General features: G+C 43.1%; 1 long non-coding RNA gene and 1 other non-coding gene across 2 annotated transcripts; one reads left to right on the top strand and one right to left on the bottom strand.

Annotated features, from left to right (window-relative positions):
- Nucleotides 1-29016: 29016 nt before the first annotated feature.
- On the bottom strand, nt 29017-37498 carry LOC124545185. Its single transcript, XR_006967595.1, has 2 exons — nt 36657-37498; nt 29017-29214 (listed from the first exon to the last, which is right to left on the bottom strand). It is a non-coding gene; the product is annotated as an uncharacterized LOC124545185 (long non-coding RNA).
- A 361-nt stretch (nt 37499-37859) lies between these two features.
- Nucleotides 37860-37933, top strand: Trnal-caa. The gene has a single exon. It is a non-coding gene; the product is annotated as a tRNA-Leu (tRNA).
- The last annotated feature ends 34156 nt before the right edge of the window (nt 37934-72089 follow it).

Raw genomic sequence — 72089 nt, forward strand, 5'->3', positions numbered from 1 at the left:
TTATTACACTACGTCAGGTGGAATTCTTGTGCAATTTGAACAAAATAATTATCCGGGAGAAGTTGTAGTTTGAATAATGCATTATACATGTGTATAAAACTGTCAGTATCATTTACAAAATAAAATCAATGCAACTGCTAAAAAAAAAAAAGAAAGAAAAAACAGTGAATTCAGACCACAGAATCGTATCATCCATATTCCTAGCACTTGTCGATGATGATGATACACAAAAACTGCCACACTAATATCTGAAATTCTCGCCAATATGGCGCGGGGAGGGGGGCGGAGGTGAGGAGGTGCGGACCCACCAGTGAGCTGGGTAAAACCCATGACGTAATCCAGTGGTGTGTGGGATGAGTAATTAATTGATAAGTTTAATTATTTTGCATACTAATGTTGAAACGTCCCCTTAGAAAAATTGTACAAGACTGTGCTTAACCTGACACACAATATTTTTTAGCGCAACGCAATCTGACTTTCAAAAATCCCTACAAAAGAATGGCCCTGACTAACATTAAACTATACCTTTCAGAAATCACTTACCTCACAAAAATCTTCGTTACTCGAACTACTGCAATACAGCGAGCGCCACTACTGCCAGCTAAATAAAAGATTCAAACTACGGAAGGCACTAACTACCGATAGGGATAGTTAGCAAATGAAAGATATTAATAGAGAACAAACAATGTATTTACCTTAATAGTCATAATACACTCCTGGAAATTGAAATAAGAACACCGTGAATTCATTGTCCCAGGAAGGGGAAACTTTATTGACACATTCCTGGGGTCAGATACATCACATGATCACACTGACAGAACCACAGGCACATAGACACAGGCAACAGAGCATGCACAATGTCGGCACTAGTACAGTGTATATCCACCTTTCGCAGCAATGCAGGCTGCTATTCTCCCATGGAGACGATCGTGGAGATGCTGGATGTAGTCCTGTGGAACGGCTTGCCATGCCATTTCCACCTGGCGCCTCAGTTGGACCAGCGTTCGTGCTGGACGTGCAGACCGCGTGAGACGACGCTTCATCCAGTCCCAAACATGCTCAATGGGGACAGATCCGGAGATCTTGCTGGCCAGGGTAGTTGACTTACACCTTCTAGAGCACGTTGGGTGGCACGGGATACATGCGGACGTGCATTGTCCTGTTGGAACAGCAAGTTCCCTTGCCGGTCTAGGAATGGTAGAACGATGGGTTCGATGACGGTTTGGATGTACCGTGCACTATTCAGTGTCCCCTCGACGATCACCAGTGGTGTACGGCCAGTGTAGGAGATCGCTCCCCACACCATGATGCCGGGTGTTGGCCCTGTGTGCCTCGCTCGGTCGTATGCAGTCCTGATTGTGGCACTCACCTGCGCGGCGCCAAACACGCATACGACCATCATTGGCACCAAGGCAGAAGCGACTCTCATCGCTGAAGACGACACGTCTCCATTCGTCCCTCCATTCACGCCTGTTGCGACACCACTGGAGGCGGGCTGCACGATGTTGGGGCGTGAGCGGAAGACGGCCTAACGGTGTGCGGGACCGTAGCCCAGCTTCATGGAGACGGTTGCGAATGGTCCTCGCCGATACCCCAGGAGCAACAGTGTCCCTAATTTGGTGGGAAGTGGCGGTGCGGTCCCCTACGGCACTGCATAGGATCCTACGGTCTTGGCGTGCATCCGTGCGTCGCTGCGGTCCGGTCCCAGGTCGACGGGCACGTGCACCTTCCGCCGACCACTGGCGACAACATCGATGTGCTGTGGAGACCTCACGCCCCACGTGTTGAGCAATTCGGCGGTACGTCCACCCGGCCTCCCGCATGCCCACTATACGCCCTCGCTCAAAGTCCGTCAACTGCACATACGGTTCACGTCCACGCTGTCGCGGCATGCTACCAGTGTTAAAGACTGCGATGGAGCTCCGTATGCCACGGTAAACTGGCTGACACTGACGGCGGCGGTGCACAAATGCTGCGCAGCTAGCGCCATTTGACGGCCAACAGCGCGGTTCCTGGTGTGTCCGCTGTGCCGTGCGTGTGATCATTGCTTGTACAGCCCTCTCGCAGTGTCCGGAGCAAGTATGGTGGGTCTGACACACCGGTGTCAATGTGTTCTTTTTTCCATTTCCAGGAGTGTATATATAGCAGTTCATGACAAATTACAAAACTCCGCCATCTCTCTCCCCACATCCACCACTGCTGGCGGCTCACCTCCAACTGCACAACGCTACGCGCTGTTCACATCCAGCTGCCGCTGCCCAACACTACAATGGCAGACAACAATGCAAACTAGCCACAGACTGCACACAGCACAGCCAGAGCGCTACGTGGCGTTACCAATAAGAAAACATAAATAGCCTACTTACAATGTGATATCAAAACTGCGGTCAGAGCCTCATACCCCACTATTATTAGGTTCTGTACTGTTCTATATTGCATGTAAAAGTTTTCGTGGGTTTCTCTGGAGCCTTTATAAAAATCTAGTAAAGTCCTAAACTGCATAAGGAAACGTTCTTGTATTTCCTCGGTTTGAAGCATCTGAGGACACAGCAAAATATAAGCCTTTATGAAACTCGCATATGTCTGTTGTATATCTTGACTGTATGGGCTCAGAATATTTCCCGAAATAGCTTTTGTGTTAGCTCTTCCACACGAAGTTTTAGATGCAATATTACTGCCTGAAAACATTGTCATTTGACACAGCTAAGGCTACTATTTCAGCACGTATGATGACATCTTCTCCAGACGCACGTTTCTTCACACAGAAAATAGTAATTTTTTATTTTTATGACACTGTTGTTGGCCAGAATGTGTTTTTGTGCCTTTTGATGATCCATTACAGCTTTCCTTTTTTTTAATGTTATCGAAAACACGGCGTGGCAAATCATACACTTTGCTGCGAATTTGTTTTCTAAGAAGTCTTTATTGAAAGAAATATAGTGGGTGATCAAAAAGTCAGTATAAATTTGAAAACTGAATAAATCACGGAATAATGTAGATAGAGGTACAAATTGACACACATGCTTGAAATGACATGGGGTTTTATTAGAACCAAAAATTACAAACGTTCAAAATATGTCCGACAGGTGGCGCTCCATCTGTTCATAATAGCAATAATTAGCATAACAAAGTAAGACAAAGCAAAGATGTTGTTCTTTACAGGAAATGCTCATATGTCCACCTCCATTCCTCAACAATAGCTGTAGTCGAGGAATAATGTTGAGGACAGCACTGTAAAGCATGTCCAAAGTTATGGTGAGGCATTGGCGTCGGATGTTGTCTTTCAGCATCCCTAGAGATGTCGGTCGATCACGATACACTTGTGGCTTCAGGTAACCCCAAAGCCAATAATCGCACGGACTGAGGCCTGGGGACCTGGCAGGCCAAGTATGAAGAAAGTGGCGGGTGAGCACACGATCATCGCTAAAGGACGCGGGCAAGAGACCTTTCACGCGTCAAGAAATACTTTGTATCATTTTTGGTTCTAATAAAACGCCATGTCGTTCCAAGTAAGTGTGTCAATTTTTACCTCTCTATCTACATTATTCCGTGATTTATTAAGTTTTCAAATTTATACTGACTTTTTGATCACCCGCTATCTTTTCACTTCCTACTTTGGAACGAACTGTCTTCATCACTAAAGGGAGGGCGAAACATCTTTTCCGAACGCCGAGCCTTTCTAATTCTAAAACGCTCAGACTGAACTACTCGTAGAATCACGCTGGCAACGTAACTACCCATAATACGGAACTTAAGAGGCCAATGTGTATTTTGAATCATCTATAATGATTGGGGAGAAAATTCACACGTCATTCTTTCTCTTCGCGCGCATGATTCGTAAGTTCTGCACAAGGCTGGTAAAAGTGTAGTCCTAATCCCTTTACCACGGATCCTGAACAGTTACTTTAAATTCGGGGACATTCCTGCTGAAAACTGGACGGGTGGAAACACCAATACCGCATCCGCAAGGTAGAGGATGACGTGGCGGGCGGTAGGCGTCCCTTGGGCCTTCATGGCCTGGAGAGGATCTCATTTTGTGTTCAGCTGTCCTACATCTGTTGTCAAATAATGCTCATAAAGGTATTCTTACATCTACATGATTTGCAGGCTGCAATCCATCTAAACAAATGATAAGTTCATTGACTTCATTTTTTAACCATCTAATGTTTTGATAGCCCGCCGCTCCTGGTTCGCGGCAGCGTTCTTGCTTCCCGAGCACGGGGTCCCGCTTTCGATTTCGAGCGGGGCCAGAGATTTTCACCTCTCCCGAGATGACTGGGTGTTGCTGTGTCGTCTTCATCATCATCATTACGGGTGGAGGAAGGCAACGGCAAACCACCTCCATTAGGACTTTGCCTAATATGGCGGTGCGGGTCTCCTGCATCGTTCCCCTACGTTCCGTCAAGAAGCATGGGACTTTATTTTCATTTTCAATGTTTCGATACAATACGAGTATTTTAACCTCATTTTTAACTTAACAGATATTTGGCTCAAAATTTTCATTCATATTTACTTCTTTTAATACCTCTTGATAATCAAATATGAATTTACCCTAAAAACAGTGCTGCCCTTACACCAGTGTCTGCAGCTACACGTCCATTAGTGGCCAGTGGCCCCCATTAAAGATTTTGCTATCAAATCAGCCAATTTTGCTTTACCATTCCTATGCCTCACAGTATTAATGAACTCTACATTTGTAACTTGTTGCTGAAGTTGCCTTTACCCGGCCAATCTAGACGCTGCAGCCATGGCTCGTGTCCGTATGTTACCTGCTCCAATGACTATTACAACACGATTCTCCTTTAGGAAAGCCTCTAGCACTAAGGCAAGACTTGCAGTTAGTTTGAAAAACTGTGACATGTCACTAATTTCCTAGTTCTTCCTGTAACAAATAGCCTACATCTCTTCCATGCCTTCTTTTTCCTACTATTTGTGAAACCACAGGTTCCCTGTTAAAAGTCTGCTGTCTTGTCTACATCTACTGGAGACTCTTCCTTATCTGACGTAGCAGGGCGAACCTACTTTCTGTGGCAATGGCAAAGCTGTCTGGTACTGTTCTCTTCCTGTAGCCCCTGTTTCCTGCTACCAGTTCTCATTTCTCATTATCCTTCTCCTCCCTTTACGTTTCCAGTTCTTTCCTAGCACTGTCAAACTTCTCCTTTATGGCCCTTTTTCCGTTCTGTTCAGCTGTTATTCTGTCTTATGCACAGACTGTGCATTTGTATCTCAATTTTCCACACCACTACACTCCCTAAGAATGAAGCCATGTATGACAACAGTTGCAACCTACCCCAGAGCTAAATTCCTGTTCATACTTGTTTACAAACAAAATTGGACCTGTGGCAACTAGTATAAGTAAACTCATAACACTCCAGAAACGCACTGAAGTTATATAGTATGTTACACATACAGTTATCAAGTCATAAGACAAATGAGACATAATTCTATGGAAATTTATCGATCTCTGAAAATTTAGGTCTAGAGTCGAGAATACCGTGGCGGTCCTTATCATGGGGGTTACATAAAAACATCAAATGATGTAAGTGCACACACCCCTATTGCTTTCCTTTTGGCATGTTTTGATAACTTTCCATATTTCATTACAGTTAATTAATATTAACCCATACCACAATAGACTTGAAATCTAAATACGACTTAAATAAGTGCGTAATTTTCTATTGGCATAAACAATTGAAATAAACCTATATACGTTTCACAAATATACTTAAATGGGAGAAATTTAAGTATTACTGTAAAACAGAACACAAAAAAAGTGTAAATGGAACATAAATCAATTCTAGTTTAAGGATAATTTTCTTTTCACTGTCTTTATTTTTAAAATCAAGTTATTGTCTCCAGTGACCATGCACACATCGCAAAAAGAATTCTTTTTGTTCTCCTTTGGCCGTTACTAGTCGATTGAAATCTTTCTTTAACTTCACTTCTCTCTCCATCGTTTTACTTGTCACCTTAAGATTTTTCATAGGGTCTTGACAGTAAGATAGGAAGTATCTGAATTCCAAGAAATAGCAACCCTGTTTAAAAATCTAAATTTATTCTTAAGTTCTTCAACGTGTCGAAAATCCTTTCTGAAATTAACTCATCAGTTCCCTTACCTGAAATAATAAAGAGATTGATAGCACAACATGTTAGTAAATATTCTGGCACATTCCGAATAGCCTACGGAAATGTGTTACTTTAAATTTATAAAATTATTTTAGGCCATAAAGCAAAATTACCCAAACGTTTTGTAACTGAAACAAGTAGAACAGTGTACCTTCTTTCGGTCCACAACGTTTCCACTGTAGGTGGTTCAAATGGCTCTGAGCACTATGGGACTTAACATCTGAGGTCATCAGGCCCCAAGAACTTAGAGCTACTTAAACCTAAACCTACTTAAACCTTAGGTTGCTAAGGACATCACACACATCCATGCCCGAGGCAGGATGCGAACCTGCGACCGTAGCGGTCGCGCGATTCCAGACTGAAGCGGCACTGTAGATTCCTAGCCATATATGTTTTAGTGTCCTTGGTAACGTTGCCATCAAACAAAGACAACACACGAATCTTTTCATTTAAATGCCACAAGTGCTAACAAAATTTCTTCAGGCCATTCGAAGAAACCCTTGCATTTACTTCGCCATACAGTTTTAATTTCTTCGCCGTACAGTTTTAATTCCTTTAAAAATCGTAAATTGTTGTAAGGTGGGCTGATAACTGATGAACTCAGAAGCCACCATTTTGAATTTAGTTTTACGGCAAACAAAATTTCTTCATACTATCCAATTCACTAACGCTGGGGGACAGCTGAGAACGAAAGCGGATCTACAATGAATAAATTTCTTCGGTCATCCACTCTGCATAATGCGAAGCTCGAGGTGATCTTGATTGTGGATTCAAGTCAACAGTTGTCCCGGGAAACGTGATGTACAATTCGGTAAGCTCAGGGTAATCATTTTTCAGTTCGTCTTCTGGAAGGAGCTACGTGCTTTGTTAATTTCGAAACCGCTGAACTCTTCATCTAAATGTTTATGCCCATCTTCAGAATTTGCTTTTTCAATGCCTTTCCACTTTTATCTAAGGGTTTTTGGAAAATGTTATATTGGGACTAGCTGCCACTTGGACAATTCATTTTTGAACACACTCCGTAACACATAATACATGTGATGACTGCAAGGAAAAACAGCAATTCTCTTCCTGCTAACCGTTCCGGCAAAGTAACAGCTCCACTGAAACGTGTTGAAAGCGCTGGTGTCACAATAAAAGATTTTAACTTTCTCGCCCAGTCCCTAAACTTTTATAGCATTCTAAACTGCCCACGACTGTTTTTCGCACCAGAATTCGGTACTGCAGGCACACCAATTACTTGCTTCCGATTGACAAGGAGAAGCACCCTGGAGCCGTGCTCACGAAGGCCATCATGGCAAACAGCCTTGCGCCTGGGTGGACACGTGGCTGGAGATGCCACAGTAAGGTGACGGTGACCGTCTGGCGGAAGCGGCTCATGCGGGGCAATGGTAGTATAGAGCGACGAAGAGAATGGTTCTAGTACCACGTTAGTGTCAGGCACTAACTTTAGTATCTTTTGAATTCTCGTAGCTCACACAATCGGGCAGACTGCGTGCACAAGGCGGATCCCTGCTACGTTGTTGAAGACTGCACAGCGTTTTATATAGTTTCTCCTCTTCAAGTGAGTACAGTAAAGAGCAAAGTCCAAATGTGCATCGATCTGCTGTCCTTCTTCGTTTGACGATGAATGATTCCACACACCCGTGAGGTCACTCCAACAATACCGACCAATTCTCTCGTGCTCGGTCTGAGCAAGACCATCATAACTGTCTTCAGACATCCAATAATTAGCCCTCCTGAAAGGCCCTGAAATTGGCGCTCCTCAAATACACTAAGAGCCGACAATAATGTCTGCCACCCTGGCCAGAAGAGCTTTACGTCCATGATGAAGTGTCACTCGACATCGGGAGCCTCTTGGTCCAACAAAATGCCACCCTGCCCATCTGGAAGGATGTGTGGAGTTGCTCACTGTTGCTGTTTCATCTACCTGTTAGTGAGGTACATCAGATTAGTGGCCTTTGCCACTGGTAAAATCTTTCCCAGCAGAAATGAACATGCCTATGCCAGCCCACATTGGCCGCCAACAGACTCCTGCAGAGGAGTCCATGTGTTTAGAGTGTGAGAAGTGAAGTGCTAGCGCGTGATACTTCCCTCTGCTTAGGACAGGGCACAGTTCTGAATCACATCATACACATCATTGCCTCCCGAGCTTGTCATTCCATTTTCTTATTTTAATTTTACGTGCCATATCTTTAACAGAGTAGGAGACACTCACATATTAATCTTTTCTAGTCAACTTACTTATTTATCCCAATGAAAATGACATTCCTTTAATTATATATATAATCTTTTAAATAAATTTCATCTAGGCAAATGTTTCTTTGCGCATGTTTCACATTGTCCACACAAATTGCTGTGTAAAATGAATTACACAATGTCATTTTGCATTTAAAAATTTAAAGACTGTCGCACGAACTGTACGTCATATTTAAAATGACCATATTTATGTGTATGGCTGAGGGATGCCTGTTACTGCAAGTTTGCGGTAATTGGTTGCATGTGAGATGAGAGGATCGATTGTCGTCTGTCAGCCTTGTACAACTCATATTTCTTGATTAGGAAAATAGTGTGAGAAAGTGTTATGGTTAAATCCAAAAGTATAACAAATATTGTCTTACATTTCACTTCATGGAAGAGTGTGATTGTGTCTGAATTGGACATTGTTACTGAATTTGAACTGTCTAAATCATACATGTGAGGCTCTTCAAAGACCAGGTGGTCCAATTTCTAACTGCAGCTTCTAGCCTGGCCCTCTTGTCTGTGTCCAACGTCAATGTGAATGTAAGATTGCCTCTGTGGATGATTGAGGGGTCCTTGAGTGCGTTTCTGTGTTGATGTGGTTTCTTTTATTGATGTGCATCATCGTAAATGTCTTCAACTTTTTGCTGTCAATACTCGACTCAAACTTGTCCTGTGGACTGACTTGTTGGTAACTACTAGTCAGACTTTTTTCGAGTGATTTACAAGCTATCCTTACTCAGTCAACCACTGTAAAAGAAAATGTTATGACTGGGGCAGAGGGTAGGGGGGGGGGGGGGGGTCTAATGAGCGGTTACAAGCCGCTTGTGGCCGGTCTCATTTTTCTCAGATTTTTGATTTGATATCATTTTATTAATGTGTCTCTGTGGGAGAGGGCCGAGAAAGGTCATTGCAATGAGGACTCTGATTTTTATTTGTGTTATTTCACTGGTGTCGGGACATTGCTTGCCTTCTGTCCTTCTGTTTCATCTACCTGTTAGTGAGGTACATCAGATTAGTGGCCTTTGCCACTGGTAAAATCTTTCCCAGCAGAAATGAACATGCCTATGCCAGCCCACATTGGCCGCCAACAGACTCCTGCAGAGGAGTCCATGTGTTTAGAGTGTGAGATGTGAAGTGCTAGCGCGTGGTACTTCCCTCTGCTTAGGACAGGGCACAGTTCTGAATCACATCATACACATCGTTGCCTCCCAAGCTTGTCATTTCATTTTCTTATTTTAATTTTACGTGCCATATCTTTAACAGAGTGTGGATGAGCTGGGGCTAGACAACGGTCACCTGCGTTGAGTGTGGCAGAAAAAGGTGAGGTTCGGCTAGGCCGGCTTTTCCGTGAATACAAGAGGGAGTCGACGATAGCGTGTGCTGGTTTCTCACCTGCTGCGGCTCTTGCCCAATGTCTTGGGCATGAAGCAACGGCGAGCGCGACTTGCTGGAGCTAGCGTTAAATATTTTATTCATGTTTGCCAACTGGGCTTCGTTTGACCGACGACTAGTACTGTTTTCAGTTGGTCTCAGATCTGAGGTCTGAAGCCATGGGACTCCCGACACACCGGCGCCTAAGGTCTGTGTATTTGTTCGTTTTTGATGGCGGCTTTCGAGGATGCTTTCGCGCGTTCCGCGAAACGCCGGCAGTTGATTGGGCAGCTCAAGAGGACCGGATGTGATGTCAGAGAGTGCTACTGAAAATAGGCGGCAACGATCACGATTGACACAAAAATGTTTCTATCCAGGTTAGTGAAATTTTGAGCTCACTGAACACAGACGACTGGCGAATTTTCCCGCGGCTTGCAAGGATTGGGCACATTCAATCGTATTGGGGTCAGGAAGCACTAGTTGTCGGTGTCGGTGCGCTATGCAGGAGATGTAAGGAGTCACCTCTGGAGCGTCAGGGAGAATAGGTGTATTGATAATGTCTCCTGCTGGAGATACTCGCGCGCAGCCTTAGGAGTAAGACTGTCAGTCATCCAGACACAAGTTTAGATTATTTCCGGCATTTATCTCATTGGGTCTTATCTGCCGTCATTTATCATGAGAGAGCCCAGAGGTACAGAGGTCATCGGCTGCACCATCGGACTGTTGTTTGGGGCCTACTCACCGCTTGATATCTTGATGGTAAAATATTTGGAGCACCATCGTTATGTGGACCTGTAATTCTTCTGTGACGCCCTCAGCAGCGTATGACCCAGTAGCAACGATTTTCCATGTGGATTTTTCACTGAGTTCTCATTTCCGAGCGGCGTCCTGTCGCACCGTAGAGGTTTGTCCTTATGTCTGTTGACCGGCGCACATGATAGATTACCGTATTCAGTGTTTCAGAGTAGACGTCTCTTTAAAAACCCGTCCATTCCTTATTCTCAACATGATTATTTTGTGCCCTTGTTCTATTAAAGCATTGTTCAGTGAATCGCGCATTTACATGTTAACAAGACAAAATAAATGTCTTTATGGTACTTATTTTTTATGTTTTAGCAATCAAATGATAAATCTCGTTTTTTGCCCATTTTTTATAACTATTGAGCATAGAGATTGATAAGTAACTTTATTGAATTGTAGCGTGTGTGCATTCCTTTTTACTATTCATCTTTAACAGGGTTATTTTATTAAATCTCGTAGCGTTCGTTTCTCGAATGTGCATAAGTTCAGGTGGCAGCTATGAGAGGGGAGTTGAGTGTATGAGCAGCTCTCACGCAAATTCAGTTGAATTCAAGTGTTGCACATACTTCTGCACCATGGCACCTCGCAGCTTTCTCTACAGCGTAGCTAAAAACAACATTGCCTTCACAGTTCAGGGAGAAGTGCTGTCGCTATAAGCCAGGTTTACGATGAGGAAGTGCCACGTACTTGATTTGTACTCCGTAATGCTCATGATAAGCCACAAAATTGTGCCATTCTTTCTGGCCGTGATGTTGTTGGCCTTTAAGTTATTTTTGTTAGTACTGTCATATAACTGAACAGTTACGCTTCAATGTCACAACTGTTGTTGACCAGAGGAAGTATGTGTGTAGATGTATATGTAGGCGCGAGTATTTGTCCTAAGATTTATAAATAAGCAGTACTTTTGGATATGAGCTCCTATCCTCTACAAAGTAAGTACCTTGCCCTTTTTCCGTATCACAGGAAGGAAAGTTCTGACAATTTACATATATTGGTAAAGTAGATATGAAACCATTATGATATACTAACAGGTTATTTGAGGGACAACTTGGTTATGGAATTACACAGCCTGAGAAAAACAGCGAAACACCCAGATGTCATGACTGGCTCGTACACACAGAAATCATCAGAGGATATGTAAATGATTAGTTGCAACAATCAGTGACAGTTAGAACGGCTGCCAGATTGCATTAGTGTTGGTCGTGTTTAGTATTGTTACCAGTCGTGGTAGGGTATATGAGGGACGAGAACAGTGTGGCGTGTGGTGTAATTGCGTATGTTGTACAAATTTCAGCAAGATTACAATAAAACTAGTTACTTATTATTAATATAACATGAGGTTTTATTTAATTACTGCTTTTCCTGGCTAATGAACGTTATTTTGTTTAATGAATCTCGACCTGGGAACGTGTAGCAATGTTGTTAGTGAAGCAGTGTAAATGTCACTACGATCATTCAGAAAAGTAATGAATTGTAGCCAACAAACAAACTAAATGTATGATAAGTAATCTGAACGAAACAAGAGTAACGATTTTTAGTCATTTCAGTGCTGTTGTTTAAAAGACTCTTCGCTAGTTGGAGATTGTTTATCAAAATTAGCATTACTGTTATCTCTAGGTGGCAACACTTTTATTTAAGAAAAATGAATAGTTTTGTCACACAATACCTCACGTACACAACACTAATGTATTTTCCTGTCGAAATATTTCATAAAAGTTGTAATTACCAGGCTTCATACATCGGCAGATAAGAATTTATATCACATTAGATGATGTTTACATTCATAGAAGTTCGATATGTTCACAGTCTAACTGGAATTTATTAGCTGAGACTGGGTCCTCGGCCACTAGTACACAATTATTATTGCAATTATAACCAATAACATTTTAAGTCTGTATAGAAAGTCAATTTAAAACTGCTGCTGTAATACTTCACTAAGACGGCGGCTAACATAAGACAATCACTTATCGATTCTGCTTCAGGCTGTATTTTACTCGTGATAAATAATATATATTAAATATTTTCTCACCTTCACTATATGCATTAACATTCGACAATATTCCTCAATCTTTCATGACCCATTACTATTCACTATTTGCCAATAAACTGCTCTGTAGATGAATAGCGTTAATGGCTGAGCTCTTTGGTAGCTGAGCCAAAAACCTAACATTTATATAGGTCGAGAATTACAATGAAATAAAATTCCATACAAAGAAGATTCATTTCAATAACACATAATCTCTATTTTCAAATATCAGTTACCAACATAACAATACTTTAGTACAGCTTTGTACTCACCTCTGTGTTACGAGACATCAATCAGCTCCTATCAGTACGAAAGATCGAACAAGAAGAAGGATTTTTCTACAAAAATCATAGATAACACAAGACCGAGATTTTTATTGTCTTTTTACATGGGTATAGTCTGAGATACAATTTTTTGCAAATATTAAATTATGTCATTGAATTCCATGATGAAGTCCCTTTTCTCTGTATCACGAGAATACGATCAAAGTTCAGTCACATCCCACATACAATGCTGTCGTGAATATTATTTTGAATAAAATGTAGGCGTGGGTATTACAACATATTGACATGTTAATTGATCGCTGCGAAGGACAAAGAGATGCCGCGTACTCGTGTGAGACAGTGTTATCACCAACTGACGCATCTTGAAATGGGCCTCATTGTAGGCCTCTATTCTGGCCAGCTGGTGGAATCGTGTGATATCCAGATTTGTGCTGAATTCAGATGTGACAATTGCCGGGTATTGGACTCTATGAGAACATGATGGCAGACACACACTGTAACGTTCCCTGGCAACACACACACTATTAATAAACTAAAATTTAATTGTACTATATACGCCGCTATGAAGCAATTTGTATATACTGTGATTATTTAACAAAAAATATTATTTAATTTTGTATAAAGGACATTCGTTATTATTGTAATATTTTCTGTAATAATATTACCGATGTATTTATGATTGTAATATTTCTATACTCATAATGTAATTACGAAATGTGTCAATATCTGCGATAACAAAAATGTAAAATACAGCCGCAGATTGCAAAGAGACAATAACGGTTGATAGTCGTATAAATAGGAATACATAGTGTGCTTTCTTTGTCTTCTTCCTCGAGAGCTGTGACGTAGCATTTTATGAGTGGGTAGACTTCATTTGTCTGTATTTAGATTTAGCCGCCATTAGAGGAGAAATTACAAAGTAATGTAAGTTGAATTATTGTTGTTGTCTAAATACATTATAATTTATCAAAAGTATGTATTACTAATGTAAACTAGCTTGCCCATATCATCTATAATATTTCTTTAAAAAATTTTCAGCATTTTTTGCGGTGTTGCTGGGCTGTGCCGCGACCGAACGATTTGCAGCGGCGGCACATTTAAAAAATTGTTCCGCTAAGAAAAATTAACCAAACCCGTAAATTGGGAGCAGATAAAAATTAGCAGTGAATTAAGAAAATGTTTTTCTTTTACAGCGATCCAGAGACTGACGGAATTTATTACTAGTTTCACATTTATGCATTCATAGGCGGATAGTGAACGTTGAAATTTAACAATTTGTTGGTTCTTTCAAATAACTTAAATGTATAGTGAAGTGAGTTTTATCAATGATAATTAAACATCGGCTTGGCAATATTTAACCATTTTCTGCTAATAGAGACAGTCTTGTGTTCCATGGCTAACGCCGGGAAAGAATTCAGTAAAAATATTTTAAAAAAACCCACTGCATTTAGAAAATGTGTGCCAAGGCCGAATTATGTAAAAGATATAATTCTCAACTAAATATTCTTAATCAGTTAATATGAATTTATCAGCATGAGAGGGTTGACTAAGTTCACGTAATTTTAAATGTACTTAATTCTGTCTAAATCGATTTTTATTGCCACACGTAAATAAGAGGTTCTACAACAAAGTTCGTACATACAGAAAGAAACAAAAGAGCAAATAACAAAAACAATTTAAAAAGTAACATTTACAATCCCCCCCGTACATTTTGCAAAATCAAAAACATTTCACATTTAATTTTATATATTTATATTGCCTTTTTAATTTTATTTCATTAAAACACGTCATCAAAGGCCACCACAAGGGAGGATTGCCGTATTGCGCACCAAGTACATAGCAATCCCTTCACATCTTCGTTTGCAGTCCAGGGACAAGTAATGGACTACATGAAACATTATATGTCGACCTGTATGGCTAGTCAGAACTAGCAGCAGACAGACTAGGGACTTACAGGCCAATGCTTAAGCTGCCGTTAACACCAAAACACAAACTGTTTGGTTTAGAATGGCACCGTGATAAGGAATCAAGAACTGCTTTGGATGGCATTTCATTGTGTTGAGTGATGAAACGTGGTTCTGCACTGCGCCGGATGACCATCGTCAGCGAAAATAGCGGGGATCTGAGGAGGGGTTCCAGGACGGACACAGCTGTGTTAATCCTGGTGTCATGCTGTGAAAAGCCAATGGGTATGACTTCAGGTCACGACTGCTGGTGATAGAGAGAATACTGACTGCGCAGTGGACGTCATGGACATACTGCATCCTCTCGCGTTACGTATAATGCGACAGTATCGTGCTACAATTTTTCAACAGGACAGTGCTCGTATGTAAATGACAGGTGTCTCTATGAACTGTTAATGTACCTCTCCGACAGACGACAACTACGTCCCAGCGCCAATATACTAGGTATCAAGGACCAGTTACAGCAGTTGTGGCCAAATTGCTTAAGGAAAGGATTCAACAGCTTTATAAGGCCCTTCCCAAACCAATTAGTGCATGCGCCCCGGCCACAGAGGGTGCAACATCATACTAATAGTTGGCTCATACTTTCAAGTAGCCACGCGGGATTAGCCGAGCGGTCTTTCGCGCTGCAGTCATGGACTGTGCGGCTGGTCCCGGCGGAGGTTCGAGTCCTCCCTCGGGCATGGGTGTGTCTGTCCTTAGGATAATTTAGGTTTAGTAGTGTGTAAGCTTAGGGACTGATGACCTTAGCAGTTAAGTCCCATAAGATTTCACACACACATTTCCAAGTATAAGCGAATCACAGTTTGATTTCCGACGTGGCAAAAATACAGAGTCAGCCATAGTAGAATTCACAAGAGTTGAACTTGATGCTCTTGATAAAGATGAGTGTCTCACAGGCATATTTTTGAATCTCTCTAAGCCGTTTGATACAGTCGCCACAAGATTCTATTGAATAAATTAGAAGCATTAGGAATAAGAGGGGTAGCTAATGACTGGTTTCGATCATACCTAACAGACAGGGTACAAAGAATAGAGATAATACATACTTGAAATAGATCTAAACATTTAGTAAAACACTTATTAGAATCAAAGTACATTAATATAGGGGTTCCGCAAGGTACCACATTAGGACCAATACAGTTCCTGATATACGTCAATGACTTTCCCAGTAGTGTTACTCGTGGTGACAAAATTCTCTTCGCTGATGACAGCAATATTATAGTCACTGAGAAAACAAGAGAACTCCTTGCCGAGAAAGCAAATGAAACTCTCAAGGCAATTTATGATTGGTCAGTAAGCAGTAAAGTGACATTGAACATAAAGAAAACTAAAGCCATGAATTTCAGTTTGAAAAGGAAAAATGACAATGTTAAAGTAAATGTGAATGGCACCTATATAGCCTGTGTAACAAATGCAAATTTTTTGGAATGAATATTCATTCTCAGTTGAAGTGGTGTGAACACACAAAGGTACTTGCAAACAGAATTTCATCAGCATGTTATGCCCTTAGAATCCTATCATCAGAGTGTAACATGCAGAGTCTTTTAGTTACATATTATTAATATGTACACTGAATTTTAGCTATGGCATTCTTTTTTGGGGAACAAATGCACAAAATATAAACACAGTTTTCAAACTCCAGAAAAGAGCCATAAGAATAATAACCAAAAATACTAGTCGAGCTCATTGTAAAGATCTATTCAAAACACTGGGGATTTTAACTGCTCCATGTGAATACATTTGCCAGTCAGTTGTACGCATCAAAAATAACATTGGTAATTACTGCACAAACAGCTCTGTCCATGACCATGCAGAAGAGATAGACTCAACTTACATTTACCAAGAAAAAAATAAACATAAAACTCAAAACAGCATTTTCTACCAAGGAATGAAACTGTACAATAAATTAGCAAAAGAGATTAAAGAAATTGCAAAAATACACTTACTAAAAAGACAGCTCAAAAGCACCTGTCATGCAATACATTTTATACATTGAGAGATAGCGAAAACAGAGTAGGGGTTTGATAAAAAAAGTTATACGAATAAATAATAATAATAACGATTATAAAACATCCAAAATGTCACATAACACCTTCGCTTTATGTTTTTTCCCTTCTTTTTTCCTTTCTAGAAATACTTACCCCCAAGCTATGCATAGCACAATACCAACACATCTTCCTCTTTCTGAGCTCAACATCTCACTCATTATTGAGGGATGCTGACTCAGTTTTTCAGGATAGCAAATGGGAAGTAGCGGTACAGAAAATGGCCCAGAGATCATCAGTGTGTGTGTGTGTGTGTGTGTGTGTGTGTGTGTGTGTGTGTGTCTGTGTGTAGTGAGTGAAGTGTTATGAAATAATGTGTGTATAGTGTGTGCAGTGACTGGTTGTGAGATATGAGTGAACAGTGTGGCACTGCATTATTTAATATGCTATTTGTAAAAGAAATATTGTATACCATGAGTAAATCTAATGATTGTCTCTAACTAGAAGTCTGTAAATATATGTGTATAGGAATTAGTTTATTTTAAATTGATCGACACTTGTATATACTTTGACATGTCCTATATCCATGTAAAGAGAGATCTACAGATGAATAAAGCTACTACTACTACTATTTGTAAATTTGACTCGATTTTGTAATCACTGAAATAAAATCTCACAGTCTCTGAACCTGTGAAGTTCCATTTTCTTTGATCCTCCCCTTTTTGATGATTCACTTTGTCTTTGCTTTAAAAATTTTTTGGAACATTGTTCCACGCAAAACAGGGAGCTATCAGTATTACGACTTATTTCAATACACGCAGCGTATGTGTGCACAGATGTATCTACTCCATGCCAATGGTTCCCACGGTCATCAAGAAATGTAAGATTATTTCTTAGAATGTCGAAACCGGTCATCCAAAAATAAAAGTAAACATCTTAAATACGATTACGACTGTGTGTATTGAAATGCGTTGGTGTGTTTGCGCTCTGAAACACGTCTCTGTTGATGAACCAGGCACTTAAATCATAACATGGCTCTTTATCCGACTTTCTAAAAAGCAGATTTTGGATGGATATATGTGATAATCATGTACGACGTCTATTTAAAAAAAATTCCGGATTTTTTTTCCATAAAATCTTTCTACGCTTGCCTTTTACTTATTGTGCATGATCTCCTTCGAAATACTCTCCTCCACAATTGATACACCGCTCCCAACGCCGTTTCCACTTCCAGAACATTCTTGGTACGCCTCTCGCTGGATAGCGCGAAGCGCCATCTGCGACTTTTTTTGTCTCGTCTGTCCTTACAAATCTTTGTCCTTTCAACCAGGTTTTCAAGTTTGCAAATAAAAAAAAGTCCGCCGTGGCCAGGTCTGGAGAGTAGGGAGGATGACGCAGCACACTGATTTCGTTTTTTGTGCAACAGTCACGCACCAACAGGGATGAACGTGTGGGTGCGTTATCATGATGCAAGAGCCATGAATTGTGTCGCCACATGTCTACATCTACATCTACATCTACATGATTACTCTGCAATTCACATTTAAGTGCTTGGCAGAGGGTTCATCGAACCACAATCATACTATCTCCCTTCCATTCCACTCCCGAACAGCGCGCGGGAAAAACGAACACCTAAACCTTTCTGTTCGAACTCTGATTTCTCTTATTTTATTTTGATGATCATTCCTACCTATGTAGGTTGGGCTCAACAAAATATTTTCGCATTCGGAAGAGAAAGTTGGTGACTGAAATTTCGTAAATAGATCTCGCCGTGAGGAAAAACGTCTTTGCTTTAATGACTTCCATCCCAACTCGCGTATCATATCTGCCACACTCTCTCCCCTATTACGTGATAATACAAAACGGGCTGCCCTTTTTTGCACTCTTTCGATGTCCTCCGTCAATCCCACCTGGTAAGGATCCCACGCCGAGCAGCAATATTCTAACAGAGGACGAACGAGTGTAGTGTAAGCTGCCTCTTTAGTGGACTTGTTGCATCTTCTAAGTGTCCTGCCAATGAAACGCAACCTTTGGCTCGTCTTCCCCACAATATTATCTATGTGGTCTTTCCAACTGAAGTTGTTCGTAATTTTAACACCCAGGTACTTAGTTGAATTGACAGCCTTGAGAATTGTCCTACTTATCGAGTAATCGAATTCCAACGGATTTCTTTTGGAGCTCACGTGGATCACCTCACACGTTTCGTTATTTAGCGTCAACTGCCACCTGCCACACCATACAGCAATCTTTTCTAAACCGCTTTGCAACTGATACTGGTCTTCGGATGACCTTACTAGACGGTAAATTACAGCATCATCTGCGAACAACATAAGGGAACTGCTCAGATTGTCACCCAGGTCATTTATATAGATCAGGAACAGCAGAGGTCCCAGGACGCTTCCCTGGGGAACATCAGTTTTTCCCCTGTCGATAGCGGCCATTACTTCGTGCAAATAAAGAGCACAAGAACGATGTTTTGTGAAACCATGCTGATTACGTATCAATAGATCGTTCCCTTCGAGGTAATTCATAATGTTTGAATACAGTATATGCTCCAAAACCCTACTGCAAACCGACGTCAATGATATAGGTCTGTGGTTCGATGGATTACTCCTACTACCCTTCTTAAACACTGGTGCGACCTGCCCAATTTTCCAATCTGCAGGTACAGATCTATCGGTGAGTGATCGGTTGTATATGATTGCTAAGTAGGTAGCTATTGTATCAGCGTAATCTGAAAGGAACCTTTCTTCCCACATTTTCTCGCAGGCGTCGCAACACGTTTCGATAGTATCATCGATAAATAGTTTGTCCCTGTGGTACGAATGTATGATGAACCAGTCCTTCTAAATCAAACAAAACTATCAGTATGGCTTCGACATTTGAGCTGACCTGACGAGCTGTTTTTGGAGAAGCTTTCCAGATCCATTGTGAAGACTGAATCTTGATCTCAACATCATGACCGTAGACCCACGTCTCATCAGCTGTTGTGATTCTCTCAAGGAACATCTGGTCCACATTTGCGCGATCCAAAAGCTCTTCACAGATTGCGAGATGAAGGTCTATCTGAGCCGTGGGACAAACTGGCAGCAACACGATGCGCTAAAGATGCTGAGTCAGGATTTCATGATCTGATCCAAATTAATTGTTACATTCTATTCTTCTATGATCAAATATTTTGAGGAATCAGCAAGAGCTGCACAAATTTTCTGGTCTTTACCAGGTTTCGGCTAAATTAATCTAGCCTTCTTCAGAAGCATAAAATTACTATAATATGCCAGAGTAAGGCACAGTCAACATTAAAATTAAAACCTATAGTACCGTGGTACCATGTCGAATAAAACTACTTAGCTGAAATCCAGCCCCGGCATCTCTTCACCACGCGGTCGGTCGGCAGCGGCAACTAACGTTGGCACTGACCTTTGCACACGGAATTACACTGAATTAATTTTAATGTTGACTGTGACTTACTCTGGCATGTTATAGTAATTTTATGCTTCTGAAGAAGGCTAGATTAATTTAGCCGAAGCCTGGTAAAGACTAGAAAATATGTGCAACTGAGGCTGAATCCTCAAAATATTAGTCTATCACAGTTGCTGACGGGGCTGCAATATGCTAAAATTTCCTCTGTAATCTCTCAGATAATCAATCTTCAATTGCCACTAGTTTCGTCGACGTACCTGACATGAGCGTCGTCGGTAGACATCGAAGGGCGTCATCTTCAACTTCCGTCCGGTCATTTTAAAACGTGTGAACCATTCGTAACACCGAGTACAGCTTATGCACTCACCACCGTAGGCATACCGCATCATTTGCTGTGTTTCTGTAAAGGGTTTCTTAGGTTTAAAGCAAAATTTAATGCAGACGCGTTGCTCTTCTAACTCTGCCATCTCGAAAGACGCCAACTGTTCACGCAACGTTCTACTCAATGCAGCACCGAACAATAACTAACAGACATACAACAATGAAACTTCCGGCAGCTACACATTAAACACACGCGTTTGCAGGGATGCCAGCAGCATTTCGCTCCAACAAACCATTGGTGCGAAACTACGAATGTTCCGGATTTTTTTTAATAGACCTCGTATAAGCAAGCGAACTGTAATACTTTAACGTGGTTTATAATTATAAATTACTCTACTTAATATTTTATAAATATTCATAAAACGAAGGTGGCACTGTGTCACAGATCATAAAGTCTGTTCGAAATACATGTTGTACGAGTAATATTTTGTGATGTATGTAAGTTTTTAACGACTGAAGATTATTATTTAACTTTGTACAAACGCAATATTATTAAAATGAAATGAAATGTGTGATGTAAAATGTGTCAGTATACCACTGTGTATTATGTTTTATTCAGGCTCAGGATTTATCGAAAGTTGAGTTATTAGTATGGAGCTATACAGTCTGCAATTTGTTGTGTATTGGTAGTCAACAGTTGTCTGAAATTGGTGGTGGTAATACTGTAAACTGTAAAATAGCCTCAAGTGAATTAAAACAGTATAATACTCAATGTAACTGCTTCCTAAAATGAAGTCTAACTTAAATCACAGTCTTATATTAAACTATAAGAGACTTTCCATTAGTTAAAAGGAAGCTTCCAAATACGAAATGCTGCCTTACTACTGCGACACGAAAAGCCAGCCAAAATGTAATGAAGATGTGCAGTATCTTCTTTTTCATAATTACTGTGTTCCTGGAGGATATGTTAGCTATATACCCATTCTCTATATTCCAGGAAATTACTTTTGCTATGGCAGTTCTCCACATTTATTTCTTACAATCATGTTTTCCCCATTTTCACAAGTCTTTCACAAGAATTTTGATTTTGCTTGCTCGTCCTGACAGTTCCTTTGTTAAGACACTTTTACTATTGGCGTTTCATTTCATTCTCTAGAATAGATTATCGTAGTAGTTTGCACCTGTGATGCTTTGGAGCATCAGTTTATAGATACACAACATTTTGTGTTCTATTTTTATGGTAGTTATTACGACATTTGACCCCTTAACTATCGCTCGAATGGGATTCACAGGTTTCCCTCATAGATACATGACAAGTTGTTACGGATATTACTACTTCTAGAATGTATGTTACCTGCCTTTTTATTCCTCTATCTGGACCCTTGTAAATATACCAACCACCAGTCTTCCTTGTCAGGCTTAAAAATGACATGAGTACTTTTAACGAGCACAATATCTGCATTTCGCTGCTATCATTCAATGTCATAAATATTAGAAAATGTGCATTAGAAGTGTGATTTCTGAATCATGACAGTTAACTACAACGAATTCGATTGAAATTATCAACGTTTAAGGATTGCTTATGCCAACGGTTAGTTATCTCCTGTTTTTCTTCGTTCTATTATGTTTTTTTACTAACTTGTATCATCCTGTTTTGGCGATTGATACTTCAGGGGATAGAATTTATCTGCTTTCATCCAATCCTCCTTATGGCCCTAACTCGGTCAATTCGTCTATTTTAACCAGTCTGTGCCAGATTCGCTCCGGGTGCCATTTTTTTAAAAAAATACATTACCTTACATTGTGAGTTATTAATTCTTCACTGGATTTTAAACCAAACACGATCCTTGTAAAGCGTATAGAGGGTGTTTTGTTAATGATTAAAAATTATGGTTGTACGTCATAGTTTAGAAGTTTAAATATCTACCATTTTCGAACCGTTTTATAACCATTAACATACTGTTTTTTTATAGGCAACATTGACATTTATAACAGTTTGTAAGAATTTCCGTCGGTTTCAACATATTCTCTTTCTCATTAGCCCTTCCATCGTTCTACATGCCTAGCTATCCGGGGATGCGCATGCGTGCTCCACAGCAACCTTCCCTCAATGTCGCTAGATGGCGCTTCCGCACTTCAGTCTCGACGCGCCGCTTGTGCGTAAACATCCAGTGCGCGTGCTTGCGGTGGTTAAGTGCAGCCTCTTGCCATCCGTCTTTGCACTGCGTTGCTTTTTCCGACTGAGGTTTTTGGGTACGACTGGCTATTCCGCCTTGTTTCGGTTCATGTCAGTTTCGTAATAAGCCTTAATATAGTTTTAAATTGGATTTTTTGGGAGAATGAACCGTAATATAAGATCGAATAACTTGGGTTTATACCAGTATGTTTTTCAATGTCTTTAAGCAAATGAGGGGCCAAAGCCACTTAATTTTACATAATCACATAGATAATCATTTACGGTCGGTTTTTGACCACTTTTTCGTTATATGGGGACCCGTTAGCCCACCGGATACTGCTACTTATGGTGAGTGGAATATACTAGTATTTTACCTATCAGATAGTTTGTTATTAAGAAGTTCTTATTTTAGCTTTCGTCCGTCCTAGGTATGATGGGGCGTTCCAACCTGTTTCATTTTATTTTACAATTGAAAAATTGCTGACCATGAACTCTGGGTTATCTTATTCGCTTTTCTCGATGAGAAAAGGCCTTGTTTTTGTAGTTCTATTCGTATATCTTTTCATTTTAGCTGCGTTTTCTTGTCTTTCGTGAGATTTTGTCTATTATTTTTACAAATTGCACCCGATTATGCAACTAAAACGCTGCGAAACAGATCGTGTTTATAAATTCTTACAATTGAAGCGGTATTATCTTGAAAATGATATATTCAGTCTGTGGCTACCCTGCCCACAAAGTCTTCTGCATGAATTATGTATTTATCATGATGTACAATGCAGCTCAGCAGCTGATGAAAAGCTGCACCTAATCGTGAGGAGTGTTACACTAGTCGAAATAGCGTAGTTTTTCTAGAAAGGCTGAAAGCTGACATTACGTTTTTTGAATTAGCTTTCGAAACCCTACGACTGTCCGATGTAGTATGCTATCGCTCGCCCGCATAATCTTCGCCACCTTGTATTCCAATCGGAAAAACTAATTAGTATTTGGTGTAGTAGGCCCTGAAAATTGTTTAATAGTAGGTCTGTTTCTGACGCACAAGGGATAAAGATTATAGGAATCAACTGAATACTGGTGTGGATACACCCAGTAGGACAAAATGAGGTCGTGAGAATTGAAATCTGCGCTTTCGCTTGCATGAGACCCAGCTACCTGTTGATAGTCTATGTTCACAATGCTCAAATTCAAACAGTACTGTTTTGGGTGGCTACAAAAGGATTGGTAGGGGAAACGGAGGCGAAACGCTAGTTTATAAATATTCATACAAAAATCTATTGAACACAAGACTGATATATTCATTGACACTACTAATGAAATCCTTTCTCTACAATACCCAACCAAGTAAGAATGTAAAAACGGTCTGATATGTTACGCTATCAACTGATCCCTTAATGAACAAAACTTTCCTACAAAGCAACGAAAAATGGAGAGGATGGAACATAATTAAGCACAGCCCGCTCTATGAGGATCGGAGGATGAAACAGGCACCAGAAGGGGTGTACTCATGAACAATTCGGACGAGACGCATGCATGGGTCCAACCACTCACTCTAAGCTAGCTGGGTGGATTAGTGGACTCGACCACCGGTACATATGAGGGCACAAGAATATAAAAATAATTAACTGACAGAAATTCCCCGCAAATATACTTAACCATCTTGCTTATATAAGGACGATCTCGGGTGGCGCCTTGAGCAGCACTCTAGTAGGATGAGATTTTCACTCTGCAGATGAGTGTGTGCTGATATGAAACTTCCTGGCAGATTAACGTGCGCAGGTCCGAGACTCGAACTCGGAGTCTTTGCCTTTCGCGGGCAAGTGCTCTACCATCTGAGCTACCCAAGCACGACTCACGCCCCGTCCTCACAGCTTCAATTCTGCCAGTTTCTCGTCGCCTCTTCTGCGGACCTTGCAGAACTAGCACTCCTGGAAGAAAGGATATTGCGGAGACATGGCTTAGCCACAGCCTGGGGGATGTTTGCAAAATGAGATTTTCACTCCGCGGTAGAGCACTTGCCCGCGAAAACCAAAGGTCCCGAGTTCGAGTCTCGGTCCGGCACACAATCTGCCAGGAAGTTTCAGCACTCCAGTAATATGCGTACCCAGGACACATTGTTAGCTGATGGCCAAAAATCAGTCAGTTTTTACAAAGAACACGCCACTAAAACTTGAAGAAATCGAACAGACAGTATGAATTATGCGAACAGTAAGAAAAAGGAAACTCAATGAAAATGATATCCTTCAAGTTCACATTGCAAGGACTACCAAAAGACACCAAGTTTAATGGTCACTATCTGAAGACGAAAGTCTATGCATATGTATGCAGCGAAACGTAACATACACTCTCCGTGATTTACCTGTGTGTCTGATTTTTCCCCGAGTGGTCCGCAGATTAAAAAACCTATCCACACAAACCTAACCGTACAAAGCCCTGTGAATACATTGGAACAAATATCAGATCGATCGTATCCTCTGAATTACACATACTAACACACGTACAGTGACAAAATTAAGAGGTAAGCGGAATGCATAAAAGGGGCAAAAATAGACAAAGCCAGGCGCACTCTGCTTCACCAGAGGCTATGTGATTAATATGGCAGTGAAATGTCAGAAAAGAGGAATGAAATGGAAAGAACTAGAATCTGGCAATAAGGTGAGGCACAAGGTTATCTCAGATTTTGTGAGAGCGGTTCATATTGAGCCCTTTCAATGAGAGAGATTTTCATTAGCAGTATGCGCTGGGAAGCTTACATTGCCAAGCACATCGAGAAAAGTGATTATAAGCAAACCAAGGCCCACTAAAATTACAAGGCAGTCTATTGATACAGAATATATTTAACAGAGAATGCACGTCAAATCGATTAACGTCCAAATAGCTAACGCTACGGAATTTAATTAAAACATGCAGAAGAAGGCAGAAGATGTGAAGTATATGAGAAGGTACAGGAAAAGCGAACAGACCTTTGGAGAAAAGAGAAGCAGCTGTATGAATATCAAGAGATCATATTGCAAGCCAACTCGAAGCAAAGAAGGGAACGTTAAATAGTGGAAGATACGTACGGAGGGGTCTCTATAAGGGAAACGAACTTGAGGAAAAGAAGAGAAAGCAGGTGAGGACGAGATGTCAGATATGATACTGTGAGAATTCGATAGAGGATTGAATGACCTAAACAAAGAAAAGATTACTGGAGCCAACGACATTCTCACAGAATTCTCGATATCCTGGGCTGAATCAGCCATAACAGAACTATTCCACGGATGTGCAAGATGTATGAGATGGGGGAAATACACTTAGACTTTAAGAAGTCATTGCTGTGTCTGTTTGGCCTTAGGATGATTTAGATTAAGTAGTGTGTAAGTTTAGGGACTGATGACCTTAGCAGTTAAGTCCCATAATATTTCACACACATTTGAACATTTTTTATCGCCATGTTTTCGACATTGTGAGAAGTATTGGGGTATTATATTCCAATTGTAAAAGAGGCATCTGTCGACAGGAGTGAATATTACCGAGCCATCAGTCTACTAAGTCATTGCTGCAAAGTATTGACGTAAATTGTTTACAGAAGAATGGTAAAACTGCTAGAATGGTTCCGGAGTTACGTAGGAACAAGCGAGGCAATACCTATAAAGAAGGAAAGAAAGAAAAGAAAAAGAAAAAGAAAAAAAGTGTGAAATCTTATGGGACTCAACTGCTAAGGTCATCAGTCCCAAAGCTTACACATTACTTAACCTAAATTATCCTAAGGACAAACACACACACCCATGCTCGAGGGAGGACTCGAACCTCCGCCAGGACCTGCCGCACAGCCCATGACTGCAGCACCCAGACCGGTTTTTTTTTTCCTTCCACTCAGTATTTTTTTTATTACAGAGGCCAACCGGCTCTCTGACCGAACACGCTGAGCTACCGTGCCGTCGTCCGCTCGGTTAATCCCGCACGGCGAGGCAATACCTACTCTACTTCTTATCTTAGAGGTCAGTCTGAAAACAGGCAAAGCTGCTTTTATAGCGTTTTTAGATTTAGAGACAGCTTTTGACATTAGTGACTAGACTACACTCTTTGAAATTTTGAAGTTAGGATGCTCAGAATACAAAGAGTATGCTCATGATGTGCTATATATTTATGAATACGTACTTATGTAGAAAGGCTCCCTCTGTAAGTTTGAGTGTCTATTCAGAGATCCACGGCTTTTCCACTTCTTATTCCATGACTTCTGGTCCCTTGGCTGTCGCTCGAATGACACAACATTACCTTGCCGAGGAGGAGCGGCTTGCGTGCTTCAACGACACAGGTAGCCATACAGAAGGTACATCCACAATCGAGGGTTCCGGTGGCAGGAAGTACAGGACATTACAAAGCTGTCAGCAAAAACCCTTGTAGGGGTAATGCAGATGTAGGCTTAATAATGATTAACGAAAGAGGAATGCCGTTAAGCTGTTACGAACAGTAGTAAACTGGAGCGGAAATTAAGGTTCAGTGAGAAGAAATAAGAACCTCAATTTTGCCACTGACGTTGTCATTCGGTCAGAAACGGCGAAGGACTTGGAAGAGATGTGGGTGGAATGGCTAGTTTTTTTAAGAAAAGTAAAGCAAGGGTAACTAAATGTAGTCATATTAAATCAGACGATCAACAGAGGAAAGTCCACTGGACCTGACGGGATACCAATTCCATTCTACACAGAGTACGCGAAAGAACTTGCCCCCCTTCTAACAGTCGTGTACCGAAAGTCTCTAGAGGTACGGAAGGTCCAAATGATTGGAAAAGAGCACAGGTAGTCCCAGTTTTCAAGAAGGGTCGTCGAGGAGATGTGCAAAACTATAGGCATATATCTCTGACATCGATCTGTTGTAGAATTTTGGAACATGTTTTTTGCTCGCGTATCACGTCATTTCTGAAAACCCAGAATCTACTCTGTTGGAATCAACATGGGTTCCGGAAACAGCGATCGTGTAAGACTCAACTCGCTTTATTTGTTCATGAGACGCAGAAAATGTTAGATACAGGCTCCCAGGTAGATGCCATTTTCCTTGACTTGCGGAAGGCGTTCGATACAGTTCCGCACTGTCGCCTGATAAACAAAGTAAGAGCCTACGGAATATCAGACCAGCTGTGTGGCTGGATTGAAGAGTTTTTAGCAAACAGAACACAGCATGTTGTTCTCAATGGAGAGACGTCTACAGACGTTAAAGTAACCTCTGGCGTGCCACAGGGGAGTGTTATGGGACCATTGCTTTTCACAATATATATAAATGACCTAGTAGATAGTGTCGGAAGTTCCATGCGGCTTTTTGCGGATGATGCTGTAGTATACAGAGAAGTTGCAGCATTAGAAAATTGTAGCGAAATGCAGGAAGATTTGCAGCGGATAGGCACTTGATGCAGGGAGTGGCAACTAACCCTTAACAGAGACAAATGTAATGTATTGCGAATACATAGAAAGAAGGATCCTTTGTTGTATGATTATATGATTGTGGAATAAACACTGGTAGCAGTTACTTCTGTAAAATATCTGGGAGTATGCTTTCGGAACGATTTGAAGTGGAATGATCATATAAAATTAATTGTTGGTAAGGCGGGTACCAGGGTGAGATTCATTGGGAGAGTCCTTAGAAAATGTAGTCCATCGACAAAGGAAGTGGCTTACAAAACACTCGTTCGACCTATACTTGAGTATTGATTATCAGTGTGGGATCCGCACCAGATCGGGTTGACAGAGGAGATAGAGAAGATCCAAAGAAGAGCGACGCGTTTCGTCATAGGGTTATTTGGTAAGCGTGATAGCGTTACGGAGATGTTTAGCAAACTCAAGTGGCAGTCTCTGCAAGAGAGGCGCTCTGCATCGCGGTGTAGCTTGCTGTCCATGTTTCGAGAGGGTGTGTTTCTGGATGAGGTGTCGAATATATTGCTTCCCGCTGCTTATACCTCCCGAGGAGATCACGAATGTAAAATTAGAGAGATTCGAGCGCGCACGGAGGCTTTCCGGCAGTCGTTCTTCCTGCGAACCATACGCGACTGGAACAGAAAAGGGAGGTAATGACAGTGGCACGTAAAGTGCCCTCCGCCACACACCGTTGGGTGGCTAGCGGAGTATAAATGTAGATGTAGATGAACAACCTGCTGAAAGTTTTCAGTGCTGTTATCTAAATCAAACAGTATATTTAGCCTCATATTACTGTAGTATGTTATATGCCAGAAATGAAAATTTTTATTATGTTTTGATATGGTATTTTAGTCTCTCCAAGATTTTTTAAAGGAAAGTATGTGAAACTGATGAAAATTAACTCTGGCACAAACATTTATAATCACTGGCTGGTATTTATTGCAGTTTCAGAAATTTTTTTGTCTTTCATAAGCTTTACATGACATAATGGCATATAATTGCTTACTGAAATTAATTACAGTATACGAAGACTGCTTTCCGGCTTTCTCATATTCTGAATGCTTCCACAGCATCGTAGAAACAGGTTGTCGCCCCTTGTGACGACGTGGCTGGAACAAAGAGAACAACGAATTAACCGAGCTGCATGTACCCATCTCAAAAGATGAGGAAAACAGAGATGGGATAAGACTTTTAAAGATGTCAACGCCGCAATCTATTCGTCTTATATCAAGAGCGAAAAGAAGAAGAAGAAAAAGAAGAAGAAGAAGAAAAAGAAGAAGAAAAGAAGAAAAAGAAGATGAAGAAGAAGAAGGGAGTTGGGGGAGATAGAGGGGGAGGAGGACTTCTGTGACAGAGGAAGAGAGATAGTGAAAAGATAGACAGAGAAGGAAGCGAGTGAGAGGAGATAAAGCTAGATTCTTTCTTAATAAAGTGTTTGGTAAGTTCATCTGTTGCGCTGAAGGACATTCCACCTTAATACTTTCAAATGAGTGAGTAACTCCCCTCTGTATTGTTTTTCACACAAAGGACAGTGGATTATATACTTTATTCTCTCTAAATGTACGCGAAGTCTGTGACTGTGAACACGGTGAAAATGGCGAAAATATCATCGATTTCCCTATTTCACTTTCGCTAAGTAACAATTTAAGGGATATAAAATTAAGATGCCGACAATTTATCGCCATGGCCGCGCGGGATTAGTCGAGCGGTCTAAGGCGTTGCAGTCATGGACTGTGCGACTGGTCCCGGCGGAGGTTCGAGTCCTCCCTCGGACATGGCTGTGTGTGTTTGGCCTTAGGATAATTTAGATTAAGTAGTGTGTAAGCTTAGGGACTGATGACCTTAGCAGTTAAGTCCCATAATATTTCACACACATTTGAACATTTTTTATCGCCATGTTTTCGACATTGTAAGAAGTATTGGGGTATTATACTTTTTTCAATTGTAGAATGCTTTTAGCTAAATAAACGCTAACTAAAATCTTGGTGAAAAAAAACAACGTTTTGTAGATGAAGAACGGGAGTACTCGATGACAGACAATGGGGCAACCATGCACCACCTATAGGAGATAAAAATATGGTAAATCCACCAAAGAAAACTTCTAATCAATAATGATGTGATATCCCAATTTGGCCCTTCCATCAACTGTGAACTTTGCCGTGGTCTTGTGTGCCTCAACGATACAGACAGCCATACCGTGGATGAAATGCCTGTGGAGAGGCCAGACTAACGTGTGGTTCCTGAAGGCGACAGCAACCTTTTCAGTAGTTGCAAGGACCTTAACATTAGCCAACATGGTCTTGTTGTGTTGGTGCGGCGAACGGCAGAAACCAAGGGGAAACTGCAGCCATTGTAGAGGGCGGTTATAATTAAACTTTCGCTACTTGAGAGGGCCAACATGACAAACGAGTGAACGTGGAACAGTGAAACTCTGACGAAACATTTGTAACGATACGCTGAAGAGAAATAACGAATAAACCAGTGAAAGAAATATGTTTTAATTTCCACGTGAGAAGGTAATATTTGTTACTTGCGTACCATGTTACAAACGGTACTCAAAGTGATGACCATCTGCGTACACGACAGCCTGGAACCATACCATAAATATTCCTACTGCTGCACGAAACAACGTTGGACAATGACTGTTCGGCCGTCGCGACATAGCACTGCTTGCGTCGCCCATGGCAGCAGTAACTTCTCCAGCAATCTGTGACGCAATTGGTCGTTGGCCTCTCCCAGGAGCAAATCCCAAATCACTAGGTAATTCGAACTTCCGAATCATGTTCTTCAACTCCGGTGCGGAATGAGGACCTCTCCGTTTTCCTTCGATGCGTCGATGCTCGCGAAGAGTAGCAGCACTACTGCAGTTGTTTTGATAAAACAGCTTTACGAGTAAAACTCTGCTTGTCTTTCCCAGACCCATGTTCACTGTCTGCGACTGTAATGCACATTGATGTTTATATCTAAACCATACGTCGCCGTTGTAGTACCTGCGCCTAACGGCAAATGATGATACTAACAGTACAGGCAACGCAAATCATGCAGCACACAGTCTGAACATTATTCCTATAGAACTGAGTATTCACGAGGAAAATAGCGCTCTGTCTGCGCTGACTCAAGTAGCAAAAGCTTAATTAAAAAAATGGCTCTGAGCACTATGGGACTCAACTGCTGAGGTCATTAGGCCCCTAGAACTTAGAACTAGTTAAACCTAACTAACCTAAGGACATCACAAACATCCATGCCCGAGGCAGGATTCGAACCTGCGACCGTAGCGGTCTTGCGGTTCCAGACTGCAGCGCCTTTAACCGCACGGCCACTTCGGTCGCCGAAGCTTAATTATAATCACCCTGTATTTCTCCAGGATATCCGGATCAATTCATTGCAAAATATTCCAGAGGTGAAGAGCCGATCGTTATGAGCTCTGTAAGGGTACTACTCATAAGAATGTGGTCATCAGGAAAAAATAAACTGGCGTTCTATAGATCAGAACGTGGGATGTTAGATCCTTTAACAGGCGTAGGCAGCTTAGAGAATTAAAAAAGGCAAATGGGTAGGTTGAAATTAGATATAAGGTGCATTAGTGAAACAAAGTGGCAAAATGAACAGGTCTCCCGGTCAGGTCAGTAAAGGGTTAACGACAGAAAATGAAATATGGGTAATACATGAATAGCCCTAATAAGGAATAAAAAATAGGAAGGCAGGTAAACAACTATTAAAACATAGTAAACGCAGTATCCTAGCCAACATATACCTAAAGGCAACATGCACGTTAGTAGCAAAAGTGTATATGCAAACTAGGTACGCAGGTGATGAAGAGAGTCAAAGAATGTATGAAGAGATAAAGGACATTATCCAGATCGTCAAGGGAAACGAAAATTTAATTGTGATAGCTGACTGGAATTCGGTAATAGAGAAAGGAAGAGAAGAAAAAATACTTGGAGAACGTGGACTGAGGGAAATGAATGAAAGACGGTGCTACCTGGCAGAAATTTGCATGGAGCGTAATTTCATCTTCACTGACACTTAGTTTAAGAATCATGGAAGAATGTTGTATATGTGGAAGTAACCTGGAGACAGATAGCTTTTGTCACAGATTATATCATCATAAGACAGAGATTTGCAAGATAAGATTTTACACTACAGATTTTTTCTGGTATTGATAAGAATTCTAATTTACTGGTTATAAGTTGCAGATAAGAACAGAAAAATTGCAGAAAAATACGTTATTCAAGTGATGTGACCTGTATAAGTTGAAAGAACCGGTGCTTTTGGGAATTTCAAAGGGAGCATTCGTCGATTATTGACTGAAACAGCCGAGGGGAACACACTAGACCAATGGGTAATATGAGAGATGGTGTAGTGGTGAAGGCAGCATGGGAACAACTACATGGCCCAGTAGAAGTGCTTGGATAAACACGAGATATTTCATTTGATTGACAAAGAAAGAAATGTGAAAATACAACAAAAGGAGGCAAAAGCCGATTAAAAATTAGTGTGTCAAGAAGTAAAAGATGGCAAAACAGGAATGGATAGAGCAAAAAAAGTGAAGAAGTAGAAGCATGCATGAAATTGGATCTAGTGGACATCTGAAAAATCCGGCACAGTAGCTCAACGTGCTCGGTCAGAGGGTTAGCTGCCCTATGTAATAAAAAGAGTGAACGAATGCAACGATAAAAAGCGGTAGCGTCTTTGATTAGCAATCAAACCGTCATCGGTCCTGGTTACTAAACCCGCCACGGCTTAAATTTTAACTAAAAATCAGTGTTGGTGGCCGAAGACTTCTTGCATAAGAAGTTATCCTCATTCTGTCAACGGCCTTATCAAAGAGGGCGGAGGAGCGGACAGACTTTCAGGAGACTATCTTGCCCTTGGGGTGGGAAATTGAAACAAAAGGTGGAAGAATCAGCAATGATCAACGGCATGAGGATGCAGTAGCAATGGAAACCAATGTATTAAAGACCGTGTATCCACAGGACATGTGGCCTATGATAGAAAAAGTGTCATAATGATCTCTCCACTAGCAAAAGATTCCGGAATAGTCCCCCATTCGGATCTCCTGGAGGGGACGGCCAAGGAGGAAGTGACCATGAGAAGAAAATTGGATAACAAACGAAAAGATTACATTCTACGAGTCGCGGCGTGGAATTGCAGAAGCTTGAACGTGGCAGGGAAGCTAGAATATCTGAAAAGGGAAATGAAAAGGCTTAATCTAAATATAGTAGGGGTCAGTGAAGTGAAATGGAAAGAAGACATGAGTTCTGGTCAGATGAGTATAGAGTAACATCAACAGCAGCAGAAATTGATATAATGGGAGTAGGATTCGCTATGGATAGGAAGATAGAGCGGAGTGTGTGTTACTGTGAACAGTTCAATGATAGGGTTGTTCTTATCAGAATCGACAACAAGCCGAAACCGACATCGATAATGCAAGTATACATGCCGACATCCGAAGCTGAGGACGAAAAGATAGAAAAGGTATATGAGGATATTGAAAGGGTAATACAATACGTAAAGGGAGATGAAAATCTAATAGAGGACTGGAATGCAGTTGTAAGGAAGGAGTAAGAAACAAAGGTTACAGGAGAATATGGGCTTGGCACAACGAATGAGAGATAAGGAAGATTAATTGAGTTCTGTAATAAATTTCAGCTAGTAATAGCGAATACTCTGTTCAAGAATCACAAGAGGAAGAGACATACTTGCAAAAGGTCGGATGATACGGGAAGATTTCACTTAGACTACATCATGCTCAGACAGAGATTCGAAATCAGATACTCGATTGAACGACGTACCCAGAAGCAGATACAGACACAATGTAGTAGTGATGAAGAGTAGGCTGAAGTTAACAAATTTAGTCAGAAAGACTGAATTAGCAAAGAAGTGGGATACGGAAGAGCTCAATAGGCCATAAGGGTGAAGAGGAATGGGCATTTCTAAAAAGGGCAATCACAACAGAAGTTGGAAAGAAAACCGTAGGTACAAAGGATGTAACAGCGAAGAAACCATGGGTAACAGAATAAATGTTTCAGTTGATCTATGAAAGAAGGGAAATTCGAGAACTCAAGTCGCTGAGGAATTAAATAAATAGGAAGTGCAGGGAAGCTAAGACGAAGTGGATGACTGAGAAATGTGAAGAAATCGAAAAACAAATGATTGTCATAGGGATTGTCTCAGCGTATAAAGTCAGAACAACCTTCTGTGAAATTAAAAGCAAGGGTGGTATCATTAAGAGTGCAATGGGAATTCCATTGTTAAATGCAGAAAAGAGAGTGGATAGGTGGAAGGAGTACATTGAAGGCCTCGATGAGGAGGAAGATTTCTCTGATGTAATAGTAGAAGAAACAGGAGTCCATTTAGAAGAGATAGGGTATCCAGTATTAGAATCAGAATTTAACAGAGCCTTGGAGGACTTAAGATCAAATAAGGTAGCAGGGATAGATAACATTCCATTAGAATTTCTAAAATCATTGGGGTAAGTGGAAACGTAACAAATATTCACGTTGTTGTGTAGAATGTATGAGTCTGGCGAGGTACCATCTGACTTTCGGAAACATATCATCCACACAAGTCCGAGGACTGTAAGAGCTAACAAATGCAAGAATTTTCGCACAATTATCTTAACAGTTCATGTATTCAAGCTGCTGATAAGAATAATACATAGAAGAACGGAAAAGAAAACTGTGGAAGTGTTAGATGACGATCAGCTTAGCCTCAGGAAAGCTGAAGACACCAGAGAGTCCGTTATAACGTTGCGGTTGATAATGGAAGCAACAATAAAGAAAAGCTGACGTCCTCATAGGATTTATCGACCTGGAAAAAGCAAATCGACAATGTAAAAGGATGCAGGGTGTTTGAAATTTTGAGGAAAGCAGGGGAATACATTCATGCATCAATGCAAGAGAGCTTGCTACTGGCTATTAGAGGTACCGGTGTGTACAGCAATCTGGACCACCACCTCTGAAGGTCTTGCTGTATGGTGGCACAACATGCAACGTGTGGTTTTCATGAGCAATAAAAATGGCGGAAATGACCTTTATGTTGATCTCTACTCCAGTTTTCTGTACAGGTTTCGGAACTCTCAAAACTGAGGGGATGCAAAACTTTTTTTCGTGTGTGTATAACGATATATGCTTAAAATTTAGTGCTATGATGCAAGTAACAGAGGTAGCTAGAGTATATCCAAGGGGGCGAAATTAACTCATAGCTAAATCATGAAATAAAGCGATTATTTCCAAGTGAAACAGCCTACGCGGGAAAATGACTACCCTCAAGAAAATCACAGTGGCTGTGGTCCCACTCAGTTTATCAGGTATATTTCAATATACACCTAAAACACGTCTAATTTGCTCGAGAAATTCACAACGCTTCGACTTAGATGTCTATTACAATTGCTCAAAAGTGTATTTAAAACATTGACTTTTAATATTCTGATTTTATGTTACTTGGATCCTTCCAATAACGGTCAAAGCATAGACTGGATATGTACCATGTCATAGCAATTCAACTTTATTAAAAAAAATTGCCTAAAGGTTGTTCTCTTGCAGTGTCAAACGTCCGACACTTATTTTTGGGGAATACGGTTGAAATTTAGAACAGTGATCCTCATTCAGCTTTCTAGTGTTTACCTAAAGGTCTTAAGAGAATGTAGAAATGATATCTTCATGAAGGCTAGCTTACTGCTTCACTACGACGAATTCACCTGATTCCCCATCGTTCATAATGCCTTAGCATCAAGATGTTACCTATACAAATAGTGTTCACTTGGTATTGCTGTGCCAGCCTATCTGTGTTGAAGAGAATTATTGTTTCTTAATACACTGAACATATATATTTACAGTTCTTTCCATTATCATATTTTTTGCATTGCTATTGCAATTCGAAGTGATCTTTTTATTTATTGCCAATATAGACAGAGTCACTTGGAACACAGTAAATTGTATATGCTTTATAGTGTCATTCACATTGCACACCATAAAACTAAACAGTTAGCCGGCCCCATAGAATTCAGTCCTCCAGTTTTACCGAACCTCACAAGACCATCATGCTTCATTCAGAAAAAGAGAAATTCCAAAAAGAAATAAATAGTGTAATGCAACTTGGATTTTACTTATCACCTCAAAACTGCAAGGCAACTGAATTAAATTTTAAAATTAATTTTAGAACCACTCAGAGATAATGTATACGTTACATTTGGGCATAAGTATAGGGTTTTATGTTATTTTTATTTTTATATTTTTTCCATATTTATTTTTGTCTTTGTATTTACTTAATTTTCCTTATTTTTTATGTTTTGTAGATTTTTTTGTTACAATTACCGTGATTATTAGTATTAAATTAAGACAAAGGACTTCATTAATTTCGTAATATAGTATCGTTCTCCTACTATGTAGCCAACTATATGTCTATTTTTTTGTAGACACGTCATGTAAATTAATAGCCTCAATAAATATTTGTTTAAGAAATACAAGTATGAGAAATATTCCCAAAACTTCAAATAACAACTGTGAAATAATGAAATGGAATCAGAAGCAAAGAGAGCAACACTTACCAGTCCGTCAGAAATGGTGCTTATTAAGTGTCGGGGAAATTGCAAGCATAAGTAGCAGCTCCCGGGAATCGCACCTGTAAGTGGGCGGTTCCGTATGGGCCTGTTTGGAGAGAGCATACGAAGTCTGGCAGTCGGCCATCCACACGGAAGGGGAGTGTGCTAACCAGAGACTCGTAAAGCAGTTTTTCTGTGTTCTTGTTCGATGTCGGTAAGTCTACGTACACCTGGAATGCGCATGCCATCCGATCACCAACTATACCCGGTAGATTAAAACGATAAGAAAGATCAACACGCCCAAAAGTTTTGCAAATTATGGTTGGGTATCCCGGAAACCTGAGATATAAGGCCCCTGCAACACCACGGATACATTTCACTGGATGTTCCTCGTTAGGGCGCTGTATTCTCAAGTCGAAATATTCACCCGGTAGCTTCGAATCGGTAATGCAGTACATTCCGCTGAAGCTAAACTTTACTCTCCGTTGACCTGTGGAAGTGAAAACATCTGGCAGACTTTTTTGAATCAGTTTCAGATTAGTGTCCGTTGTTGCGTTTCCTTCGAAAGAGCACGTGTAGTACGATCCGGCACTTGGCGTCTCGAGAATGAGATCGGTTTTTAAGCTGTCTCCTCCGATCCAGTTGGCCTCCATCTCCGGCTCGCAAATGAGGGGCGGAGCAGTGGCTGTGAAGATGACGAAGGCGTCGTCGGGCCTCGACGGAGGGTACTGGAATCTCGCCTGCTGGAAGTACTCCGCGGCGTTGCGGCCGCTGGAGACTGCGACCATCGTCAGCAGCAGAAAGTTGCAAGCCGTGCCCGAGCTCTTCATGGCGCACTCCACTCTGCCACTGGCCGCTCCGCAGACGGTGCTGTGCTACAAATGCTCCGCTCACACGTCACAGCCGTACGTCACGGTGCAGGTTTTTTCTTCCGTATTTGGCTACTGCCGCTGTTTCTTGTGAGCAAGTCTTATGGCTGACGTCACCGCAACTGCTGTGGCAGCTTTGAGCCGTTCTGACAGCTGTCTCGCTCACTGCCGTCCCGTCACTTATTTCTGCTTACGTTTGAGACTGACATATGGTCATGCGTAGCTGCTCGTTGACAGTTGTGAGAAACAATTTCAGAGTGTAAAAAAGCTCCTGTAAAGTTTGGGAAGTAGGAGACGAGGTACTATCAGAAGTAAAGCTGTGTGGACGGGGCGTGAGTCGTGCTTGGGTAGCTCAGTGGTAGAGCACTTGGCCGCAAAAGCCAAAGGTCCCGAGTTCGAGTCTCGGTCCGGCACACAGTTTTAATCTGCCAGGAAGTTTCATATCAGCGCACACTCCACTGCAGAGTGAAAATCTCATTCTGGAGTTTCAGAGTGTACTAAATGAGATCACCCCACCCCTCCCCACCCCTGGTACATTCACATCTAAATCAAGTTAATATTTCCCAAGCCACTGCATGGCCGTGGACGCATTGTGGAGAATAATCCTACCTTGCCCTTCCCCTCCCATTAGCGACATCAAGACATGCTAAAGAACTGAGATTGAGAGTATACCTCCTTCATCAGCTGAAATTTATCTGATCTTACTGCCAATGCCTGCCCTCCAAATGTGTCTCAAATCTTTGACAATAATCCTTTCTGTGATACATAGCCCATCTCCTACATATTCAGCCAGTGGAGCTGGCTAATGGAGCTGGCTAACTACCTCTGCGATACTCCATGTCAGAACGAATGCGAGATAATATATCACGTTTTTTATGATCTTTTCTGCATCCTCCTATCTAGACTTGCAAAACTACCTTAGGCTACAGTAGACTATCATACGTAATGTACATATCTGTTCTTTTGGACAGCCTGAAAGAACAGACACTATTTTGATCCAGCAGCCATTATGAATGAAGACACAAAGGAATTTTTTTAGACATTGGCTGCAAGTGGAAATCAGTGGGGAAAGTTGAACATTTGTGGTGGACTGGGATTCGAACCCAGATGTCCTGTTAACTAGGTGGATGTTCTGACCTCTGAGCCATCTGGGCACAATGGCCATTCCAAACGCACGAATTACGCTAGCACGTCTCCTGTCAGACCCAAATTCTCTACTTATCCACACACCACTAACTTAGTGCCCATTGCCCATTATCCTCATTACCCACAGCATTTAGCCGATTACAATAAGAGTTAGAGACTGGTGTGCATCTGCACTGAAGAGGTCTGTGGCCGTCTCACCTTAAATATATATGTGTGCATCTACATCTACATCGATACTCTGCAAATCACATTTAAGTGCCTGGCAGAGGATTCATCTAGCCACCTTCACAATTCTCTATTATTCCAATCTTGTACAGCGCGCGGAAAGAAATAACACCTATATCTTTCCGTACGAGCTCTGATTTCCCTTATTTTATCGTGGTGATCGTTCCTCCTTATGTAGGTCGGTGTCAACAAAATATTTTCGCATTCGGAGGAGAAAGTTGGTGATTGGAATTTCGTGAGAAGATTCCGTCGCAACGAAAAACGCCTTTCTTTTAATAATTTCCAGCCCAAATCCTGTATCATTTCTGTGATACAAAACGTGCTGCCTTTCTTTGATCTTTTTCGATGTACTCCGTCAGTCCTATCTGGTATGGATCCCACACCGCGCAGCAGTATTCTAAAAGAGGACGGACAAGCATAGTGTAGGCAGTCTCCTTAGTAGGTCTGTTACATTTTCTAAGTGTCCTGCCAATAAAACGCAGCCTTTGATTAGCCTTCCCCACAACATTTTCTGTGTATTATTTCCGACTTAAGTTGTTCGTAATTGTAATACTTAGGTATTTAGTTGAATTTACGGCTTTTAGATTAGACTGACTATAGTGTAACCGAAGTTTAACGAGTTCCTTTTAGCACTCATGTGGATGACCTCACACTTTTCGTTATTTAGGGTCAATTGCCACTTTTTGCACCAATCATATATTTTTTCCAAATCGTTCTGCAGTTTGTTTTGATCTTCTGATGAGTTTATTAGCCGATAAACGACAGCGTTGTCTGCAAACAACTGAAGACGGCTGCTCAGATTGTCTCTCTAATCGTTTATATAGATAAGGAACAGGAAAGGGCCTTTAACACTACCTTGGGGAACGCCTGAAATCACTTCTGTTTTACTCGATGATTTTCCGTCAGTTACTACGAACTGTGACCTCTCTGACAGGAAATCGCTAATCCAATCACATAACTGAGACGATATTCCATAAGCACGCAATTTCACTACGAGCCGCTTGTGTGGTACAGTGTCAAAGGCCTTCCGGAAATCCAAGAATACGGAATCGATCTGAAATCCCTTGTCAATAGCACTCAGCACTTCATGTGAATAAAGAGCTAGTCGTGTTTCACAGGAACGATTTTTTCTAAACCCATGTTGACTGTGTGTCAATAGACCGTTTCCTTCGAGGTAATTCATGATGTTCGAACACAATATATGTTCTGAAATCCTTCTACATATTGACGTCAACGATATGGGCATGTAATGTCTGTTCTTTCGGACATGTCTGAAAGAAATTTTCAGCTTTCCCCATCGATTTCGATCAATGCCTGCTTGCAGTTAATGTCTGTAATTCGTTTGTGTTTTATCATAAGTAAGCTAGACTGCAATAGTTTTCCCAGTTGCCTTGGTCAGGTAAGACCCTAACTGCGTTACATGTGCGTAGGTGTGTTGCATACCTATCGGGCGTTACTTCATTTTGATCGCTTTGTCTGCATATGCAATCAGTGTCTTAGTAGATTCCCCTAGAAACTGGTGAACTACCTAGAAACTGAGTGAGGATGTTTAAAGAGCCACATAAGCTGCACAACACTTTCGTTCTGTGTCCTTAACTTCCTGTCTGTTACTTCAAAATAAAAAGTATTTATAGCAACAATGAAACTGTCAAACGGTCCATGTTTAATTCACGTTTTATTAAAAAAACGTTGATTTGTGATGTTAAGCAAAGGGATGTTGCAACAAACATAAAGAAAAAGAATTGCACATTTATCATGTAGTGCTACAAAATGCAATATCCTCAAGGAAAAAAAGGTACAATAAAAAAAAGTCGCAAACCACGTACATATCAGACATAGCTTCAGTACCTCGTGGAGCTTACAAAAAAAACAACATACGTCTGTTATTCATAAACAGCTTTCGCACTCATCAGTAATAATACAAAACTCTTCCATTTGATCATGGTGAAGAACGTTCCGATGAGTGCAAAATAACAACAATAATTATATAGATATTTTATGTTATCCATGGAAAATGTACTTGCATCAAAAGTAATTGCTTTGGTTACATAAGAGCGCAGAAGTTCCGCGATAAACTTATTTTATTTCTTACAGAAAGCACTTTATATTTTTAATGATATAAAATACACAATGGACTAACACTGAACGACGTGCGGTTCCAATTATGTGAAATACAAACAAACAAAAAACAAAGAGATGTCATCGGCTCCCAGTTTCTCTCTCAGACATTCATTTATATTTCTTTTCCTACCAACACTACCAATAATCCTGCCATTTACTACGTCATTTATATTCTGTAGCGTAACTACCGAACCATACTTTTGGTAGTCTGCAACTCTACCTGATATGCCTTGCACAAGAATCAGTCGAACGCTTCCCACCAACTTCCTCAATAAAATTAATTTCTGGAAGATACCTTTGCTGAATATCAGTCCTGCACCTGCCTTTACTGCATCTGGCTTGACGTGCTCGATCAAGCTTAAATCCCTGCAAACGTCTGTTTCGCGTCTATGGCCTTTCATATCAGCAATAGTACAGTCAAACAATAAAAAAGAAAGGTGTTTTCCCTGGAGCAGTATTGTATGTTTTATATGCTCTCAGTTTCGAAGCTAGATAGCTTCCTTTCCAGACAGTTTGACGCATCATACGAACCAGCCGAGATCGAAAATCGTTCCGCCTTACATAAATCTGGGGTGAATATTCCAATTTTGTGTATGCAAATTTACTTCATAGTGTTAGGATCACAAAACTGTGGGACAATCCTCAAAGAAATAGTCAATGTAATATCGCATCTTTACGTTATAGCAAAATAATCCCAGGACTGTCCACCAGTTTTATAACTATGTCGCTTTCGAGTAGAATTGGTATATGCATATCAGGAATGTATACTGTGGTTCTATAAGAGACAGCACCAGTTTATCAAGTTAGATTTATTCACGTGCCTGAATATGAAGCTTCCATAATCCATCACACGCTCATACTCACAAAGGATACTCCACATCGTACCAACCCCCCTCCCCCCCCCCCCCCACCCCATCCCTTCAGATTTAGGGGAGAAATGGATGATTGGTTAGCGCGTCAAAAACTGAACACACACCAAGCATGAAAACAGAAAGAATTTATACTGAACTGTGAAAAAAGAAGCAAAATGGTAGAAGTGAACGGTGCAAAATGAAGATGTGCAACGTCGAGGGAATCGCAACAGTCGCGCCTTCGTGGTTGTGTGGTTACAGTGTGGGACTGCAGAACGAGAGATTCGTGTTCATATCTCCCTCATGTCACTTTCTTCGCAAATTTATGAACTTACCACCCTATCATTGACGGATTTGTTCACCTTCCGTACTCTTGGCAATTGTCGTACTATACATTGGTTATAAAATGTGAATCATATGGTAAGAATATATTAACGTCGCAAGTGTATGTGATGAATAGTGAGAGCAGGGAGATGCCGCTTAGATCTTCCACAGAAATGAAAACGACAAATAAACGGATGTGAACTCTATTACGACAAATAAATTCAACAGTCAAAACTTCCAAAACGGAACTCTGCGAGACTTTAATGTATCCAGAATGAGAACAATATTTCAGGAGAACTGAAAGTGAATGTGTAAGAGCGGAATTACGACACATGCGAAATTATACACGTAAAATAAAAAAAAATATATCTGGCCAATAATCAAGAGAGCCTAGGTTGTCTGTGTAACTGTTATAATGGTAGAAGAACGAGGCAACTTTCATTGTCCAGGTCAGGACTCTGTGCAGGCCAGTCTATTACAGGGATGTTATTGTCGTGTAACCACTCCGCCACAGGCCGTGCTTTATGAACAGGTGCTCGATCATTTTGAAAGACGCAATCACCATCCCCCATTTGCTCTTCAACACTGGGAAGCAAGAACGTAGGCCTGCGCTGTGATAGTGCCACGCAAAACAACAAGGGGTGCAAACCCCCTCCATGAAAAACATAACCATACCATTACACCACCGCCTCCGAATTTTACTGTTGCAGATGACTTTCAACGGGCATTCGCTATACCTACATCCTGCCATCGGATCGCCACATTGTGTACCGTTACTCCACACAACGTTTTTTCACTGTTGAATCATCTAATGTTTACGCTCCTTACACCAAGCGAGGCGTCGTTTAGCATTTACCGGCGTGATGTGTGGCTTATGAACAGCCGCTCGACCATGAAATCCAAGTTTTCTCACCTCCCGCCTAACTGTCATTGTACTTGCAGTGAATCTCGATGCAGTTTGTAATTCTTGTGTGATGGTCTGGATAGATGTCTGCCTATTATACATTACGACCCTCTTCAACTGCCGGCGGTCTGTCAACAGACGAGGTCGACCAGTACGCTTTTATGCTGTACGCGTCCCTTCACGTTTCCACTTCACTATCACATCGGAAACAGTGGAGCTAGGGATGTTTAGGAGAGTGTGATAGTGAAGCCCTGCACCCTTCCGCTTAGGAATCCTGATTGTAGCGTCAGTTTAATCGGTAGCGTAGCAAGAGATCTAATTTAGATAGGAAGGCGATAATCGAGGTAATATGAACACGAAATAAAAGACGTAGTAACGGACTGATCGGTAACGTAGCCCGTTGAAACGTTTGCACTGTACTTAACATCCGTGATTATGACGACAGGAAACGCCTGCTTTTCGATTGGTTCTGTCATTTCTAGTATCGACGTAAATCTCTCGTAGCTTACACTCGCTCGATTTTTGACCCACTTTTCTTTCAAATTAACAGAAACTGCGAGACGCTGTGTAACGTAATATACATGGGGCTCACAAAAAAGTTTTCGATTGAGAGCGTTGATGCAACGTATATCCAGCGTAACACTACTCCGATGCGGGTATACAGGGTGTTTCTGTAGGAGCGTGCAAATGTGTAACAGGACATAAAGAATGCTACACTGAACAATTTGAGGTAGGGAACCTGGGGTCGGAGAAGCCAGCTTAATTAGGTATGGAAGTAAACTTGTCTAACGCATTGTCTAGCATTATTGTTTTACAGCTTATTTACAACTAACATTCGTACAAGTTTACACGTACTGTGCTGTTTATTTACATGTACTCTCTTTATTTCTTGCAACGAAAGAAAGACGACGAGCCTGATTTCTAGGAAGTCATGATGCAGGTTTTGTTTAATTTATTTTTCCATAAGGTGGCTGTGTTTTATCGTATTTACATTGCCCCATGACAGAACGAACTATGAATCAACCACAAACCCATTCATTACTCAGTGTTATTCAGAGACTTACAGTAAAATACGATGGAACAGTGCTGGTAGAGTGTTTCCTGACAGCTGGAGTGGAAGGAGAGATCCCATTCCATGGTCTGCGCGGTCACCTTATCTGAATCCCCTTGATTATTTCCTATGGGGACATCTAAAGTCACTTGTGTCTGAGATCAATGGAATTAGTTGCCAGAATTGTAGCTGCCTTTGATGTGATTCAAACACACCAGCGACATTTGTGAAGGTGCGTCAGAATCTTGTTCGCCGATGTCATGCCTGCATTGAGGTTGATGGCCGCCAGTTTTAGCACATTTTTTAAGAAACAATACTAATGGTACGTTCATTGTGTCAATGATGGTATGTGCAGTTAACTGTAAGTAATGTAAATAAAAAGGTACACTATAATGTGATCTCATTCCTATTATCTCCTTATTAGAATTATACACTCCTGGAAATGGAAAAAAGAACACATTGACTCCGGTGTGTCAGACCCACCATACTTGCTCCGGACACTGCGAGAGGGCTGTACAAGCAATGATCACACGAACGGCACAGCGGACACACCAGGAACCGCGGTGTTGGCCGTCGAATGGCGCTAGCTGCGCAGCATTTGTGCACCGCCGCCGTCAGTGTCAGCCAGTTTGCCGTGGCATACGGAGCTCCATCGCAGTCTTTAACACTGGTAGCATGCCGCGACAGCGTGGACGTGAACCGTATGTGCAGTTGACGTACTTTGAGCGAGGGCGTATAGTGGGCATGCGGGAGGCCGGGTGGACGTACCGCCGAATTGCTCAACACGTGGGGCGTGAGGTCTCCACAGTACATCGATGTTGTCGCCAGTGGTCGGCGGAAGGTGCACGTGCCCGTCGACCTGGGACCGGACCGCAGCGACGCACGGATGCACGCCAAGACCGTAGGATCCTACGCAGTGCCGTAGGGAACCGCGCCGGCCGAAGTGGCCGTGCGGTTAAAGGCGCTGCAGTCTGGAACCGCAAGACCGCTACGGTCGCAGGTTCGAATCCTGCCTCGGGCATGGATGTTTGTGATGTCCTTAGGTTAGTTAGGTTTAACTAGTTCTAAGTTCTAGGGGACTAATGACCTCAGCAGTTGAGTCCCATAGTGCTCAGAGCCATTTGAACCATTTTAGGGAACCGCACCGCCACTTCTCAGCAAATTAGGGACACTGTTGCCCCTGGGGTATCGGCGAGGACCATTCGCAACCGTCTCCATGAAGCTGGGCTACGGTCCCGCACACCGTTAGGCCGTCTTCCGCTCACGCCCCAACATCGTGCAGCCCGCCTCCAGTGGTGTCGCGACAGGCGTGAATGGTGGGGACGAATGGAGACGTGTCGTCTTCAGCGATGAGAGTCGCTTCTGCCTTGGTGCCAATGATGGTCGTATGCGTGTTTGGCGCCGTGCAGGTGAGCGCCACAATCAGGACTGCATACGACCGAGGCACACAGGGCCAACACCCGGCATCATGGTGTGGGGAGCGATCTCCTACACTGGCCGTACACCACTGGTGATCGTCGAGGGGACACTGAATAGTGCACGGTACACCCAAACCGTCATCGAACCCATCGTTCTACCATTCCTAGACCGGCAAGGGAACTTGCTGTTCCAACAGGACAATGCACGTCCGCATGTATCCCGTGCCACCCAACGTGCTCTAGAAGGTGTAAGTCAACTACCCTGGCCAGCAAGATCTCCGGATCTGTCCCCCATTGAGCTTGTTTGGGACTGGATGAAGCGTCGTCTCACGCGATCTGCACGTCCAGCACGAACGCTGGTCCAACTGAGGCGCCAGGTGGAAATGGCATGGCAAGCCGTTCCACAGGACTACATCCAGCATCTCTACGATCGTCTCCATGGGAGAATAGCAGCCTACTTGCTGCGAAAGGTGGATATACACTGTACTAGTGCCGACATTGTGCATGCTCTGTTGCCTGTGTCTATGTGCCTGTGGTTCTGTCAGTGTGATCATGTGATGTATCTGACCCCAGGAATGTGTCAATAAAGTTTCCCCTTCCTGGGACAATGAATTCACGGTGTTCTTATTTCAATTTCCAGGAGTGTATATTAATACCTTCAGCTGCTGACGGGTGTTGATATATATCAACGGGGACAGGTGAAAATGTGTGCCCCAACCGGGACTCGAACCCGGGATCTACTGCTTACATGGCAGACGCTCTATCCATTTTCTTATCTCATTTTGTTCGTTAGTGTTCTTTGTATTTCTTCAGGGTAGACGTCCCATGACGCTAGTTCAAAGTCACCGTTGATCAATTAACTCAGTTTTTTTTTATTACAGAGGACAGCTAACCCTCTGACTGAACACGCTGAGCTACCGTGCCGGCATCCATCTAAGCCACCGAGATCACAGAGGCTAGTGCGACTGCAGGGACTAACTATCGCGCACGCCTCCCGCGATACCCACATTCTCATCTTATATGTCCACACACTACATTCGTAGTGTCCCTGTCGCTACCCAACACACTCATTACTCGTGGAAGACATTCGTACCAAGTCCCGCAAGAGTTCGGGTAATGTGTGTGCATCCGCACAGAAGAGGAAGGTCATGGCCGGTATTGCCATATGGATATGGATATGGTGTCTGTCTTTCGGACAAGTATTATCTCCTTAAGTTGGCTTCTCCGACGTCATGTTCCCCACCTCAAATTGTCCAGTGGAGCATCCTCTATGTCCTGTTAAATTTTTGCACGCTCTTACGGAAACACTGTATAACTACCTACATGTAGGCAAGGAATTGTGTGGCATTCGTGTATTTTCGTCATGTGTACCGTAAATGCGAAACGTGGACTATGGTGTTCTAACGGAATCTTGCTTTCAAACAGGCCCAACGTGCTGTTGTCCTTCTCTATGCTGCCGACGGACAAACACATGTAAACATCCGTCTGTGGTGCAGCATATCTGTCGAAAACTTCCGTTGTGGAATGGTGCGGCACGTTCAGTGCTGGTCACAAAGGTCGTAAGGCAGAATTGAAGTGGGTGACAGCCCAGCACCCGCCCTGTAGTCCTGATCTCTCCAAAAATGACACTATGGGACTTAACACTGAGGTCATCAGTCCCCTAGAACTTAGAACTACTTAATCCTAACTAACCCAAGGACATCACACACATCCATTCCCGAGGTAGGATTCGAACCTGCGACCGTAGCGGTCGTGCGGTTCCAGACTGAAGCGCCTACAACCGCTCGGCCACCCCGGCCGGCCCTGATCTCTCCCCATGAGATTATCACGGCATCGGGCCGTAAAAAAAGGCCTTGAAGGGTCGACGTGCAGGAGGCAGTTCGGACATCTTGACGCAGCAGGGCACGGTGTTTTACTAAACGGGTATCTTCAAGCTGGTGCGTCGGTGGCATCATTACATCAACGCTCTCGGCGATTCTGTACGGTGTTCTAATGCAATCTTTTTGATCGCCCCTTACACACTGCTGGCCAGTACAACTGAAAGTCCAAAAAGCATAACCAATAACGAAATTTTATTTTCTTTGCTTGTAAAGTGTAATGGGAATAATACGTGATTAAATTTGTAGGTGATTTGAGGGTTTACAATTAGTACACAGGTCTGCCAATTCTGGTAGTAACAACAATTGTGACCCAGCTGGTTATCGAGTCGAATTCAGCCAGCGTGACAGATACAGTTATGTTATTCCGTGCTGTATCTCCTCTGCTCCATTCCACAGTCATAGTGTCTAGCGGAATGTGTGTCAGCCTCCCGGCAACGAATGGCCAAATGTTTTCAGAGGATGACAGGTTTTCAGAACTTGCTGCATTGGGCAAGAGTCGAACACCCTCTGTATCGACGTATATCAGTAACTTGTTGGAAGATAACGTCGTAGACACCTCTAAGACAGCGAAATAAATCCAGCCACTATGACGCATGGTAATAACAATGCCCTCTCAGAGGCTCTGCCCACATGGATCCGTTCACCATGATGCTCCATACGGAACTGGTGCCCCTCCCGCGCGGACGACCGGATCATATGTCTGTCATCTCTGGTGCTAGTCGTGTGAGGTAGTTAAAGGACTTGCACTGCGTTAAGGCTCTAACGAATCCATCGATTCCAAATTCATGTGAGAGGGAGGGGGCCAGCATGTCACTCCTAACCTCCACAGTAGTCCGTTGCTCGTATGTTTTACTAATTAACAGGAATTAGTAGTGCTGGAGCCAGCGCGGTAGGAAGGAACGAGGATATAAAAATGATGGGCTGTCGGCATCGGCCGACGGTGGCTTGCAAACTGCTGGTAGACAGTTTGGTACTCTCAGATAACATTCGCAGATTAGTTTACACTAGGGGCGAAGTTTCGCTGCCAGTTACTGTCTGATAGTTCCTTGCGAGTAGAGTGTGACAGTGTGAGACTGAGAGGCCACTCATCACAATATTTTCCTGCTGTAGTTCTGTGCACGTAGGAATAGATTGCGATGGTGGAGCGTTGGGGTGCTGATACACTTGCAATACTTTTCGTGTAAAAAAAAAGAAAAGAAAATGAAACCGATCTTGTTCGTGTTGGGAGCACGTAAGAACATCATTGTAGAGCTTGTGAAGCTATATTCACAACAATATCGAAATTTTATCAGAATGACAACGGTGGAGAATTGGACCCAAAATTGCCACTCTAGTTACTATCATGCATAAATCGACAGTATTTTTATTAAAGACAGACTGCTTATGACACCAATACCTCTAGCATCATATACGTTTATTCTCCTTAGTGTCCGGTAAAGTAACAGTTATGATAAGATAACATTACACCAATTTCATCTTGATACCCATAGACGTTCAAAAGCCAAATACCCACGTCATAAAACATTGTAGGCACATCTGTATTACTTGAATTTGAATGGCAATATTACGAGTTCCAAAATGTTTACCGGTACTTTCAAACACAGCTTCACTTGTTTCTCTATGTTAATTAATCTATGTTATAAAACTACTTTACTTTATTCTGTGAATTGTGAATATCCTGGTAAATTTCTTCTGTGAAGGTGTTAAAAACGGTAGCCATTTCAGCCATCAAACTTTGCTCCTTTTCTCAGTCTCTGTCGTCCAGTAACTGAACATTCCATGATTCTGGTCTTTCCTCATAAAACTGATTAAATGCACAACTTTGTCAATTTCGTACTAAGTCCACTTTTTTGACGCCACATCGCTGACAATCGCTCGTAGAGCGTATCCATTGCGACAGTAGCCTCAACTGTTCTGACGCTCCTGATTATCGTCGGTAGCTCTCTTGGTTTGCAATAGTGTTGTGGCGCAGTGAGCAGCGCGGTGGTCCTTCCTCCACTTTTGCGCATTAACGTGGGATCGAGTCTGTTTAGAGAGAATTTTTTTAATTTTCGTTTGTAAATTCTGTGTAATATGTCTATGATGTTTCTATGCGTTGTTATCTGCGTGGCATTGTTGAAGCTTAGAACTTTCGAAACAGGCTAACTGGTAGTTCTGTTCGTTTAGGCGGTAAAATGGGTGATTTCTGAGCTCAGAAACACGCCATGGCCACATATTATGGCTCAAAACACGCGTTTTCTTGGGTACTTATATTAAATGTGTGCATGAGTATGGCAAAATCTATTACCAACGTGTGGCAGCGCATTAACAGTGAAATAAGGCAAAAATCGGGGACGCAATATGTCCGCCCATCAATCAGAGAGTACTCTTAGCTTCGCCTACGGTTCCGGTATACTTGTTTGAGAGCTTCGGCGAGCATCTCAAGAGAGATGGATGCCGCCGTCTACACGGGAGGTCTAAACTCGCAGGGCGCGACTGTCTGAGATTTTGCCCCACTCTCAGTCGCTGCCGGTCAGCTGACTCTCGGCGCTGTTTACACGAGAAGTGTTACTAGCAAAATCGCTCTGAGAGTGAACTAGTCTCATGTATATAACTAGCGTTATGGAGATGCTTAGAGAGTGATTGAGCCGTGGTGAAAGTTGCCGTTTTGAAGAGCGCGCCGCAGCGCGTAGTGTAGGCAGTCACCCTCCGTTTCTGGCGGTGGCGCCGCTGTGTCAACCGCAGCTTTGGTGTCTCCCTCTGGTGGGAAAGGGGAAAGGTTGCGTGTTCGCGTACATTTAAGGGGCGCTATGAGCTCGCCAGTGGGTCAGTCTGGGTCAGTCTCTCGTCCCCAGCTTGCTAGTCTGTCTCTCGTCCGCATTTGTTAGGCAGTTAGTGTCTGTCTGTAGCTCGGAGTGCTAGTATATCTGTCATTTGGTTCAACCTTTAAGGCAGGCAAAATGAGAGTCTTTCCACTCCGCCAGTAAGAGAACTCAGCGAGTGGTCGCCCGGTCGGGGCTTAGTTCCTGCATCTGAGTCTGCGCGTTAGGCCGCCAGTCTGCTCGAGTTTGCTCAGGCAATGGTCATTGGCGGTTGGATCGATCGGTTGGTCGGTCGCGCACTGAAACACAAGATGACTTGTCCGTCTTGAGCGTCGGTGCACCACGTGAGTCCAGTGGGCCACGGCGTATAACGAGGGGTGGTGACTTCGCGGTCGACACGAGAGCAACAGCTGTGTTCGGATGCAGGCTGAGTTGGCATCCCTTCGCTCCCAGCTTCAGGCAGTGTTGGCTTCGGTCACACAGCTTGAGGCTGTTGCCAATGGGCATCACTGTGGGGGTCGGGATGGGGGTTTGTCGGGGACGGCCAGCTCGTCCCACGCATCCCCTGATCGGACTACGACTGTGGTTGCCCGGGATACTGCCCACATTGAGGCTGATCCCTCACCTGTGGTAGAGTGGGAGGTCGTTTCAAGGTGTGGCAGGGGGCGAAAGACATTCCGGAGGGCTGAACGGAAAGCCTCTCCAGTTTGTCTGACGAACCGGTTTCAGGCTCTGTCTCAGGCTGATACTGATCTTCGGCCTGACATGGCTGCTTGTCCTGTTCCAGAGGTTGCCCCTCAGTCTGCAAGATCCGGGCAGTCGCAGAGGGTGGGCTTACTGGTAGTTGGGAGCTCCAACGTCAGGCGCGTAATGGGGCCCCTTAGGGAAATGGCAGCAAGAGAGGGGAAGAAAACCAATGTGCACTCCGTGTGCATACCGGGGGGAGTCATTCCAGATGTGGAAAGGGTCCTTCCGGATGCCATGAAGGGTACAGGGTGCACCCATCTGCAGGTGGTCGCTCATGTCGGCACCAATGATGTGTGTCGCTATGGATCGGAGGAAATCCTCTCTGGCTTCCGGCGGCTATCTGCTTTGGTGACGACTGCCAGTCTCGCTAGCGGGATGAAAGCAGAGCCCACCATCTGCAGCATCGTCGACAGGACTGACTGCGGACCTTTGGTACAGAGCCGAGTGGAGGGTCTGAATCAGAGGCTGAGACGGTTCTGCGACCGTGTGGGCTGCAGATTCCTCGACTTGCGCCATAGGGTGGTGGGGTTTCGGGTTCCGCTGGATAGGTTAGGAGTCCACTACACGCAACAAGCGGCTACACGGGTAGCAGGGGTTGTGTGGCGTGGGCTGGGCGGTTTTTTAGGTTAGATGGCCTTGGGCAAGTACAGAAAGGGCAACAGCCTCAACGGGTGCGGGGCAAAGTCAGGACATGCGGGGACCAAGCAGCAATCGGTATTGTAATTGTCAACTGTCGAAGCTGCGTTGGTAAAGTACCGGAACTTCAAGCGCTGATAGAAAGCACCGAAGCTGAAATCGTTATAGGTACAGAAAGCTGGCTTAAGCCAGAGATAAATTCTGCCGAAATTTTTACTAAGGTACAGACGGTGTTTAGAAAGGATAGATTGCATGCAACCGGTGGTGGAGTGTTCATCGCTGTTAGTAGTAGTTTATCCTGTAGTGAAGTAGAAGTGGATAGTTCCTGCGAATTATTATGGGTGGAGGTTACACTAAACAACCGAACTAGGTTAATAATTGGCTCCTTTTACCGACCTCCCGACTCAGCAGCATTAGTGGCAGAACAACTGAGAGAAAATTTGGAATACATTTCACATAAATTTTCTCAGCATGTTATAGTCTTAGGTGGAGATTTCAATTTACCAGATATAGACTGGGACACTCAGTTGTTTAGGACGGGTGGTAGGGACAGAGCATCGAGTGACATTATACTGAGTGCACTATCCGAAAATTACCTCGAGCAATTAAACAGAGAACCGACTCGTGGAGATAACATATTGGACCTACTGATAACAAACAGACCCGAACTTTTCGAATCCGTATGTACAGAACAGGGAATCAGTGATCATAAGGCCGTTGCAGCATTCCTGAATATGGAAGTTAATAGGAATATAAAAAAAGGGAGGAAGGTTTATCTGTTTAGCAAGAGTAATAGAAGGCAGATTTCAGACTACCTAACAGATCAAAACGAAAATTTCTGTTCCGACACTGACAATGTTGAGTGTTTATGGAAAAAGTTCAAGGCAATCGTAAAATGCGTTTTAGACAGGTACGTGCCGAGTAAAACTGTGAGGGACGGGAAAAACCCACCGTGGTACAACAACAATGTTAGGAAACTACTGCGAAAGCAAAGAGAGCTCCACTCCAAGTTTAAACGCAGCCAAAACCTCTCAGACAAACAGAAGCTAAACGATGTCAAAGTTAGCGTAAAGAGGGCTATGCGTGAAGCGTTCATTGAATTCGAAAGTAAAATTCTATGTACCGACTTGACAGAAAATCCTAGGAAGTTCTGGTCTTACGTTAAATCAGTAAGTGGCTCGAAACAGCATATCCAGACACTACGGGATGATGATGGCATTGAAACAGAGGATGACACGCGTAAAGCTGAAATACTAAACACCTTTTTCCAAAGCTGTTTCACAGAGGAAGACCGCACTGCAGTTCCTTCTCTAAATCCTCGCACAAACGAAAAAATGGCTGACATCGAAATAAGTGTCCAAGGAATAGAAAAGCAACTGGAATCACTCAATAGAGGAAAGTCCACTGGACCTGACGGGATACCAATTCGATTCTACACAGAGTACGCGAAAGAACTTGCCCCCCTTCTAACAGCCGTGTACCGCAAGTCTCTAGAGGAACGGAGGGTTCCAAATGATTGGAAAAGAGCACAGATAGTCCCAGTCTTCAAGAAGGGTCGTCGAGCAGATGCGCAAAACTATAGACCTATATCTCTTACGTCAATCTCTTGTAGAATTTTAGAACATGTTTTTTGCTCGCGTATCATGTCATTTCTGGAAACCCAGAATCTACTATGTAGGAATCAACATGGATTCCGGAAACAGCGATCGTGTGAGACCCAACTCGCCTTATTTGTTCATGAGACCCAGAAAATATTAGATACAGGCTCCCAGGTAGATGCTATTTTTCTTGACTTCCGGAAGGCGTTCGATACAGTTCCGCACTGTCGCCTGATAAACAAAGTAAGAGCCTACGGAATATCAGACCAGCTGTGTGGCTGGATTGAAGAGTTTTTAGCAAACAGAACACAGCATGTTGTTATCAATGGAGAGACGTCTACAGACGTTAAAGTAACCTCTGGCGTGCCACAGGGGAGTGTTATGGGACCATTGCTTTTCACAATATATATAAATGACTTAGTAGATAGTGTCGGAAGTTCCATGCGGCTTTTCGCGGATGATGCTGTAGTATACAGAGAAGTTGCTGCATTAGAAAATTGTAGCGAAATACAGGAAGATCTGCAGCGGATAGGCACTTGGTGCAGGGAGTGGCAACTGACCCTTAACATAGACAAATGTAATGTATTGCGAATACATAGAAAGAAGGATCCTTTATTGTATGATTATATGATAGCGGAACAAACACTGGTAGCAGTTACTTCTGTAAAATATCTGGGAGTATGCGTGCGGAACGATTTGAAGTGGAATGATCATATAAAACTAATTGTTGGTAAGGCGGGTACCAGGTTGAGATTCATTGGGAGAGTCCTTAGAAAATGTAGTCCATCAACAAAGGAGGTGGCTTACAAAACACTCGTTCGACCTATACTTGAGTATTGCTCATCAGTGTGGGATCCGTACCAGGTCGGGTTGACGGAGGAGATAGAGAAGATCCAAAGAAGAGCGGCGCGTTTCGTCACTGGGTTATTTGGTAACCGTGATAGCGTTACGGAGATGTTTAATAAACTCAAGTGGCAGACTCTGCAAGAGAGGCGCTCTGCATCGCGGTGTAGCTTGCTCGCCAGGTTTCGAGAGGATGCGTTTCTGGATGAGGTATCGAATATATTGCTTCCCCCTACTTATACTTCCCGAGGAGATCACGAATGTAAAATTAGAGAGATTAGAGCGCGCACGGAGGCTTTCAGACAGTCGTTCTTCCCGCGAACCATACGCGACTGGAACAGGAAAGGGAGGTAATGACAGTGGCACGTAAAGTGCCCTCCGCCACACACCTTTGGGTGGCTTGCGGAGTATCAATGTAGATGTAGATGTAGATGAACAGGAGTCAACCCACGACATCAGGCTGGCCGGTGGGAGATGTGACGTCTTGAGACGGGAGATCGGCGCGCCTTCCTGCGTCCGTTGAAGCGGCTGGCAGCGGACGGTTCGGGAGAGCGATTTGGGGGTGCTGCGCCAGGTCTTCTCGAGAAAGCGCAGTTTATTAGAAGTTAAGTGATTGGTGTTATGTTGTTTGATTTAATCTTGTTAAATACTACTTGTTTTCTTGGTGAGGTCACCAGCCGTTTTGCTTTGGGGTCGTCCCACCATTCTTCTCCGTTTGCCTACCCGCGGGAAGGTGGTTGTATATAAATTGGGTGGTCCGTTTTTCTCTTGTGGAGTAGGGGCGGGTTAGAGCAACCTGCGGTTTGGGTTGTTCGGTAATCTTCCTATCAGTCTACCGTACGTTAGTAGCTGCCTCTGTCATGTTTGTCGGAATTTATTGCTTGGAGTGTAACGGCCTAATACCTGAAAAATGTTTTGATCTTTGGAAACTTTGATATTATTGCCTATGATCTTGAGAGGCGGTATCTGTGTACTGGTAGAGCATCTTAACTATTGTTTGGCCAACCTTGTAGAATTTTATATAAGATTGCATTTCATGGGCTTTTGTTTAAATGATCGTTTTAGTATGTAAAGTTGCCACCGTTTCACCGTAAGACCTTTCTTAGAAGTTAAAATCAAGTTGCACCTTCGGTAGCAAGGTTAATATTTTAATTGCTAGTGTTTTGTACCATTTCCATCCCTCCTACGGGGGACACATTGTTTGTGTGCTTGTGTAAACTGTTAAAACTTTAGTTTAAAGTTATGTGGTGTGTTGCAGATTTGCACCAGTGTAGTCTTTCAGAGGCTGTTGTGAGTGGTCGTAACTACGGCAGTGTCAAAAGGGAGCGGCAAGATTCTCTGCCTGAAAGCTCATACAGTCAAAACTTGTTTCTTTCTGTTTCTGAATAAATTGTAACTGTGATACTTAGAGGGTGCTTTCTGATTATAATTTTAAATCTGTTTCTTAAAAAAATACTTTTAGGCACTATTAAAGTGAATAAACTTCCCACTTGTCAAAAGGAATTTGGTTATGATTTCATCAGTTACTCCCTGGCAACTACTTCCATGCTTACATAGTGTGATTAAATGTGTTAATGTTCTTGATGAAAAGCTAGTAAATTAAATAAATTCTTAAGAAACAATCTTTGAAAATAAATCACGATTCAGTGACTTTTTTCAGTTCATTCTGAAACTGTGTTACGCAACAATGTTTGCGAACAGCTGCACGTGCACACATGTCAGTCACAAACAGTAAGCAGAAAAAAGTCACGGGACGGCAGTAAGCACTGGGACTGGATACAGGATCCAAACGAGTGACAGCAGCCGCAGCAGCTGCGGTGACGTCAGCCACAGCACTTGCTCACAAGAAACTGCGACAGCCGCCGAAGTCTGAGACAAAAACTCACACCGTGACGTACGGCTGTGACGTAGAGACACAACAACGGACCTCGCTGTCTGAGCAGGGGGCAGTGCGAGAGTGCAGTGGGCCATGAAGAGTTCGGGCAGGACTTGCAGCCTTCTGCTGCTGACGATGACCGCAGTCTACGGCGACCGCAACCTTAGGATTACTTGAGGACGCACGGTTCCAGTATTCTCTTTCTAGACCCGAAGATGCCTTCGTCTTTTTCATAGGCGGTTCTGCTCCCTTCATTTGTGAGCACGACAAGGATTATGACTGCGTCGTGCCAGGCTCCTTAGAAGCCGCGTTCTGTCTCAGTCTCTCACGAGGATATTCACCTTACAAGTGCTCGTTCGAGAGAAAAGCAACGATGAACAATAATTTCAACCTGATCCAACGGAGTGCACCACTTTTTTCGTTCTTTCGGGATATCACGTAAAGTTTAGCGGAAATAGAATGTACTGCGCTACCGATTCACAGTTACCAGACGAATATTTCCCCCTGAGGATACAGCGCCATCGTGAGGATCATTCGGTGAATTTTCTTCTTCGTTAGGACAGTGGAATGCTGTATCTCAAGTTTTCTAGGATACCCAACCGTCATTTGCCAAACTGTTACCGGAGCAGGGCGTTATCGTTTCAACATGCCGGGTATCGCTGATGATCCAATAAAATGCACGTTCCACGTGTATGCAGAGTTGCCTTTAGTGGACACGTGTACAGAAGAACGGCTCTGTCAGTTTGTGGTTATAGAGAGAGAGATTAGACCACCTTTTAAGAAACTATTTCCACATTTGCATCTAAACGTTTGCTCGGTCTGTGAATCGAATTTGGATAACCTGCGTTCCATAAGCATTTTCCTTAACGATTAGGATCGTGAAGCAAGGTTACTTGAGTGACATTAATTCTTATTGTCCATTCTAGGGATGCATCCCTGTCTCTGAACTCCTGTTGGAAGAGGTTCTCCCATCACGGGAACATTTCTACTGCAACGAAATATGGCAGCAGGAACACAGAAGTATCGATACCTCTTGGTATCGAAAACTTCCTACTCTTACCGGCACTTCTTTCTCGATACTTTTCAGTTGACACTTATAGTCATATTAATACTTTATAACAGGTATCCTGTCGAATGACTCTAGTCGTGATACACTACATTTTTTACGCTTCTTATGATAGTGTAATAAAGAAAGTAAAAATGAGCTAAATAATCAAATAGAACGCAAAATTTGGACAATTTGAATGTAACCAATTTGCTATAGACGCTGTTTGGAAAAAATGATGACAGTATATATTTTGTATTGATTACTGTACAAAATTGGTATTTATTGGTTCTTGTTCGTACATTACTGTTAGAAGCTATACAAATGGTATTGTAGTTTATTGTACTGGTTGTGATGCAGTTGTTAATCGTATTTTCTTTCATTTTTGATGTAACAGATTTGACGATGACGATCGCCAAAAACAGTCATCATAATAAAATGCCTATGTGATCAGTGTTGAAAACAATTGTAGAAAAACATTGTTAAGATTTAGAAGTTACTAAAGCTAAGACTAGAGTCATATTTCTTTCTTTATTGAGCTAGGACCCGTTTCGAAGCATTAACAAAATATTTTTAGAACATGTTTCATTCTTCATTTATTTACACTGTTAAATGACGCAGACGCTAATAAAGATCTAGATGCAAAATTGCATATATATTTGGCATAATATTTCACAACGTATTAAAACATAAGAATAGACAGGTTACAAGAGTAAAATCACGAAGAGCTATGACTCTTCCAGCACTTCTTGATGGTAGTGAGGATCGTACTGGTTGTGAGGGCGTAGCCAGCCGCTGTGGCCGAGCGGTTCTAGGTGCTTCAGTCCGGAACCGCGCTGCTGCTACGGTCGCAGGTTCGAATCCTGCCTCGTGCATGGATGTGTGTGATGTACTTAGGTTAGTTAGGTTTAAGTAGTTCTAAGTCTAGGGGACTGATGACCTCCCATGTTGCTTAGAGCCATTTGAACCATTTGTGAGGGCGTGCTCTTTGTTTGTACGCCGTTGTTTATCTACCATATCAGAAGTATAGGTGTGTAATTATGCTGGTATACCAGCTGATGTCGGCGTCAAACCTTTCGTATTCTTTGATTTGCTGCTCTTTCTCGTTTCGCATATCGTCTCATCCACAAGCTAAGCAAAGCGTGCTCAGAACTGGAAAGAGCGACGTAAAGCGATCGACAGACATACTGGAGATGAACACATCTGTGCAAGTGAGGCGTTGCCTGCGACTTGTAAAACAAAGTTTTTGGAACAGCCACAAGTCACACTTAATGTTTATTAGTTACCGGTTTTACTCTTTAAGTGAACAAGAGAATCAACGGAATATACACTGTAAGAGAAACAGAGATAATACGGAAAACTTACATTGACGTTACGTGAAGTTTGTATTATATATCCAGTGTGGTGACTGACGTTTAAAGTTGGCTGTCAGCACTAAAGATCGCGTGTAAGGTTGGCTGACAGCACTAAAGATCAAACTGACTGTACTACAGTACTTAAACTTACGTTTAAAGTAATGGTGACATTGACAGCGCCAAAGAATAACTTGACTGACCAACAATACTTGTAACGTCCATGGTACAATGTGTCTTAAGATAGTTTAGAAGTATAGAAAAAGAAGTTTACATTTTAACCGTCTCTTTTATGGGCATGTGTATAGACATGTGATATTTTTATGTATCTGCTTATCTTTCAAAATACATCCGTAAAAATTACTGTATATTTCAAAATACATTATAAAAATACAGTTTAGAAATCCTTTTACAAACATGCATCCAAAATTACCGTTTTTAGGAACATTTCTTTTAGGTTAATACGGCAGGTTTTATATTTTGGATGCTTTTCTACAGCACTTCTTCAAATAACGGGAGGAACCTATGTAAGTGAAATTCGTTTAATGAATTTTGCGGGTGTTTCTTCTTTTTTACGAAAATTTACAATTCTTCCAAAACATTTTACAGAGGGCCTTTATCTCTGTTGCCACCGGATTAATATTTCTAAATATTTTACGATTATATTTAATATTTTGTGTCCACAAATTCCTTTTGGCATTTGTGCATCATGGTGTATTTATCTGGCAACCCCTTTTGGGAAGTTTGAGCGCATAGTGTGAGTGTTTTTTTTATCTGACGCCAGTTCCACGGTGAAATGATGATCAGGACAACATCCTCATACACAAACACACGAACACACGCGCACACACACACACACACACACACACACACACACACACACACACACACAGTTCTGAGCAGAGAAAAATCCCACACCCGGCCAGGACGGGGGATGGAAAATCGGCAGCGGAAGGCACGAGACCACGAGGAGCTCTCTGTGCACCGTGGTCTGAAAGGTCACTTACTCTCTTACTAAAGGAATGACTCTTTAGTAATGAAGAATGAACAAAAACGTTGTCTGTAGTTGTGCTACTGTTCCCCTCCACTCTGATTGGAAATATTACAGTCTGCTTCAGATTACATGAATTTAGGAGGTCCTCCGCGTTGTTTTGGGCTTTAGTACACGAAGGTAGATATAGTGAAAACTCAGTTTACTAACACCAATAGTGAAATAACTTTACTTAGGACGAAATGAGACTTATGTTCATCACTCTGCTCTTCTGTGACTGAATTAAGCACTCATGAAACAGGATATAGAAACACAACTATTAAGGAACAGACGTAAGCACAGAGCTGCATAAAATGACCTGTCTGAATCCTGCAGTTTGCATGCCTGAATACAGTAACAACTCCACTTTGCTCACTATTTAAATGCAAGTCTGTCAGTTAAGTAGCACTAACACAAAATAAACAGTTGCTAAATGAACAAATAAATATTGGAAACCAGGCTCTATACAGAATTATTGATGAAATTACATGAAAAAGAAAAGAGCCTTCTTCATCCTTCATCCCCTCCCACTCACCCACAACCCCCCCCCTCCCCTCCTCCACTCACAATTTCATTTCACTTCTCGCTCCTCACCTTTTCCTCTAGCTCAGACTCCATTACATCACACTGCTATGTACTTATGTTTACCCATCATGGTTTCCCCCTCCCTACACAGAAAAAAATCCCTCCATCGCTATTCCTTCTCTACTCTTGCACAGTACATAAATACACAGAAACATAATTAAATAGATTACACACATACAATAATCTAATTTAAAATAAAAATGCGTTGTAGGTCGAAGACAAAGTAGTGGAAAGGTTATGTTGGCAACACTACAAAACACAAACCACAACACATACTTGTAGCAAAAAATAAACAGAATACAGTGGTGTGCATAAAAATGTGTCGTCAAAAACATAAGAAATGAATAGTGTTGCAGAACATCTAAAAATTAGACAAAAATTATCAGTATCTAACGCAGAAAAACAATGATGTGCTAGCAGACGGCAATTCCCGATGTAAACGAGAAATCAAACAAAAATCACGGTAAGTACAAATCAATTTATTCTTAACGCACAATTTTATGATCTAAAAGCAAATCAAAATGTAAATAACTTAATTGCAGACCAATGACGATGCTTTACCTCAATAAAAAAAACATGTCTGGTGAGAAAAAAATCACGCTGCAACGACGAAGACAAAAATACCCTCAACAACAAGTCTGTCACCAGCTCGGTAGAGAGAGCCATGAAACGTCGACCCTGTACTTTGGAGGCGGAAACAGAACACACGCTGGAGACGAACCCCAAGTCGGAATTCAAACAAAAGTCTCTCCTGGCTCTCGTCGCTGTATTCCATAGCAGACACCGCTGCGATGGCGACTGCGAACTGCGGTTGTCGTGGCTCCTGCGTCGTACAGATTGGCGCAGCAGATGATGCTACTTGTACACAAAGCATATTTGCGGTGGCCGACCTCAGTGCAACATTATTGGCTCTCGACGACACCCTATTCCAACAGTCTTTTCCGTGTATAGTTAATATTTAAGTCTACATACTAATAATTTTTGATACTTTTATACAGGGTGAATCATCTACTACATGCACCGCAAATATTGCTGAAATGGAAAGTGTTACTGACGTGCGGTTTTCACAGAATGTATCGATAGTCATGGGCTCGTATTGTTAGCCAATAAGCCAGCCGGAGTGACCGAGCGGTTCTAAGCGCTACAGTCTGGAACCGCGCTACCGCTACGGTCGCAGGTTCGAATCCTGCCTCGGGCATGGATGTGTGTGATGTCCTTAGGTTAGTTAGGTTTAAGTAGTTCTAAGTTCCAGGGGACTGATGACCACAGAAGTTAAGTCCCATAGTGCTCAGAGCCATTTGTTAGCCAATAAACAGATTTTAATAATACTTAGAGAGTGTTTTCTGTACAAACATGCACTCGTTTAAATGGAGCAATGCCTATTCTCATTAACAAACCAAAAGTAAGGTAAATTAGAATGTCAGTGCTGTTTGCTTCAGGATTCTACTGCCAGTCGCTTACACCGGCACTCGTACAATGTGTGGTAACACACATTAAAGATCGATACAAGTGCATACACTTGTGATCTGGATTCTGATCAGTAACGAGATAACTGACCATCACAGGTTGTGTTCAAAATGACCATCGGCAGCAACAATATGCGCTCCGAGTCTGGTACGGAACGATCGGAGCACACGCGCTGGCATCTCAGCGGAGATGTCCGAACAGGCCGCAGTAATAAGTCATTGCAAATCATCGATCCGAACAGGCCGCAGTAATAAGTCATTGCAAATCATCGGAAGTAGTTGGTATGTCTTTGTAGATAGCGTCTTTCAGCTTTCCCCTTAGAAAAATATCTACAGGCATCAAATTTCCGGGGAATGGGCTGGCCAAAGTGCAGGTTCTCCGCGTCCAGTTCAACTATTTGGAAACAATTCGTGAAGACGTGCTATAGTACTTCATTCACCATAAGCTGGACAGCCGACATGTTGCTACCACAGGTTCCTCCAAGTTTGCAGAGGAAGTTTATCTGTTTGGAGGTTGCGATACTTGTGCACATTGAGTGTTCCGTCAATGAAACACGGGTCTATGAGTTGATGGTTCACTATCTCACAACTCATGTTTACACGCCATGGACGCTGACGTACCACCTGTCGAAGCCAACTGGGATTGTCACCAGATCCATAGTACTCATCTGGCGAAATCTGTCTTCATGCCGTCTTCATACCGATGTACAGAGGTTAACGCGATTCTCATAATCGTTTCCACGCAGCTCTTGATGGAGAGAGGTGTGATAGGTTTGGAACAGATGTCGATGGAGAATGCATATGGCGCTTGCCTGAGTGCCACTTCGTCGCCTGGTTACGAGGGAGCTAATGTAAGGGTCAACTGCAACGGCAGCAAGAACATTAATTTCCTCCTCTTCTGTCGTCACTTGCTTTCTTCTGTTACGTTGTCTAGATGATATACTATCACTTACACGTAACTGGTTGAAGAGCCTGATAAATAACTGCCTGGATGGTTGATGCTTATTGGGATATCTTACAGCATATGCCGTACAAGAACGAACTGCATTCTTCCTATACTCTCCATACATAATGAGCATGTCGACTTTTTCTGCATTGGTAAATCCCATCTTCCACTCACGACCTACTCCTTGGAATGTCACATGCTGACTAGCAAGTTGTAATGCACTCAAGGAACATACAAGCACACTATAAGCAAACATAACAACATCTTACATAGCATCTACGCAGTTTGAATGGCACAAACAAGTGTCGGTGTGTATAATTTTCTAAATACGATATCTCGTAAATGACTCGCACTAGAATCCAACAACAAATATCACTGACATTCTAATTTGTCCTGCTTTTAGTATGTTAATGGCAATAGGCAATATCTCATTTAAAAAATTTGTGTTTGCACAAAAAATACACTTTCTAAGTATTATTACACTCTGTTTATTGGTTAACAATACGAGTCCCTGTCTACCAATACATTCTGTGAGAACCGCATATCAATAGTACTTCCCATTTCCACAATATCTGCGCTGCAAGTTTTAGGTGATTCACCATGTATATTGATCCTCGAACTTACTCTCTTCAGTTTGACCACAAATGACACGAAACCAGGTTAGCGGACGTATAGAGAACCATAGTCGAAAATTTAGTTTCAGTAAATTCAACTTCTTCTGCACAACATTCAATAACCTGTTTGTCAGTGGATTGGAATGAAATACCGTTTCTTCCTTACGTGGGCATCCACTCTTCCCATCAAGAACTCCTTCAGAAATAGCCACGTAGTTTGTACCACAGTGTAGGAAGTCACTGAATCGTTACATCGCTTAAGTGGCCCTCTCCTGCTGAACCAGGAACACCAGAGTCAACGTCTATAAGCAGTTCTCTGTCCCTAATACTCCTTACAATTCTTTGCAATGGCCACCTTCAACATGCCCCATGCGTGCTCAGTTGCATTCATGTCTGGGGACTGTGCTGTTGACGATGACTGGCGAGCATCACTCGTATTTCTTCCCCCTCGTGTTGGATTTGTCTCGATCGCAACAAAACTGTGCAACATGTAACACGTACAATACATTCGAATGACGATCAAAAATTCTCCACTCATTAGCAACAATGCCAGAAATACACTACTGGCCATTAAAATTGCTACACCAAGAAGAAATGCAGATGGTAAACGGGTATTCATTGGACAAATATATTATACTAGAACTGACATGTGATTACATTTTCACGTAATTTGGGTGCATAGATCCTGAGAAATCAGTACCCAGAACAACCACCTTTGGCCGTAATAACGGCCTTGATACGCCTGGGTATTGAGTCAAACAGAGCTGGATGGCGTGTACAGGTACAGCTGCCCATGCAGCTTCAACACGATACCACAGTTTATCAAGAGTAGTGACTGGCGTATTGTGACGAGCCAGTTGCTCGGCCACCATTGACCAGAAGTTTTTAATTGGTGAGAGATCTGGAGAATGTGCTGGCCAGGGCAGCAGTCGAACATTTTCTGTACCCAGAAAGGCCCGTGCAGGACCTACAACATGCGGTCGTGCATTATCCTGCTGAAATGTAGGGTTTCGCAGGGATCGAATAAAGGGTAGAGCCACGGGTCGTAACACATCTGAAATGTAACGTCCACTGTTCAAAGTGCCGTCAATGCGAACAAGAGGTGACCGAGACGTGTAACCAATGGCACCCCATACCATCACGCCGGGTGATACGCCAGTATCGCGATGACGAATACACGCTTCCAGTATGCGTTCACCGCGATGTCGCCAAACACGGATGCGACCATAATGATGCTGTAAACCGAACCTCCATTCATCCGAATAAATGATGTTTTGCCATTCGTGCACGCAGGTTCGTCGTTGAGTACATCATCGCAGGCGCTCCTGTCTGTGATGCAGCGTCAAGGGTAACCGCAGCCATGGTCTCCGAGCTGATAGTCCATGCTGCTGCAAAAGGTAATCGAAATGTTCGTGCAGATGGTTGTTGTCTTGCAAACGTCCCCATCTGTTGACTGAGGGATGGAGACGTGGCTGCACGATCCATTACAGCCATGCGAATAAAATGCCTGTCATCTCGACTGCTGGTGATACGAGGCCGTTGGGATCCAGCACGGCGTTCCGTATTACCCTCCTGAACCCACCGATTCCATATTTTGCTAACAGTCATTGGATCTCGACCAACGCGAGCAGCAATGTCGCGATACGATAAACCGCAATCGCGATAGCCTACAGTCCGACCTTTATCAAAGTCGGAAACGTGATGGTACGCATTTCTTCTCCTTACACGAGGCTGTTTGTGTATGAGAAATCGGTTGGAAGCTTTCCTCATGTCGGCACGTTGTAGGTGTCGCCACCGGCGCCAACCTTGTGTGAATGCTCTGAAAAGCTAATCATTTGCATTTCACAGCATCTTCTTCCTGTCGGTTTTATTTCGCGCCTGTAGCACGTCATCTTCGTGGTGTAGCATTTTTAATGGCCTGTAATGGACATTTAACGTATCTTCTAGCTCTACCGAGGCTGTATCTGTGAAGTCTTTGAAAAGAATGTGGCTCCGTATCAACGCAGTAAGAAACATGAGATACCGAAACCTTAATCACCAACGATTAGAAGAGGAAAGTAATCACAGCCTTCACACAACTGCGTGCTTTAAGAAAATTTAGTTTCACTGTCAGATAACTTCTTCTGAAGCAATTAGTTCTTTAACACGGGTCAGTCTGGGGATCCGCTACTTGCTCTAGTGTTAATAAGCATTAGTCCTTGCGGGAAAGCACACATAGCCAGCAACTATATTGAGAGAATATTTTTGTTCTAGTATCAAAGTGACCCACAGTCAGCTGCGTTGATGACACGTGTATGTTTATCATTTGTAGCAGCCACTCAGTTCGGTAAGTTGGCTGTCTTTTTAGAAAACCTTTTATTGCTTTCCTTCGAAGATCGGTGGCACCCACGATTTACTTTTAAATAGCCTCTTTTTGATTTGCTTGCTGAGTAAGAGAAGTACAAGAGACGCATCCTGTTCATCAGACCTCATGACGGAACCGAACACTGCAATATCGGCGGAGCAAAGCGGCGCAGCGCCACGACAAAGGAGCCGCTTCTGCTTCTACCATGCTCATAAATTAAGGATAATGCTGATATATTCGGGGTATGACCATGCGGTGCATTTGACCTGCGGTCGTGCACGGTGGCGCTGGCAGCAGTCCACATACGCAGAGGTGTGTTGGTGCACGTCAGAGTACAGTGTAGCGAGTAAGTGTGCAGACGTTTTCAGACGTGCTAATAGTGACTGTATGTTGAAAATGGCTCAAAGAACACATATTGATGACGTTATGAGGGGTAGAATACTAGGGCGACTGGAAGCTGGTGAAACACAGCAGGTCGTAGCACGGGCCCTCCGTGTGCCACAAAGTGGGATCTCAAGATTATGGAAACGATTACAGCAGACAGGAAACGTGTCCAGGCGCTACAGTACGGGAGGTAGAGAGTGTACAACACCATAAGAAGACCGATATCTCACCATCAGTACCCGCAGACCGCCACAACGTACTGCAGGTAGCCTTGCTCGGGACCTTACCGCAGCCACTGGAACAGTTGTCTCCAGATACACAGTCTACAGACGACTGAACAGACATAGTTTATTCACCTGGAGACCTGCAAGGTGCATTACACTTACCCCTCGTCACAGGAGAGCCTGTAAAGCCAGGTGTCAGGAACACAGTACATGGGCATTGGAACAATAGTCCCAGGTTATGTTCACGGACGGGTCCAGGTATAGTCTGAACAGTGATTCTCGCCGAGTTTTCATCTAGCATGAACCAGGAACCAGATACCAACTCCTTAATGTACTTGAAAGGGATCTGTATCGAGGTCGTGGTTTGATGGTGTGGGGTGGGATTATGATTGGTGCGCGTACACCCCTGCATGTCTTTGACAGAGGAACTGAAACAGGTCAGGTGTATCGGGACGTCATTTTGCACCAGTATGTCCGCCTTTTCAGGGGTACAGTGGGTCCCACCTTCTGCCTGATGGGTGATAACGCACGGCCTCACCGAGCTGCCATCGTGGAGGAGTACCTTGAAACAGAAGCTACCAGGCGAATGGAGTGGCCTGCCTGTTCTCCAGATCTAAACCCCATCGAGCACGTCTCGCATGCTCTCGGTCGATGTATCTCTGCGCGTCTTCAAACCCCTAGACCTCCGACAGGCACTGGTGCAGGAATGGGGGGCTATACCCCACAACTACTCGACCACCTGATCCAGGTTATGCCAACCAGGTGTGCGGTCTGTGTACGTGTGCATGGTGATCATATCCCATATTAATGTCAGGATACATGCACAAGAAACAGTGGCGTTTTGTAGCCCATGTGTTTTTGGTCGGTTTTCTCAACTTATCCCCAATACCGTGGACTTACAGATCTGTGTCGAGTGTGGTCCCTGTGTGCCTATGCTATTATCGCCAGTTTTATGTAGTGCCACGTTGTGTGACACCACATTCTGAAATTATCCTTAATTTATGAGCATGAGTGTAGTATGCCACACAGCGCAGTGCGATGAGAAGACTCGACGCACTGCAGAGAAGCGCTTCTCGGTGCCTGTCAGCACTCTCGGGTGCAAGTTATGTGGTGTGGGTGACATCCCTCGCCGAGCCAAGTCTGATCGTCCTGTATACATCGATTCCATATTCGCAAGGCCAGTCGCTGGATCGCAACCAACACGAGCAGCAGTACCGTGGAACGACATGCCGCAGTCTCTATGGGCCATGCCGTTGTCTTAATTCCGAGATATGGTCGCAGGCATTTCACGTCCATATATGAGGCAATACCGGACCTTCTAACAAACAATCACAATTGAGATTTTTGAATAAAAAACCAGTTGCCATTTGTTGCAATGCATGTTAGTGGTGAAGGTCAGTACTTTGAAGGTGGAGGACGAGTACTTTGATGCTCATAGTTGCCGGTTGGGCGAGAAGTCCCTGTGTCCCTTGGTATTGAATTCTGATTGATTTGTTTTAATACAAATACTTGCTTAGGTACTAAATGTGCAATACATTGGTATCTTACCCATCATGCTGTAAACACATTTTCATGCGCCCCCGTGTTTTTCTTGCCATATTTTTGAGCATGTCTGATGTCATAGTGCGAAAGGAATCCTCAATAGCGTTGCGCAGGTCTTCGTTTCTAGCATAATGAAGCGCAGATACACGTGTCTTAGTGACTCCGCTTGATGAGTTGTTAGGTGTGGTGAGATCAGGACTGCTTGGTGACCATTTCAAGGCGCTGGTGTTGCTGATGAGCCACGACCTACCCACTGCCCAGAAAGTGTTGATTTAGGACTTCGTGAACTCCAAGAGCGTAATGAGGAGAAGCTCCACGTTGCCGGAACTACATGTGTTCTGTGAGGCCCCTTTCTTCAAGCTGAGGTACTAATCATGTTTGTAACATGTGTAAATAATTTCTGCCACCAACAGTCGGCCCAAATAGATGTTGCGATGTCATCGCTGTCCATACCGTTACGTGAGACAGGTTCCTTTCTAACTGTGTAATGAGGATTCTCTTTGGCCCAAACGACGATATTTGTAGCAAGTGTGCTGCGATAAATGACTCATTAAACTGAAAACTTAAAATTGGCGCAGTTCACTGCAATTGAAAACTGAGTTAACCAAGCATGTGCTCATTCTTGTCTCGTTTACGAAAGTCAGTCGAAAACATCTGACCCTTAAACGTCTTTCCTCATGTGACGTCACATTATTGTCCTCTGTATACCGAGTTCCGAAGCATGTTTACGTGTCGACTTGATATGAGATTGTTCCTCTTCCTTCCACACTGGTACCTGTCTTTAACACTACGAAAAGCAAAAGTACATCTTTTCCAGTCCAGAAGTGTTGCTTCTCCCGGTGGAGATTTATTAAATCTTTCCTGGAATGCTGCGATAATCTGTCTCACTGTCTGTTGTGTTGTCGTTCATCCACTCACACAGTTGTCACTATGCACTCCTTAACAACGAGACTACGAACGCTCAAATCTGCCATGGCTAGAAATTAAAACTAGACTGCGACTGTGAAAACATGTAAACATGAATCCCAACAGTTGTCAAGAAGAAACATAGCTACCAGCCTGCACAATAACATTTGACACTAAACAGGTGTTACAGGGTTACGGAGATAGCTTACTCACCCTATACATACACTCCTGGAAGTGGAAAAAAGAACACATTGACACCGGTGTGTCAGACCCACCATACTTGCTCCGGACACTGCGAGAGGGCTGTACAAGCAATGATCACACGCACGGCACAGCGGACACACCAGGAACCGCGGTGTTGGCCGTCGAATGGCGCTAGCTGCGCAGCATTTGTGCACCGCCGCCGTCAGTGTCGGCCAGTTTGCTGTGGCATACGGAGCTCCATCGCAGTCTTTAACACTGGTAGCATGCCGCGACAGCGTGGACGTGAACCGTATGTGCAGTTGACGTACTTTGAGCGAGGGCGTATAGTGGGCATGCGGGAGGCCGGGTGGACGTACCGCCGAATTGCTCAACACGTGGGGCGTGAGATCTCCACAGTACATCGATGTTGTCGCCAGTGGTCGGCGGAAGGTGCACGTGCCCGTCGACCTGGGACCGGACCGCAGCGACGCACGGATGCACGCCAAGACCGTAGGATCCTACGCAGTGCCGTAGGGGACCGCACCGCCACTTCCCAGCAAATTAGGGACACTGTTGCTCCTGGGGTATCGGCGAGGACCATTCGCAACCGTCTCCATGAAGCTGGGCTACGGTCCCGCACACCGTTAGGCCGTCTTCCGCTCACGCCCCAACATCGTGCAGCCCGCCTCCAGTGGTGTCGCGACAGGCGTGAATGGAGGGACGAATGGAGACGTGTCGTCTTCAGCGATGAGAGTCGCTTCTGCCTTGGTGCCAATGATGCTCGTATGCGTGTTTGGCGCCGTGCAGGTGAGCGCCACAATCAGGACTGCATACGACCGAGGCACACAGGGCCAACACCCGGCATCATGGTGTGGGGAGCGATCTCCTACACTGGCCGTACACCACTGGTGATCGTCGAGGGGACACTGAATAGTGCACGGTACATCCAAACCGTCATCGAACCCATCGTTCTACCATTCCTAGACCGGCAAGGGAACTTGCTGTTCCAACAGGACAATGCACGTCCGCATGTATCCCGTGCCACCCAACGTGCTCTAGAAGGTGTAAGTCAACTACCCTGGCCAGCAAGATCTCCGAATCTGTCCCCCATTGAGCATGTTTGGGACTGGATGAAGCGTCGTCTCACGCGGTCTGCACGTCCAGCACGAACGCTGGTCCAACTGAGGCGCCAGGTGGAAATGGCATGGCAAGCCGTTTCGCAGGACTACATCCAGCATCTCTACGATCGTCTCCATGGGAGAATAGCAGCCTGCATTGCTGCAAAAGGTGGATATACACTGTACTAGTGCCGACATTGTGCATGCTCTGTTGCCTGTGTCTATGTGCCTGTGGTTCTGTCAGTGTGATCATGTGATGTATCTGACCCCAGGAATGTGTCAATAAAGTTTCCCTTCCCGGGACAATGAATTCACGGTGTTCTTATTTCAATTTCCAGGAGTGTATATCGCAAACTCCCTCCTCAGAATTTCAAGTGTAACAGGGAGGACACACACTATGTAACTATTAACCAGCAAAGTCATTTGTTTCCGCATCTTTCACTATTCGAGGAAAGAAGTATAGGGGGCAGCAAGAAAATTATTGTACTCGGTGGGCCTACTGGCATTAGCCGAATGTGGCTTGCGTAGGTGTAATGGAGGGAGAGTCGCATCATTCAGATCACACTCAGTGTTACGCAGTATCGTCAGCGAGCAGCTACTTGCGTACACATGTCAGTCATCGACAAACAGTAAGCAGAAAAAAGTCGCAGGACGACAGCTGAGTCTGGGAGACAGCGGCGAGAGCGGCTCACAGCGGCCGCAGCAGCTGCGGTGACGTCAGCCACGTGACTTACAAGAAACCGCGGCAGCGGACAAACTCAGAAACAAAAACTAACACAGTGACGTAGGGCTGTGACGTAGGGACGCCGCGTTTATAGCACATCACCGGCCTCGCATCCTGAGACGCAAGCAGTGTCAGAGTTCAGTGCGCCATGAAGAGCTCGGGGAGGTCTTGCAGCCTTCTGCTGTTGACGATGGCTGCAGTCTCCAGCGGCCGCAACGCCAGAGATTACTTCCGGGAGACGCGATTCCATTATTCTCCTTCTAGGCCCGAAGACGCCCTGGTCTTTTTCATAGGCAATGCTCCGCCCCTCATTTGTGGATCGGGTTGGGGGCGGTGGTCCAAAGGATGATTTTCGTCTCAGTCTACCACATGGGTACTCGTCCTACTCATGTACGTTCGAAGGAAATGAAACAAAACACACTAACCTCAATCTGGTCCGAGACAGTGCACCGCATCTTTTCGGTTTCAGTGGGGGACGGAAAGTAAGTTTTACCGATTTGAGAATGTACTGTACTAACGATTCACAGCTGCCAGACGAATATTTCCATCTGAGAGTGCAGCGCCCTTGTGAGGATCGATTTGTAAATTACTTCAGTTTCACATGACCGTTTCGGACTGTTATAAGCCCATCCTCAGGTGTCGTCGCTGTGCTGTGGTCCCCGAGCTCCGCGTGTACCAGGCGCGATGTGCTGCCTATGAGCGCAGAACAGCAAGTCCGTAAGGCCATCGTTTCTTGCTCTGGGGCTGTTCCTACAGTGGGAGAACCTCTTCCCACGCTTCATAAATTAGTAAGCATTCCTAGAATTGACAATGACAATTCATGTTAAAGAAACGGGCTTAGAGCATGAGAAAAATAGTTAAAGTGACTGCATATGAATAGGAGGATCGACTGCTTATGCATAGGAGGATATCCAGATACGGTTCACAGGGAGTCCCTGTTCTGCGCTCATAGGCAGCATACCGCTCCTGGTACACGCGGCGCTCGGGGACCACAGCACAGCTACGACACCTGAGGATGGGCTTATAGCAGTCCGATACGGTCATGTGAAAATAATGTAATTTATAACTGAAGCGGTATTTTCTACCTCTGCTACAATGCCCAGTTGGGGATGTTCTGCCAACAGGATTATTTGTTTTTTATTTTCATTGTGTCACAGCTTCGTCCATGTCCCTCACGTGAAGCATCAGTTGAATTCAAGGTACACAGAAGAAGGAGTCCGACTTTTTGAAGAAATCATTCCTCTGTTTGGGTCTACAACTGAGCTCGGACTGTGAATCGTATCTGGATATCCTCCTCCTATTCATAAACAGTCGATCCTACTATTCATAGGCAGTCGCTTTAACTATTTTGCTCATGCTCTAATCCCGTTTGTTTGACATGAATTGTCATTGTCAATTCTAGGGATGCTTACTAATTTATGAAGCGTGGGACGCGGTTCTCCCATCATTGGAACAGCCCCAGAACAAGAAAATATGGCCGTACGGACTTGCTGTAGAGATCTTTCAACTTGAAAATACTTCTTTTTACTCCATAATATTCAATTTATACTTTTACTTCTATTTTTATCTTACAACAAGTATCGATTCCACGGATCCTAGTTAAGATTTATTACATTTTTTATCATTTACCCAAAATTCTGGCCGCATTACTGGTTACTGCACTGTCAGCAGAGTAGTGGAGGAAGA

The sequence above is a fragment of the Schistocerca americana genome, chromosome 8 (assembly GCF_021461395.2).
Source record: "Schistocerca americana isolate TAMUIC-IGC-003095 chromosome 8, iqSchAmer2.1, whole genome shotgun sequence".
NCBI classification, from domain to species: domain Eukaryota; kingdom Metazoa; phylum Arthropoda; class Insecta; order Orthoptera; family Acrididae; genus Schistocerca; species Schistocerca americana.